The sequence below is a fragment of the Antechinus flavipes genome, chromosome 1 (genome assembly GCF_016432865.1).
Source record: "Antechinus flavipes isolate AdamAnt ecotype Samford, QLD, Australia chromosome 1, AdamAnt_v2, whole genome shotgun sequence".
Taxonomy (NCBI): Eukaryota; Metazoa; Chordata; class Mammalia; order Dasyuromorphia; family Dasyuridae; genus Antechinus; species Antechinus flavipes.
The window spans coordinates 42,218,450-42,290,538 of NC_067398.1; the positions used below are offsets into that span (position 1 = coordinate 42,218,450).

The 72,089-nt window shown below is 34.5% G+C and overlaps 1 pseudogene; it reads right to left on the reverse strand.

Annotated features, from left to right (window-relative positions):
• Positions 1 to 28,547: 28,547 nt before the first annotated feature.
• LOC127544023 (small ubiquitin-related modifier 2-like) lies at positions 28,548 to 55,050 on the reverse strand (annotated as a pseudogene).
• Between the last annotated feature and the right edge of the window lie 17,039 nt (positions 55,051 to 72,089).

A 72,089-nucleotide genomic window follows, 5' to 3' on the forward strand; every position in this document is an offset into this window, starting at 1 on the left:
CTTATAAAAATCTTTGCAGATATTTTCTATTCTTTTTTGTTTTTTGTTCTTATTTTTTATCTCTAAATGCCTTTGAGGTGACTGCTTATTTAGGTTTCACATTAACATTTCCTTTCATTGGATTGAGCTTCCACTGCTCCTCTCTCTTTGATGATGCAATATTGCTGACAATATATATTGAGTATATATCATTGGTGTAGTTAGTTACCATAGTGTATAGAGTACCAGCCCTGGAATCAGGAGCACCTGAGTTGAAATCCACCTCAGACTTTGTGACCCTGGGCAAGTCACTTAATTCTGATTGCTTTGCAAAAAAAAAAAAAAAGTTATCATATGTCATTTTTCTTCATAAGATTTTACTAACAAGTTTATATTCTGACCAGTGTTCCCTTTTACTGCCAACTCTTTCCAATGGGCAAATAATTATTTGCTAGCTACAGTATTTTTTAGGTTCATCTTGCCTCCATTTTATGATGATTCATACTGATCAAACTTTTGTATAAATTATTACATTTTGTGCCCATGTCACTTCTTCCATCTTTTTATCAACTTTCATCAGTGACTTTTTTGAAAGAGAGAAAACGATTTTGTTTTATTTGTATTTCATATATTTTTGTACTTCATTTCTTCTAGCTTTTGTCCTAATTTTGAGCCCATATTTTCCAACATTATTTTTGCCATCTTTACTTATGCTCACCTTTACATTGATAGTACTGAGTATCAGGATATGTTGTTTTCATTTGGAGGCTTTTAATGCATTTTACAGAATTTCTATACTTCTTCATCATTTAGAATAGATGTAGGTACATAAGCTACAATGGCTTCTATGTTAGTCTTTTTGTAAATATTTAATTGCAATATGACTTGATCAAATACCTCATAAATGATGCTCTGCATATAAAAAAAACAATTGTTAATATTCTTTTTTGGACTCTCTAAAAAGAGTCTTTGGGCTATCCTTCCATTTAGCTGCAATTTCTTTCTTCTTTGTAGTATAAAATGATCTACTTCCAAAAGCAGCATTTCCACTCAGTATGATCATTAAACAAGGATCTCACATTTAGAGTACACCAAGTCAAATCAAATGTATAGACACAATCTAAGAACTCTGGGACCCTTAGAACTCTCTACCCTGATTCTCTGCCTTTCTGCCATTGTCTCTATAAAAGAAGAATTTAGCACAGGATTGAGGACTATTTTTAGTTGTGTTTTTCATGAGCTTCTATGGCCAAATAATCCATCAACAAATGATTAAACTCCTAGTTATGTGAGAGAGAGAGAGAGAGAGAGAAAGAGAGAGAGAGAGAAAGAGAGAGAGAGAGATTCTTGTTACATTGGTCTCTTTTGACAGTTTTCTTTTTCCTTTTTATGAGAATTTCTTTTTTTTCTTTATAGCATCATCATGAAGTTTCCTATCTCTCCTAGACTAACATTCCAGTTGAATTGAAGTTCATGATATCCTGCAAGTCCTTTTTCTGAATCCTGTGAAATATGCCCTCCGAAAATCTAAAGCACATAATAATTTAATCTTGGTTTTCCTTTGCTTCTATATCATAAACTCTAAGATAAAGTGGTCACTTTTCTCCAAGGTCCACTTTAGTTCCATCCCATTTCCTCCCCATTGATAAGAGATCCCAGATAGAATGCTTCCTTATTGATTTATCCTTGGCAGGCAGATACCATCTATTTCTAGAATGGATAAAACTTGTCAGAATAGGAAAAAAAGACATCTGGTACAAACAGAACAACTGAGGAAACTCAATGTCCCGTGCTGGCTCCATGTTTTGCTAGAGTAACCATGGAAAATTCAGAATTTACCCTCAAACCACACTAAGGCTTTAGAGCTAGATTTTTTTAAGAGGGAAAGGGGTGTTCCAGCTATTATTGTCCCCATTTTAAAGATCACAAAACTAAGGTACAAAATAGAAGCCTACAATCACACAGCTAATAATTTTCAAAAGCAAGATATAAATCTAGGTCTTTCTGATTCCAAGTACTATCCATCCATCCATCTATAAGTATGTGTATGCATAAATATACTCATATATAATACTATACATACTATATGTATATATACATATATTTTATAACCACACGTATCTCACAATCTCTTCAGAAGACATCATATAGAAGGAGGTTTCACTATAAATGAAATGTTGCCACTGAAAACATAGAAGATAACACAAGAGAACATAAAATTGAAGATGAAAGATTGTAACTAGTTGGGCCAAGAATAATGGTTTAATTCTTCACTGCTAAAATCACAATAGAGAAGACTTTGTGGTATTCTTGCCTATTCACAATAGCTCCAAAGGAGAGCTGACAGTTTGAATGCCTGCTAACAATTTGACATTCTTCTCAGCCTTAACGAAATGAAATAATAGGTCATATCAAAAAAAAAAAAAAGATTCTATCCTTTGTTCTGAATACTTTGGATGTGGCTATTATATGAGCAGGCTGGATGATTACTTTGGGCAGATGGATATAACTATGTGAGGCAAGGAACTTTGTTGGGGGTTTTTTGGACAGGGTTTTGTTGTTTGTTTTTTTCTAACTAATTTGAAAGAGCTGCTCATTACAAAGTTCTCACAGGATCTTTAAAAAGAATACTGGTGACACACTGATTTAGTACCAGGTTCCTTCAGGTATTCTAGCCAAGAAAATTTTTCTTCTATGTGAGTGGTATAGTGGATGAAACTAGATTTTGAGTCTGGAGAGCTAAGTTCACTCACGGTTGGATCTTTAGTTAGTTAGTACACATCAGTTTACTGCTGATATTCTTCCAGCTATCTTATTTTTGTTTTCTTCTACCAATATGAAAATTGCAACTTTGTAGTAAATGCTTCAGTTTTTAAAGGAGTGTATTTATGGGGTAATATATAAAGGATAATCTTTCTGATCCTCAGTTTTACCCTTTACTAAATGGGATTAGTACATTATACCTAGCTTACACTAGTATAATGAAACTCAAATAAGATAATATAAAATGGTAATTATATAATTTAGATATAGGAGTAAAAAATAGAAAACTAATGGGCATATCAGTTGGGTCCCTCTCAACCTTCCCAGAGAACAATACAATTCACCAATGGAAAAATATTTTAACTTCCAAAGAACAAATCATCCAATAAGATTTAATCAGAGGGCAAAGGATGCACTAATGTACATAACATCAAAGTCCAAGCTACAGCACCCCAATCTTGCCATCTCTGAGAGATCTGTTCAGAGTTTTCAGTCATCTTCTTATGAGCCTTCAAGAATATTCCCAGAATCCTCTGTACCACCAACAAAATCTATGAACTTTTTCATTAGAAGGATGCCTCTGCTTGGCTTTGCTTCCTACAATAATTTCCCACTCTTTCCCTCTTATTTACAACAGAAGATTGCAATGTACTTGTTTGGTTTTTCTGAAGGTCTTTGGAGCAGCCTTCGTTTCAGTAGATTAATCACCATAAGAGTAGCCAGTGGTTAAAGTCCAAATCTATAATCTATTTGAAAGTCTTGTCTCCTTTCCTGGGGCCTGGTTAGCTTTCTTAAAGACCTTCCGGAGTCTTGGTTTCAGTGGTGAAAATGCAGGAGGACAGGCCTGCCACCACGGGGTGTGTCATGGGATGAATGAAGTTGAGTCCAATAGCTTCAGCCCCCAGTCTGCTTGTTTTCTTCCCTAGCTCTGAATGAATCTGACTGAGACTCCCAGCTTATATGCTCTACACTGAGTGTAAACCAATCATTATATCACTAGGAAACCATAATTTGTTGTAAGATTAAATCAATCATACTGAATTTAGAGAAGTATTAATCACCATGCTAGATAGCCATTGTCTCATCAATTCTACTGACTTAACATCTTGTAAGAATCCTTGTTTCAGAGTTCTGGTCCATAACAGAAGATATTCACTAAATCACCAACTTTGTAGAAAATGAGTCCAAAACTTCTGGAAAACCTGGACTTTTCATTATACTTCCCTATAACTTCAATATCTAGTGCAGAGTGATCACATAGTACCTTTTGAGAAAATAAACAAATATTTTGTTACCTGAAATGAGAAAACAGAAGTCATTTACTAATAGGATATTTGAAGCCCTCACTCTAAACATTCAAAGATATTTATTTGGTATCTTGGGCATTAAACCATATATCTATTATTTGTTATGTGCCCCATTTCCTTTGAGGATGTTTAGTGCCTCAGTCAGTCATTTGTACATGAAAACCAAAAAAATATGTTTCACTATCATTTTCTGTTCTAGCGTCATTGATCCAAGTGATTGTTGTCTAGATTATATCTCTCCATCTTCTCTAAAAGAGTATGAGTGATTCTATCACAGGCTTTCTTAAAACTAATGCAAATTCATACAACTAAAAAAGCTAGAAAAAGAACAAATTTTAAAATCCCAATTAAATAATTTGAATTAGAAATTAGAAATTCTGAAAATCAAAGGAGGGGTTAATAAAATTGAAAATAAGAAAACTATTAAACTAATAAATAAACTTAAGAATTGGGTTTTTTAATGAAATAGATAACCATTAATTTAATTAGAAAGGGGAAAGAAGGAAATTAAATTACTAGCACCAAAGATAAAAAGGGCAAGCATAAGCACCAAAAAAGAGAAAATTAAAATAATAATTAGGAGCTATTTTGCCTTTGTGCCAAAAAAATCTGTCAGGTTAATTGAAATGAATGAATATTTACAAAAATATGAATTTCCCAGATGAACAAAAGATAAAATAAAATACTTAAATAAACTCATTTTAGAAAAAGTAATTGAACAAGTCATTAATGAACTTCCTAAGAAAAAAATCTCCAGGGCCAGATAGACTTACAAGTGAATTCTACCAAACATTGATCGGTATGATTAATTCCAATACTATATAAACTCTTTGGAAAAATAGGTCAAATTCCTCTCATGACACAGATATAGTGTTGATACTTAAACCAGGGGGGCCAAAGCAGAGAAAGAAAATGACAGACCAATTTCCCTAATGAATATTGATGCAAAAATCTTAAATAAAATATTAGCAAAGAGATTAAAGCAACTTATCACTAAGAAAACACATTATTATTAAATGGGCTTTATACCAAGAATGTAGGACTGGTTCAATATAAGGAAAACTATCAGCATAATTGGAAATATCAATAAGAAAATTAGCAGAAATCATGATTATCTCAATAAATGCACAAAAAGCATTTCACAAAATTCAACATCCATTCCTAATAAAAACACTAGAGAGCATAGAAATAAATGGAGTTTTCCTTTAAATGATAAGTAAAACCATCAGCAAGTATTATATATAATGGGGATAGTTAGAAGATTCTCAATAATAGTGGAATTCAAAAATACCCAATTCACTATTATTCAATATTGTACTAGAACTGTCAGCCTTAGCAATAAGAGAAGAAAGAAAAATTGAAGGAATAAGAGTAGGCAATGAGGAAACAAAACCATCACTGTTGCAAATGATATGATGGTATATAGAGAGAATCCTAGAGAATTAATTTAAAATAACACAATTAGCAAATTTAGCAAAGTTTCAGGATATAAATTAAAATCAACAGAAATCATCAGCATTCCTATATATTAGCAACAAAGTATAGCAGCAAGAAATAGAAAGAAAAATCCCATTTAAAAATAACTGTTGACAACAGAAAATATTTGGGCGTACATTTACCAAGACAAAGTCAGGAACTATATGAACACAATTATAAAACACTTTTCACACAAATAAAGTCAGATGAACTTTATGGTAATAGAAAACTATCAATTGCTCATGAGTTGGTCAAGCTAACAAAATAAAAATGGCAATTCTACCTAAATTAATTATTTAGTGCTATACCAATCAAATTACCAAAAGACTTACTTTATACAGTCAGAAAAAATTAATAAAATACATTCATCTAGGAAAATAAAAGGGCAAGAATACCAAGAGAATCAATGGAAAAATTCAAAGAAAGGTAGCTTAATTGTACTCAACTGAAAACTATATTAAAAAGCAACAGTCATCAAAATTATTTGGTACTGGATAAGAAATAAAGTGGTGAACCGGTGGAATAGGTTAAGTTCACAAAATACAATAGTCAGTTAACTACAATAATATATTCTTTCATAAACCCAAAGATTCAAGCTTCTGGGATAAGAACTCTCCATTTGACAAAAATTACTGAGAAAACTTGAAAATATGAGACTAATATCTCATACTCCAAATCAAGATAAGGTCAAAATGAGTTCATGATTTAGACATAAAAGGTGATGCTACAAGCAAATGAAGGGAGGAAGATCTTTGAAGTTTCCCATCAGATCTTAGAAGAAGAAAGGAATAATGGCCAAATGAGAAATAGAGAACATTATGAAATATAAATGGATAATTTTGATTATTTTAAATTAAAAGAGATTTGCACAAACAAAATAAATACAGTCAAGATTAGATGGGAAAAGCAAAAAGCTGGGAAACATTTTTTTTACAGTCAGTATTTCTAATAAAAGATTCACTTCTAAAATATATAAAGAGCTGAGTCCAATTTATAATATGTCATTCCCCAACTGATAAATGGTCAAAGGATAGGAACAGACAATTTTCTTTTTTTTATTGTTTTTTTTTTATTTACAAGTTATATGCATGGGTAATTTTACAGTATTGACAATTGCCAAACCTTTTTTTCCAAAATTTCCCCTCCTTCCCCCCATTGCCTCCCCCCGATGGCAGGTTGACCAATACATGTTAAGTATGTTAAAGTATAAATCAAATACAATATAAGCATACATGTTCTAACAGTTATTTTGCTGTACAAAAAGAACTGGACTCTGAAATATTGTGCAATTAGCCTGTGAAGGAAATCAAAAATGCAGGTGGACAAAAATAGAGGGATTGGGAATTCTATATAGTGGTTCATAGTCATGTCCCAGAGTTCTTTCCCTGGGTGTAGTTGGTTCAGTTCATTACTGCTCTACTGGAGCTGATTTGGTTCATCTTTTGTTGAAGAGGGCCACATCCATCAGAATTGATCATCATATTGTATTGTTGTTGAAGTATATAATGATCTCCTGGTCCTGCTCATCTCACTCAGCATCAGTTTGTGTAAGTCTCTCCAGGCCTTTCTGAAATCCTCCTGCTGGTCATTACTTACTAAACAATAATATTACATAATATTCATATACCACAGTTTATTCAGCCATTCCCCAATTGATGGGCATCCACTCAGTTTCCAGTTTCTGGCCACTACAAAGAGGGCTGCCACAAACATTCGTGCACATACAGGTCCCTTTCCCTTCTTTAAGACCTCTTTGGGATATAAGCCCAGTAGAAACACTGCTGGATCAAAGGGTATGCACAGTTTAATAACTTTTTGAGCATAGTTCCAAATCGCTCTCCAGAATGGCTGAATGTATTCACAATTCCATATATTAGTGTCCCTGTTTTCCCACATCCCCTCCAACATTCCACATTATCTTTCATTCTAGCCAATCTGATAAGTGTGTAGTAGTATCTCAGAGTTGTCTTAATTTGCATTTCTTTGATTAATAATGACTTGGAGCATCTTTTCATGTGGCTAGAAATAGTTTCAATTTCTTCATCTGAGAATTGGGAACAGAGAATTTTCAGATGAAGAAATCAAAGCCATTTATAGTCATATAAAAAAAAAAAAACTCTAAATCACTATTGATTAGAGAAATTCAAATTAACACATTTAAGTGTTACCTTAACTGAGGTACCACCTCACACTAGCAGATTGGTTAAGTGTCAGGAAAGGACAATGATAAATACTGGAGGGGATATGGGAAAACTGGGAAGCTAAAGCACTGTTGGTGAAGTTGTGAACTGATCCAGCCATTCTGGAGAGCAATTTGAAACTATGTCCAAAGAGCTATAAAATTCTCCATGTTCTTTGATCCAGCAGTACCACTATTGTGTCTGTATTACAAAGGGATCTTAAAGAAGGGAAAGGATCCACATGTGCAAAAAATATTTGTAGTAGCTCTTTTTGTAGTGACAAGGAACTGGAAATAGAATAGATATACATCATTTGGGCAATGTCTGAATAAGTTATGGTACATGGAATATTATTGTTCTATAAGAAATGATGAGCAGGCTGAATTCAGAGAAGTCTGGAAAGACTTACATGAACTGATGCTAAGTGAAGTGAGCAGAACCAAGAAAACACTGTATATTAACAGCAAGATATATGATGATTAATTATGATAGATCTAGTTCAGTGATCCAAGACAATTCCAATAGACTTGGGATAGAAAATACCATCTGCATTAAGAGAAAGAATTGTGGAGACTGACTATAGATCAAAGCATACTATTTTCACCTTTATTTGTTTGTTTTTTCTTTCTCAGCTTTTCTCTTTTGTCCTGATTTTTCTTTCGTAACATGACATATAAAATATATTTAAATATTTATACATGTATAAATTATGTCAGATTGCTGTCTTAGATAGGGTAAAAATAAAAAGGGTGGGAGAAGAAATTTTAAATTCTTTTTATATATCCAAAAATATCTTTTTATATAATTGGAAAAATAAAATATAATTGAGGAAAAGGTAAACACTGAAAAATTAATGCAAATTATATTTATAATATTTGCCATATTCATACATATATATTAACTTTATAAAAATAGGAAATAAGGTTAAGTTAGATTAACTTGTTATCAACCAAGCTATTCTGGCTCTTGGTAATGAACTCTTTCTTTTACAGATATTTGATAACATTTTAAAGAATGTGTTCTAAATTTTGCCTAGAATCAAATTCCAGTTTACTGGATTAGAGTTTGAAGATTTTTTTTTGCTCATTATGACATTTGCCTTTTTCACTCCTATAATACCTCAGATGCTCTTTAAATTGTTTATATCTTGGAGTTTATGGGTTAGATTTGTTTCTTAAGGACCATGCTTTAAACTCAAATCATTCTGACTCTCATTGATTGGCCAACAATAAATCCCAGGCAAAGCCCCAACTGGTCATTACTTGGGTTCTGGTTGACTCAGAGTGAATATAAATAGCAATCATTTCTGTTTTGTCCAGAAACCCTCAATGTCTCCCTCTCCCAGATTTACTGGGTTTTTGTTTTTGTTTTTGTTTTTGTTTTTTTTACTATGAGAAAGAGGCCATTATTTGCTTCACTTGCTACCTAATCTTAAACACCAAATACATGTGGCCTTTGTCAAACTGAAACTTGTTAAAGAATTTAGGTTTAAAAGACCAAGGTCTCCTACTGTACTTTGGGCCATCTCCAGTTGTCCTGGTCTAATAGTTGGCCACCAAAGCCAAATGGCTCTGGAGGGAAAGTGAGGCAGGTGACTTTACACAGCCCTCCCTCACTTAAGTACAATTCACTTACTTGTCGTATCATCTCCCTAATATTATTGTCCTCATCAAGAATGAAGGACAAACAACACTAATAACAAATACCTCATCTAGTCTCTCTACTGGTTTTGAGAAGTCACTAAGAACAGCTCAATGATCAAACTCATTAGTTCTTTCAGTATTTAAGAAGGATGAATCTAGTCCAGGAGATGAATTCATTCAGGGCACCCAGGTGTTCTCTTGTAATCTTCTTAGTCATATCATGTATCACCTCCCTAATTGATATTTTTGTTCTTTCCATTCCAGACTACAGATCATGCTGTTTGGTAGAGGAAAAAAAAAAGAAACAAAGCAAGAATTAGGCAACTCATCCTTCTCCCTGCCATCAATTAGCATCACATTATCTGCTCCTATCCATAATCCTCTCTCTTCTTTGATCCTCCTATTTTCTCATTTTTTAAAATAACTTTTGTTAGTCTAGCTTCCATTAACAGCCTTGCATATTCTACATTTTAGCACTTTTGGAAGAATTCTTATAATCTCCTGTCATGCTTTTGTGCTCATCCTCTGTTAACTGTCCTTCCTTACATCTATCCATGCCTTTTTTTACATCTTGATTGGCAAGATCTTTGCACATTTACATAAGTATCTTTTTTTAAACTTTTTTTTTCTGATTATCACAATTTCAAAACATCATTCTTAAGAGTTTTCCATTTCTCCTAAGTTAATTTCCCAAACAGAATTTAACACCATAAGATTCTACCTATCCCTCTGCTGAACCCTTTGAAATTCTTTGCTCATTGAGCTGTTCTTAGTGACTTCTCAAAACCTGTAGAGACTAGATGAGGTATTTGTTTTTGTTGTTGTTTGTCCTTCATTCTTAAAAAGAGGGCAATAATATCAGGGAGATGATGCTATGACAAGTAAGTGAATTGTATTTAAGTGAGGGAGGGTTATGTAAGATCACCTGCCTCTCTTTCCTTGAATCTAAGATTGCATCATTTTCACATCTTCATTGTCGCTCATGTTCCTGAGTTGAAATCTGGTCTCAGAAACTCGCTAGTTGTATGACACCGAGCAAATCACTTCACCCTGTTTGCCTCAGTTTCCTCAATTGTAAAATGAGCTAGAGAAAGAAATGGCAAGCCATTCTAATATCTTTGCCAAGAAAACTACAAATATGATCAAAGAGATGGACACAACTGTAATAATTGAACAACAACAAGTTTCAGGAGTCTATAAAGAACCTGGTATATGATTACAAGATTCCTAGGGGAACTTCAAAAATCGTATCCAACTCTAAGATATGATGGTCATCTCTCCTTACGGTTCCCATTAACTTTTCCCCAACAACTATGCATTTTTAATTGCTGTGAATAAGATCCTGGATAAATTGTCCCTGTGTTAGTTCCTCTATATTTTGAAGATTGAAGCTGTCATTAAATCTAGTAAAAAATATTAACTGCTATATTTTAGTAAAGCAAGAGAACTCTAGTAGATAACTGGATAATGTGAAGTACCCCATCAGTTTTACAGTATGCCTTTACTCTATGCTTGTGATCTATTTCCTGCAGTTCTGATCTACTTTCTCTTTCCATTTCCAAAATAGGAGCTATGTACCACAGAGTTGTATGCCATGAAATGAGACCATGATGATCATGGCATGATCTTAAAGAGGAAACAATTGGAGGATGGAGAGAGCTCAGTATGAGGGAAAGGCTACCTTCCCCTTCTTCTTGAATCTCATGGCCTGAGAATCAGGGTCCCTGCCTGGTTTTGTTTGTTCTTTTCAATTCTAGAAATAAGGGGAGTTCCCAGACTTCCAAGTTCATTCCATGATGACTCTCGATCCAGGATTCCAGGCCAGCTGTTGCTCTTATTCCATTAGCGGAGCTCTGAGAAGGAAATGGCAAACAATTCCAGTATCTTTTTTTAAAGGATTGTACAATTTGTTCCAAATTCAGGAGCATATGACAGAAAGGACACAACTTCCCCTTATGCCCAATTTGAAAATTTTTCAAAATAGGTGATGGGGCCAATAAGGACAAAGTCCAGTAAGGGACTATGTGCCAAGAAGACTTCAGATATCAAATTTTGTGGGCCTATATATATAGTTAAACTCTGATTCTAATCTAAGCCCCAGAGACTGAGTTGGTATAAGAGGGAATTAAGGCCCACAATGTTGGGGAGAATGTTTGTGTGTTTGTTCTTTCTGTGGTTTTAAAGTAAATATTCTTTTGTAAATGCTAAATGTTAAGTGGTTAAGTGAAACTGAAATGCAAAGCACCTCTAAAACTAAGGGAATAGACCCCGAGTCGTTTTCTGAACTCCACCTGCCACGGGCTGAAAAAAATTTTTTTTGCTTTCCTGTGTTGAGTTAGAAGAGACCCTAAAAGCCCCTGGATCCTACCCCTCATTTTACTGGTGAGGACACCAAGTTCTCAAGAGGCTATGTGGTAGAAGGTTCCTATTGCTCTTGCTGCTTAGCCAGGGAAGGATTTAGGATGGAAAGATGATGGGATCATAGATTTAGCATTGGGCCATTGGGTCTTGTTGAGCCCATATTACAAATGAGAAGCCTGATGCTCAGACTCCAGTTCCCTGACTTGCTACGGAACCAGGGATAAACTTAACCCAAAGTTGAAAAGTAATAACATAGACTTACAGTTGGAAGAGTCATTGATTTCAGTGACATTTTCCAGATGAGGAAACTGAGACCCAAAGAAGATAACATATATCCTCAGACTCCAGTTTCACGCTAGAGAGTGAGGTATGATTTAGAACTGAAAAGTGATAGTGGAGATTTAAAGTTGGAAGGGCATTGATACCCATTAGATTTCTTTTACAGATGAGGAAACTAAGTCACACAGGTGGTAAGGGGCAGAACTAGGTCATGAACAATAGCTTTGATTCCAAATCCATTGTTCTTGCCACTGAGCCAGGCATGGATCTTCACAGAATTAAAAGTTAATGGGAGGGGGGAGAGAAAGAAAAAAAATCTGGAACACAAGGTTTTGCAAAGATGAATGTTGAAAACTCTTTGCATGTATTTGAAAAAAATTAAAATCTATTAAAGAAAAAAATTTAAAATAAGGGAATATAATCAGTGTGGGGATTGAGCCAATGATAGCGACTAGAAACCCTCAAATCTCCTCATGATTACCAGAAAATTTGGTCTTCAGGCAGTGGAGTCACTGTTAATTTTTTTTCTTTCCAGTAATGCAGTACCAAAGGAGCATATAACCTCTTCTCTTTCATCCAGATGCAGATCCTGGATAATTTAAATAACTCTACCCAATTTCTTCTTAGGGAGTCATAGAAGACTGAGTCAAAGAGAAAGAGGTTCTGTGCCTTTATAAGTATCTAGATATAAAAGGGGATATAGGCATTCAACTGCTTTAAGGGGAGAGAGAAATAAGTTTCTAAAAAGTCACGTTGAACCAATATAGACTTGAAGAAAGAGGCACCCTTATAAAATGCAAAAATAAGGAGTTTTTTGTAGATTCCAAGAGACTTGTAGTATGTGAAACCTAAGACCACAAGAACCACAGCTGAACAGAAGTTTTCTTAGAAATAGAAGCACCTGGAGTTGTATTTCTAAGAATATATAACTAGAGATTCCAATGGACCATCTATCAAGAAGAGAAAAGAATAATGGTAAATTTGAGTGACAATGGTAGAAAGAAAGGGAGCCAGTAAACAGCACCAACATTGAGGGGAAACTTTAGAGAGCCCAACTTAGCTAACTGAGGTCAAGGAGATTTCTAAAGGAGGAATTGGGCCATAATTGGCTGTAATGAGTAAAAATGTGTATCTTAACTTAAAAATAAATCCATTCATTTATTAAACCTTATGACCTATACTTCTTAGAAAAACTGGAGACCGACTCAGGGTCCAGGGTAAAGAAACCAGCTAATAAGAGAGGATTGTTAAATTTTCAATGTAAGCATTTACGCTTCAAAAAATTGCCAAACGCTACAAATCAGGACTTGATTTATTGTTTTGTTGATTGCTAGACTTAGGCAGGTGATGGAGAATATATTAATAATGCAGAAGATGTTAATAATAAATAAATAATAAACCTAAAAGTGTGTCATGAGGACTTTCCCCCCAGAGAACCAATGTTAAATAATTACTAGCACACTCTGTGTCTGTTACGAGGTTATCAGTTTATTTAAGTGGGAGCAATGAAGTAAAGAGGTGAGATATCTTCTGAAGTATATCTGGTCTCTTCATGTCATGAAGAGATTAAGAACCAGTAACATGTCAATAAGGAGGTAGAGGAAACCTAAAAAAAATTTAAGAGAAAGAAAGATTTGATAATGAACTACATATGGAGAGGAATAAGCAAGAAAAAAATACCCTAGAACTGACAGGATGTTAACTTTCCTAAGGAAACTAATTCAAATACTTACTAGCTATGTGACCCCGAGCAAGTTACTTAACCCTGTTTGCCTCGTTTTACCAATCTGTAAAATGAATTGAAGAAGGAAATGGCAAACCACTCCAGGTCTTTGCCAAGGAAACTCCAAACAGGATCATGGAGAATCAGAGACTAAAAAATGACTAAACAACAAAAGTCACTAAGCAAGCCATATAAAAGGATAAAAGATAGGTGGAAAATGAAGTTAGGATGAATAGTTTTTGGGTACTGTGTAGTATACAAATTAAACAAGATGAGAATTTGACCCACTACATGTAATTACAATAAGAAATACGAGGAAAAAAGTAACAGGAAATTATCTAAGTATTGTATTCATCTTTAAAAGATAACAGTCCAGGTAAAGTAAAACTTTTTTGCTCTTTGTTTTTGGTTTGTGGTTGATATTTTTTCTTCTTTCCAAGAATTCACTAAATAATTCTAGCTGTTAACCTGACACTTTCATACCAGACGGGTGACTTTTGTTAATAGCTTTGATATTGCACTTAGTTTTCAATTTGTGAGATGTCAATCTGGGAGCCTTTGTTGAAAACCAATAAGGGAGATTGCTTCCACAATTACCCCTCCCCAGTAATGTATTAATGCATTTGACAAACCTGTAAAGAAAAGATGCTTTTCTTTTCATTAAGGGGAATGAGCTTTAAAGAACACAGCGCTCCGGGGATGAAATATTAGAAAGCAGACCATGCTGAATAGGTATTGAATAGCAATGTGACAGATTTCCAGAAAGTTGTAAATGAATCCCACAACTATGATTATATAAACATGCACCTGTTCAACATAGCTCCTTCCTAAGAATTTCGGGTTGTACTTCCTACAAGCAGCAATCACTGGAAGGAAACAACAAGCCAAGTTACATGATGGTTTCATGAATCATCTTAGTAGAGGTAAGGCCTCATGGGAATTCAGTGCTTTCTGGTAGTTTTGCTACTTTTAGGTAAGGTTAGTAGAGTCCTTTTGATGATACAGGAGGTGAAAGATCATTATGAGAAGGAAAACAGGTTCACATTCACTTGTCACTCTGTAAAGGTGGGCAGAAAAACAATAATTTTGGAACTGGCAATCACACTATTGGACTATAAGCCTGGATTCTCTCTATCATTTTTTCATCTGTCTTCTTCATAACTCTAATAAATAAAACAGCAACATTAACAGATTCCAAATCCACTGCACTGGTGGATATAAAGAAAGAAAAAAATTTCCAGACCTCACAGTATACTGGGAGATTCGATGTATACAATGAATATATTCACAATAACTTGAGAAGAGAGAAAACACTAACAAATAAAGAGATTGGGAAAAGCTTCCCATAAGATCTAACATCTTACCTGAAGCTTTAAAGAAGACAAGTATTCTAAGAAGCGGAGGTGAAGAGGGAATTTTCAATGAACATTCAGTAGATTTTGGGGAGAAAGCATAAACTTCTAAACAATTCTTTTCCATTCAAAAAAGATTCATTGTATTTCTAGGCAGTGTGTAAGATAGGAAAATAAAAATGAAACAGAACTTGATTTTAAGGAACTTACATTCTATTAGGGGTGGCAGAGACCAACAAAGCCATATTCAACAAGTTATCATACACAAAAGAGGGTGTTTTAATGCAGTTTTAAAGCCATTAAAACTTAGCTTAAATTTTTAAACTGTATTAAGATTTTTGGGGCATACTATATAAACAAAATAATTTCTGGGAGGAAGAGTTAAGTCTATCATGAAATATTGTCAAGAGGATGGGGATATCAGAGAGAACAATGGAAGAGTAGAATAGGTACATGAATGGGTTTGATGGATTAGAACATGGTGGCCAAAGATAGAAGCTTAGATAGCCTATGATTCAAATGAATGGGGATTCTGAATGGATCCATAGAGCAAGGCATTATCATGATATTTAAAATTACAATGGTAATATTATTTGATTATCAATCCCTGAGCAAGAGGCAGAAGGGAAAGGCAAAGATATAATGCAGAAGAGCAGATAGAGAATACCTAGTCTTATTCATCAAGATGGGCATCAAAAGAATCCTGGGACCTGGCTTCCTACATTTAACAATAAGAATGACTTCATTTTGTGCTCATTGCCTCTATAAGCCGCAATTAGTTATCCACAGTTTTTTGGACAGTTCTAGAGCAGGGCTTCTTAAACTTTTTCCATTCATAACTCCTTTTTCCCCAAGAAGTTTTTATGCAACCCAGGTATGTGAAATAGGCATACAAATCAAAATTTTATTCATAATAAATCATAAATTTATTTAAGACAATTCTTTGATATATGTATCATTTTACCATTTATTAAAAACAAAAGCAAATTTGCATGCTAATGAAATGGATGTGCTTGAGGTTTTTTTTTTTTTTTTACATAAAGAATTAAATCTTGATAGAATATTTGATACTTTTTACTGCTGCCAAAAATTTTGCAGCCCCCACATTCAGTTACATGACCCCATATGGATTGTGACTCATAGTTTAAGAAGCTTTGTTCTAAAGAGCTAAGTAGAGGGTGGAACTCAAAATGCCAGGCTTCATTACCATTGCCATATTCATCCTACCACCAAAAGGTCTTCTTCCCATATCATATTTACCCCTTCTTTTCCCCTCCCAGTTTCCATAACAAAACAAATTATAAGCTCTACTCTTTAATATGACCATACTCTCCATTGCTCTTAATTAAAAATGATTGTCCAACTTCTTTGCCCAGACAATTTCCTCAGATCACTGGATTTAGAGAGATAATAAAACAGCATGGGCCACCTAGAAAAGGGCTGAGTTCTGTTAAATCAGTGGAACAAATGGAATTAAAGAAAAACAGGAGTATGCTAATGGTCACTTGTCAAATTTAAAAGAAAAAGTGAGACTGTTTTCTCCATAGAGTAACTTTTCCCTTGCAAGTCTTCCTAATATCTTTGATTTATGGCATGTACAATATTAGAGCAGAACAAAAATCCCAGCCCTATGCGACTCACTTTCATTTCTTTTCCTCATCATTTGCTTGGGTAGCCCTTATTAAGCTCTGAAGATATCTATTCCAATGTCCAATCTCACAAAGAAGTCTTGGGTTCCAGAAAAAGACTACCCTTAGATATAGGGATACCTTTAATGAGTCTGGGATGATTCTCTTAACACTCTCAACTTGAGATTATTATTATTATTACTTGGAGATTGTCAGCCAAAAATTAGTCAGACCTTTAGTCTCTAGTTTTTACAACTTTAGTTTAGACTTTTTAGTAGCTTTTAGATAGGAGTATTTACTAAGAAGATACAGATAAAATGATTGGTTCCAAACAGTCTCTCAAAATTCTGCGATACACTCTCTTACAAATAAGTAAATAGTCCAGGGGAAAATAGGCTCAAACGTACTTGTGGCAAAAGAAAAATTCAATAGTCCCTGATTGTCATGCACTGAAAATGTTCCTTTTAAGGGTTGCGCAGTTGTATTATTTTTTTGGGGGGGAGGGGGCTTCTCCTGGAGCTGCAAATCTATATCTAGTCTGTGTCTTTGACTCCCAATTCAAATACTTCCTTAAATTGATTTGGAATATCTTTACTGGAGTTTATTGGGCCTCTGTCCTGGCTCACCACTCACTAGAAGTCTCCAATTTCAGCTAATTTGATATCATTATAAGAAGTTAGAGGGTATGATGAACTCTTTCTTACAGTTAGAACAGACTCCCAGTCTGGAATCATTTCATTTCATCTAATTGCCTTCAAAGAATTTTCATACTTACTCTAAACCCCATGATTGAGACTAATTGGTTGAGCATCTTCTCACTTACTTTAAGTGGGCTGAAATGACTTCATTAAGTAAGCCAATCAACCTCACCTTTACAGTAGCCAACAAAAAAGTACGATGTGGATTTAATTTGTTCCTAGAGTTCAAATTTTTGTTTGTACATTTGTTTTTAATTGTGCATTTTGCTGTTCTTTTAACTAGATACAACAGTACCAATATTTCTTCTGCTCACCTGGTTACCTGTGTGTAGCTGAAATAGTCTAAGGGAAAAAAATGGAAAAATGAATCTAATACCAAAAGACTCAAGAGATAATACATGGTTTGGGAATTAATTGAGATTTGTCTTTAGGTATTAACAGGTAAGTGTTCAAATCTTGAAGAAAATTTTTCCCACTTAATAGTATTTTATTTTCCCAATTACATGTAAAGATAGTTTTCAACATTCACATTTATAAGATTTTGAGTTGATGAGAATTTTGATTGTATCTGGAGAAAAATAAATAAAAGACGGGCAATCTGTTGGAGGAGTTGGAATGGAACAAGTAGAGGGGTTATCCTCTTTAAGAAGTTAGGCCATTTTTATCATGTGAGATGGGATAGTGGAGGAGAGAGTGGCAGAAGGATGGCACCCGAGAGATAGATGAGGAAGAGGAAGGAGCTTACTGCCAATGACCTCAGGTTTTTTCTGTATAGACTATGAAGCAGAATGTTCACTTCTTTTTTTTCTGAAGGCAAATGGAATTAAGTAACTTGCCCAGGGTCACACAATTAGGAAGTGTTAAGTGTCTGAGGTCAAATTTGAACTCAGGTCCTCCTGACTTCAGGGCTGGTGCTCTATGCACTGTGGCTCCTAGCTGCCCTAGAAGTAAACAAATACTTGATGAGTTTTCCTGACTTCAGACTTGTCACTCTATCTACTGTGCCATTGCTGCCCTGCCTTTTTATATTACAGAGACTCAATAATTACCAAGGAATGAATGCACACATCAAGTAATTTATGAGCATGTAAGTGCTGACTATGAACCAGGCACAGTGCTAAGTATAAGGGATACAAAGACAAGCAAAAACCATTATTCCTGCTCTCAAGGAGCTCACATGATAGTAGGGGAAATAAAATGGAAACAAATAGGCACAAAAAAGATAAATAAGATTAGATAAAAAGTAACCTAAAAGGAAAGGCACAAATATTTGTGGGGACCAAACTTGTGATTAATAATTATCCCTTTTCAACAGTAGCTTCCAATATGTTAGATCTCACTATAACAAAATAAAAATAGAAAGACAGTATTAGTAGCCAAAGTCCAATAGCATGCAGAGGGGAAAAGAAGTCCTGACACAACACTGTGATAAAAATGTCAAGAAAAGTCGGGATCATCTGAGATACAAATAATGACGTGTCTAAAAGATTCATTGAACTTAGAATTTCTTTAAGTTGTCACTAAACATATTTTTAGTTTTTGTCATGACCAAGAAACTCAGAAGGCTGTCAAATCTCACCAAGTTAAAGGTGTAAGAATCAATTCTGTTTCTTCACCATCAACAACGGGTAATATTTCACTCTAGTGCAGGATTTTAGGGCTGAAAAGGACCTTGGGAATCCATCTAATTTAAACCATATCCAAAAATGTTCCCTTTCTACAACATAGTCAAGAAGGGGTCATTCAATCTTTCTTGGAAGAACTCTGATGAGGAGGAACTCATGACTTACCAAGGAATCCCACTACTTTTGAATGATGTAATTGTAACGAACTTATTCCACTCATCAGGAATTTGCATCCTGGCAGCTTCTAACTTTTTTTCCTAGTTCTGCCCTCTGAGACCAGGCTATACCATTCCACAAGACAGCCTTTCAAATACTTGAACCCAGCTATGAGATTCCTCTTAAATTTACCCTTCTCTAGCTTAAACAGCCTCATAAATTCAAGGCCTTTCATGTGATTGCCACTCCTGAATATTTCAGCTTAACAATATCTTTTTCTAAAAATGAACAAGATACTCAAGATGTTGTCTTACTAATCAAGGCAATCCCTATTCTGTGCCAATCTGAAGTCTTGAGTTCAAATCTGTTCTCAAGTACTTGTTAGCTGTGAAACTCTGAATTAGTTATTTAATAGTGTTTGCCTCAGTCCCTCATCTGTAAAATGATCTGGAGAAGGAAATGGCAATCCATTCCAATTCTTCCCAAAAAAATCCTAAATAAAGTCATGAGAAATCTGACATGACTGAAAACTGCAAAACAACAACAAAAATTATACCTAATTTTTACTGCCCCCTATAGACCTCACTTGCTATAAATAAATTGTGTTGTGACATCACAATTTCAATTTTTTTGAGAACTTAATATGTACATTCAATGTGTAATTTCCCCTACTTTTTGTTTTCCCTGTCAAATTTTAAATGTCTTGTAAAAACACAATCCTTTTAAAATGCACGCGCACCCACACACACACACACACACACACATCAGTTCTGACTTAGCTGAGAACTCCAAATCCTCTGCTGAAACTTAAACACATTTGATAAATCCCTAATCTTTATTCACTTCAGGAGTTTCAGAATAAAATCCTAAACAATCATGTGAATTAGTCCTAAAATAAGAAGATGTTTCCAATCAATTACAATTATCCCCAAATAGAATGGGCTGCCCAAGAAGGCAGTGGTCCTTCCCCCAGGATATCACCACTCAATAGAATCCATCAACCATCTCTAACATAGAGGTGATTCTTATTCAAACACAAGTTTAGGATTGACTCCGAAATTTATTCCAACTCTGAGATCCTCTATTTCTATTATGCAAACCTATTTATGGATTTGTGCTTTGAAGGCCTTTCAAATATAGATAAATAGATTTATATATATATATACATATATACATATATACACACATATTATTTATATATATATGTGTGTATATACATATATATAAATAATATAGATCAAACAGATAAATAAAACAAATAAACAAGAAAAAGAATTATCAGCAGGTACAGTTCTGTTTTAAACACATTTAAAGACAGCAGTGGGATATGGATATTTATGAGTAATATTCCAGCATCTTCTTGGTCTTTTGCTCAGTGCAGCAAAGGATTTTCTGAATACATTATAAGTAAGGAACCAGTCAGATATATAAAATGTAGCAAAAGCTACAACAAAATGACAAGTTTTGGTTCACATTTATAATAATAGCTTATATTATCTAGTGATTTGCTTTCATAGTAGTGGTGATGGTGGTAGTAGTAGTAGTAATAGTAGTAGAAGTACTATAGAAGTAGTAGTAGTAGTAGTAGTAATAGTAGTAGAAGTATTGTAAAAGTAGTAGTAATAGTAGTAATAATAGTAGTAGTAGATGTAGTAGTAGTAGTCATAGTAGTTGTAGTAATCATCATTGTCATAGTAATCATAGTATAGTAACCATTTTATAGAAGAGAAAAACTGAGACTCAAAGCGATCAGTGATTTGTCTGCAATCATGCATCTATTAAATGTCAGAGTCAATAGGAATTCAAGTATTCTAACAAATACAATGCTTTCTGTTAAGAAAGGTTCACCAAATTCATTCACTCTTTTTTTTTTTTTTGCTTTTGCCAGCTCATGCATGGGCAGATGGAGAGAGAATTTAAGGAGGTTAGAATAAGAAAGAAGAAAAATTTATCTATTATTTTTGCTAAAAGATTTAATTATGAGTTCTTTCCATTTTCTTTGCTTTGTGTAACAAACTTGTTCTACTTTTTGTACCTTAGGATAGTACTCTTTGAAGGGTACCTATGGATATTGATATAGAAGCTAAAAATGAACAAAATTCAGGTGTTCTGGAAGGAAACTATGGGAGGGGTCACAAGACAAAAAAAGGTGATCATTGAGAAATCCTTGAATTCTTATGAAGCTATAGTTGCTTGGAACTACAGATTAGACATACTTTATAAATCTCAGCCAGTGCTAACCAAAAGTGATTTTTCTAACACCTAAAAAAGTGAACAAAGCCATTGTTCTCTTTACAGAGGAAGGAAATTTAGTTGTAGAGAAACTAGTTATGTTTAGCAAAGCTTGAAGGAAGCCAAACTTATTTTTATATGTATAAGGCATTCTATATCAGCTTTTGATTTTGATATTATTTCCAAAGGTAAATTGATTTTAGGTAACAGAATTGATATCTAAAGATTCCTGTACAGAGCCAATGTCTAGCAGATAAAATTCTAAATCTTGGCCATTGTTTCACTGGTGTGCATATAAATATTTAATAAATATAAATATATGATTCACGAGGAAGACAGTGGGAAGTTCATTTGTAAAGCGCTCAGATGTCTCCTGAGTTCAGGATAAGAATAGCAAAACTATTGGCTCAAAGGGAGCCTGTGGAACAAAGCAGGACTAGATAGAAGAGACTGAAATCTCATGATTGTGGACAAAATGCTGGGACTTGGCTGGATTGTACTTCCTTATCTTTGATTAAGAGACCGCAAAGCTGCCTACTTATTACTATTGCAGCTTAAAAGTTGCTGGTAGTTATACAAGTAGAACCTCATTGAAAGCTTGTCTACCCTTTAAACGTGACATTTGAGCTAATGCCTTGTCCTTTTGCCAAGACATATTACTAAAAATCACTGAAAACCGAAAGCTGCGAAAGTTCAGCAATCCAGCCAAGAATCCCAATTGTCACAGTTCAGGTCCCACTGTGAAGTGTCCCATTTAAGCTTTATCAGGTGGCATGAGAAGAACAGGCAATCAGAGGGGGTTACCACTAGCTTCACTCTTTTGTGAATGTTAAACATTACTGGAAAGAAAAGTAGAAAATGTATATTCTTGTTGCTTGACCTGCTGTCCATGTTCTTTTTCTCTCTCTCTCCTTCTCTCCATTCCTTTCCCACTCGCTATCCTTGTCCCTGTTCCTCTTCTTCTTCCTCTCTCTCCTGCTTTCTCCCTCTCCCTCTTCCTTTCTCACTCCTTCCTTTCTTTTCTTTCCCCCTCCTCCATCTTCAATTTGATTTCTGCTTTTAAAAAATGATCAGTCCTATACAAAATGGGTAACTTGAAGATAAAAGGCCCATCTTTTGTAAGAAGTCTCCTATAAATCTTTCAACAATTATTAAATACCTACCGTTCACCCAGTAGTTCCAGTTTTGATGAGAGAGGAAAGGAGTACAATGTAATTTCCTGCCAACTATTAACTACTTAAATCTAAGGAGAGACAAGATATCTTAAATATAAATAAGGAAATAATTATATCATACTGGGATGTACAATCCTTCAGTATAATAGGAATTCAGAGAAGAACCCAAAGCAGGCTAAAGGTATCAAAAGAGTTTTCATCCAAGATAGAAGGATTATAGAATCAGAGCTCTCAAGGTAACATCATTAGACATCATTGAGCCCAATCTGCTGATTTTATAGAAGAGAAGACAGAGGCTGAGAGCTGGGAGATGGTAAATAACCTGCCAGGATCCCATAAGAAAGCATCTGAGTTCATTTTTGAACCCTGATCTGCTCTATACAATACAGCACACTGCCTCCTCCTGCACCAAACTACTTCTCCCATTTGTGAAGGTCAACTGAGTACTTTAGATGAGGGCTTCTTAAACTTTTTGTACTCATGATTACTTTTCACTAGGATAAATTTTATATGATCCCAGGTATATGGGTATATGATTCCAGGTATACAAATCAAGCAATATCTGATAATAAATGATAATTTCATGACCCCTACATTGAGTGATGAGACCCCATATTTGTGAGTACCATGTGAGTACCACAGTTTAAGGTACTGAACTCCAAAGAACATACATAACAGGCTGATTTGAATGCTCTTTCTTCTGGATCATATTCCTGGCCATACACTATAAGCATCTTGCTTACCTCCTTCAATCAAAAATAAAGCTACATAATTTTTCTCTGTCCACAATTAGCTAGAGAGGACAAGGAATATATGTAGGTGGTTAAGATGAACTTGTAGCAACAAGAATCTCTGGGGCACAAGATGGAGGTATATGAAAGAAGGCAATCCCTAGGTGGGGAAAGGAGGAAAGGGAGAAGAGTAGAGGAGATGGGAGGGAAGGGAAGATGAGAGAGGAGGAGAGAGTAGAGGTGGGGAGATGAGAAGAGGGGAGGGGAGGGGGGGAAAGAGGATACTGCTATTACCTTAGCAAACCTGATCCTGAGTGTGGACTGTCTCTTCTGAACTTGTTCTTTCCTGACTTTAAGTGAATGAGTGTTTATACCCACGCTATATCTAGGTTTGAAGATGAGCTTGTAGGTTTGAGAAGTCAAAGAGTCATGGCTATTGTTGGATTGGAGCTTAATGGTGGCAAGAGGAAGAGTCTCTGGCAATCACTCCAGCATTCTTAAAGAAAACAACTACCAAAATAGGATTGGCTCAAACCTGGCCCACTTTATTACATGACATGGACCAGGAGTTGTTTGGATACTGCAGTATCAAGATGAAATAAATAGCAATCCTATAAATTGCGTTATAATGACTTTAACGGCCAGGTATAACAATTATTATTACTAGTGTTGGTTTGGTTTAAGTCTTGTTGTCTACATGTCCTTGTGAGAATATTTTGTTTAATATTCATTTTGTGCATAGGATATTCATGTCTTAGCCATACATTATTTACTTTGTACATGGAGTGCATTTCTACTTCATCTTTATGAGGAAACCTTAGATATGAACCACAAAAATAGCTATATATAAATTCCCCTTCTCCTCCCTGGACATATCAGAGGCTGAAAAGTATAGGAACAGAGAAGGAGTCCAATTCCAATTAGATGTTAGGCTCTGCAGGACTAAACCTGGTCAATACCATATTCATGGATCCAGAGTAAAAGGAGTTTTAAAGAAGAAGGGGGATAGTATCCAATAGTGCCTTAGTGTTAAAGATATTTTATATCCTTTTAACCCTTACAGCAATTATGTAAGGTAATTGCTATGATTATCCCAATTTTGTAAATGAGGAAACTAAGGCCGAGTGAATTTTAGTAACTTGCCCAGTTTCACATGGCTAGCAAGTTTTGCCTGAGGCAGTAAATTATATTGTTTTAGATTTAGATTTAGGTTTGGCCTTGTATACCTGGTTTGACTTCTACAAAGAAGAGTTTGCCTTAGTGAATGTTAAAAGATAGATAGTAAGGACTTTTTACCTCCTTACTATCTCTTAACATCTCCACGAAATACACATTTAAGAAAATACTGCATCCAGTTTAATATGAGAATTGTGTCAAAGCTGAATGTGACAATTTTTGAAGCCCACTCATGAAAAGCAATCAATTCTTCCTTAGGAACAAATCAATGTCAGTTGGCTCCATTGAACCCACAATACAATAGGGCTAAAACTCAAATTGCCCAAAATTCAGAAATCAAGGCTATTCAAAAGCCAAGGGAATAGGCAAAATAGGCATCCTTCAAATTAAGGTATTCAAAGTACAAAGAAAATAATAACCTTGACATATAGGCTGCACAATCCAATAAACAGAAGGAAGTAAAACGAATTGCAGTTTATAGACCAATCCCCAATCAAACTGGAAGTGCCCACCAATTCCCACAAAGCAATTCTCATATGCCCCCTAAATCTTTTCTCTATCAATTCACATATGTCTGCTTCTTTTCACTATTCTTCATATTGTATGATTTCTATATCTCCTCACCACAATGATCATTAACTTCAAGAAATGCTTTCACTGGCTTTTTAAAAAAAATATGGCACACAGAAATGAATACAATACTCTAGATGTGGTCTGAGCAGCAGAGATTATAGCCCACATTTATAAAAGGTTTTAAGTTCTATAAAATGCTTTACCCACATTATCTTATTTGATTTTTCCAACAATCAATGGGTACTATTATTCGTCTCTGGTAGGAGCACTATCCTAAGGCTTTGCCTCATGTAGACTAGGTTTTTCTTCAAAAGTATTGAACTGTCCTTAAATTTAACTAGCTTCAGGGACTAAGCTTAAAGCAATTAAAATGGCATCCTGGTTGCCTGAGTACAAAAAAAAAAAAAAAAACCTAAGAAAAGCTCCAGCTAGACCTTGATACTTGGTCAGAAGATTTCTGGAGGCAACAGAATCAGGGGAATGACATTCAACTGAATCAATTGCTGGATTATAATCAGTTCACACTTTTTTATAGTATTCCTGCACTTTTTCTTCTAAAAATAATCCCTCAACCCCTTACAAACACAATATTCTGGAGGCTTGCCTCTATACCTTTTATTCCATTAGTACTAGCATAAAAAATCTGAAGGCAAAGAAAAGGAAAAAGCACATAGTATTTGCATTAATTCTTGTTAAGCAACAAACAGACTATACAGAAGGTCACGCCATATATTAATCAATTTATTTATAACCAAATTCATCCAAATAGGGTGAATCCACCTATAAATTGTCATCTTTTTGTCTCATTTTATTTGAAAGTGAGTCTCCCTTTCTCAACCAGGCTGAAAGTGAATGACTACTCATAGGCTGGATTCCAGTATAGATAAGCATTAGAATTTTGATCTGCTCTGTACCAACTTGACCATATTAAGCTCTTCTTACACAGCCTAGTGCCTTTCTACTCCGAAACATTAGTCATATTGATGCCAGACTTAGAATGGACATGGAGCCGTTAGTCCTATTGCAGAATTCCTGAAAATCAGGCAATCCACTCACCTCAACCTCCTCCAGCATCAAGGCCTGCACTTAAAACATGGATAATTTTATTTAAAAAAAAACATTTTTGACAAATATGAGGATTGTTCATGTTTTCTAATTTAATTTCAAGCAGATAAAAGTTTTAAAAATACTACCAACATTATTTTTCTTGTCTTTTGGAAGCTTAGCATCTATCTCTTTACTTGGTCAAGGCTACAGAAGTTGGTGGATAAATGCCAAAACTCACAGAGATTAAGCCAGAATTACATCAAAGTATCTTAGTCATTCACATGAAGATGCCAACAAGATAAACCCCTATAATCGAACCTCTAAGGAAATATGTGAAACAAAGCCAGAGTTGGGTCCAAGCATCATTAACCAAGGCAGTAAAGGGAATATACTAATTCCAGATTAGCATAAATAATTCCAGGGTCTTTTATTTTAAGAACCTTCTTTTTAGGATTAGGGCCAAAAACAATGGAGTTTATAGAAGGATCTGGGGAATTGAAGAGTGGGTCCTGAGAAGGAGGATTCAAATCTCATTCTGGTCTTTACTTTTTCTCCTGCACTATTACAGAGCTCATCATCATATATCACTCTAACTGGGTCAGGTTAATAAACCAATATCTTACTGCTAACTGCTTTCTTTCTGCAAAAGATGGCTTTAGGTATATATGAAGGGCTCCCTATCTGATCTCACAACTGTCTGAAGCAATTAACAGAGACCTCTTGAACAAATATGTAAAGGAGAAATTGTATGTAAATAAAGTATCAGGAAGGGGGAAGTCTTAGTGAAAGATAGCCTGTCCATCATCAGGCCTGTCCTGATCCCTCTCGCAAAAATCCCTGGAAAGGAGTCTGACTGGAGATATCCATGTTGGTAATATAACACTTGCTAGGGAATTCAGGATCAAAGATATCAGGGAAATTTCTAGACAAATATACTCAACAATGAAGAGCAACAAGCTATTTTATAGAAATATAAAATATTTATTTTTTATAAATAATATATTTGTCTAGAAAATTGCCAAGAACACCCCAAATGAGGTCACAAAGAGTTGGACACAACTGAAACAAATCAACAACAACAATAATATTTTGTGAGTATGTACATAGAGAAAGAGAGAGAGAGAGAGAGAGAGAGGAGAGAGAGAGAAAGAATTAGAATTTGTGTATACTTTGAAAACTATAAATTTATAAAATTGTGATCATAGACCAAGGCTGAAAGGACTATCATAGGTCATCCAAGCCAACTTCCTTGTTGTAAAGAAAACTCACTATTGGGACAACAGAAATTTAGTGATTTGCCATAGGATAGTGATAGTAAAAGGTAGCATTAGAACCAAAATCTTTGAATTCTAGAACCATTGCTCGCTCTTCTGTACTATTCTGCCTTCATTATAACCCTGACAACAAAAACAAAACAAAAGATATGTTTCCACGACCTCTTTATAACAAAAGGACTGCACGTTAATTAATTAATTGATTACCCCTACAGAAACATTTTCTAACATGTTCTGTGCATAGACATGTGCATAGGATGATTTAGGTATGCCCTAGAATATATTATTGTCTCAAAAAAGTGTCAAATTACTACTGCTACTCCCTTTTCATATTGTTTCTTTGGTACCAAAATTAGTCATTATATTTTCATAACATTAAGTTTAGGTTTGTTATTGTTTCCATTTATACAGCTGCAGTCATTTTCAGTTTTCCTGGTTTTCCTTGCCTCATTTTGCATTAGTTTCACTTAAATCATCTTATGCTACTCTATTATTCAATCATGGTCATTGTTTCTAACACCACAGTAATATTTCACTGCACTTATGTACAATTAGTTTAGCCACTCTTCAGTCAATAAGTCTAATTCTTAAACAACAAGACGTTTGACTTGAAGGGAAAACTATCTAGGATCAATTTTTATAGTAATTTATCCCTACTGAGAGACAGAGATTGCTCTACATGTAACAGCTATATAAAAAAAAAAGTATAAAATTGTCCTTGTTTTTACAATGATAAAAGAAAACATTGGAATTATCCAATCAAACAAGGTATGCAAGGATTTTTGTGCGGTTTTATTTGGTGTTTAATAGCGAGAGCAAAATAACTTACTGGAAAATAAAGATAAAAGTTGAACGAGCCTGCCACTTATGGAAAAAAGGGATATTTTCACAGAACCAGTTCAGTTTTTTCCCCTTCCATTCCTCCATTTGATGTTGATTTAAAAAAAAAACATACCATCAGCCATTTAGTTACAAAAAAATACACATTATGTCTGTGCACATTCATCAGTCACTTTATGAACAATAAAGGAAAGGTGGAAGTGACTCAAAGAAGAGAGAAAACTACATTGCAATAGACAGGATATGGATGAACCAAATCTTGGTTTCTAATTGTGAATGTATTGTTTTCCTTGGAAGCACAGTTTTGGAGTAAAGTTGTAGGTTCTTTTTTAATAAATGACTCCTGTCTCCTACTGGAATACATCAATTGTATCTTCATCCTCCATTTCCAGTTGTGCAGATGTGTCTGTTTCATTGATTGGTTGTCCATCAAATCAGAAACCAATCTGCCTCATTGACAAACCCTGTCATTCACAATAGGCTTTCCTTAGTTTAATAAGTGGTGTGCATCTCTTAATTTAAAATTGAACCACCAACCCATCCTACCCTGCCACCTTCAAATTAATGTGTCATTGTTTTAAGTCCTGATTCCTTCCTTAGGCTTTTTTGTTGGCCATGGTGAGTCTGGGAGTATCCTCAGTCACCATTTCACAAAAGAGGCATCAAGTTGGACTGCTCGAAGGGAATGGGAGGAAGGGGGACAGAAGCAGGAACAGGAGGTGGAGAAGGAGGAAGATGATGGTGGTGTTGGTGAGAAAGAGGAAGAGAAGAAAAAGGAGGAGGAGGAAAAAGAGCAGTCCAAATCTTTATTACAAAAAGTACTATTATAAATGTTTTGATATCTCTGGAATCTTTCTTTTATTACTGATCTTCTTGGAGTATATGCTTAATATTGGGATCTCTGGTCAATAAGTATGGATATATTAGTCAATTTCTTATCCTAACTCCACATAGCTTTTAGGAATTTATCAAAATAACAAATGTATTTCAAATTGCTTTCTAAGAAAGGCTCTCCAAATTTTTTTTTAAAGAAAGGCCCCAAAGTACCACAGGATCAATTTCATTTTTGAGACGTTAGGATGTATTGTGGCACATCTAGCACATCTTGTGCCCACATCTATATTTCTCTTCAATCTTCTATTGATTTCCCAAGTTGGTCAAGCAGCCTTTAGAGGGCACCATTTTCAATTAACTTTCCGTGCATTTAACTTCCCATATTGACCTATGGGGGCAGAAATTCTTCATGAATAAAAAAGATGGTGTCAATTTCTTATAGAGTCCTGAAACATTTTCCCCTTGAATTTAATGAGAAAAATAATAATGCCTTCTGTAAACTTCCAGGCTCTGGTAGTTCTGCAAACTCATAAATACTGACATTCTTCATGTCAAGGAATAACAGGTTATATAACAAAATAGAAAACAAGAAACCAGAGAAAGATAATGATAATTAGAACAGCTCTATTTTAACATTTATCTAATAAGCATCTTAAATTTATAAATTAGAAGGTCACCATCTTAAATGAAAGAAATGGAATAATAATCATAATGAGGCTCCAAATTGCATTTTATACTTCAGTGATAATCCCACACAAATCAACCGTTACTAGCAATTACTGATAATTTATTTTTCTTAACAGCCTGAAAAAAATTGAAGAGAAATTAATGATTGAAAGTTTGATTTACCAAAAAAATAAATTAACTAAATTGTTTATATAGTACTAAGCAAGTCTGATATAAATTTCCCCAAGGACTATGATATTAATCTGCCCAAGCACTAGTTAGATTTTTGAACACCAGATTAAAAGAGAAATGCAACAAGTTTGAGGGATTCGAGATAACCAGAAAACTTTGTATAATGTAACTATTATCTCTGGATACATGCACCCCATCTTAAGTCATTGGATTCTTCCATAATTGAAATCCTTTCAGGATCTCCCTAGGCCTCCAGGGAATCCCAGCTCTTACTGCTGAGCCCCCACTATATGTTACCAGACATCTCTAATGTCAACTATTTACATGCTCAGAATTCAATCCATTGCTTGATGCCAGATTCCATAATACCCTCTGGCAAACATGTTTCTTTCCTTTTCTTCCTAAATCATATATAATTAATCATTGTTCTTTTCCCCTAATCATAACAGCTGGCTTTTTTTCTTAAATCCCAAGGCAGTTGACTTTGGGACATGGGTAGTTTTCCTCTAGAGCAAACTATGAAAATTTCCCTGGGACTAGATTCTAATTCAGAAGTAAATTCTGCGATCTTTACTACTAGGTCAAGCTACTTCTCTCTAATGCGATTTCTATATCATTTCTAAGAAGGACAGGTGTTATCACATAGTGGATAGAGAGCTTAGCTCAGAGTAAAAAAGGCCTTAATCCTGATACTTTACAATCTTGCAATCCTCTCTCAGTCCCCTCTCTAGAACAACAACTTGCAAAGAAAGTATTTTTCTATAATGGTAGAAAAAATTACTCAACAAGAACTCCCAGCATAAATGAAATTGTAGACCTTGTCCCCTCCAAAATATTTTAAAACTTAAAACATATTCTCACTTGTCTCATATTTAGCTTTTAGGACCCTTAAAAGAATTGATGAGATGATTCTATATAATATGATGAAAGCTAACTTGGAGTAGTGCCTTTGGAAGTAGCAATAAAGAGGTGATGCTGAGACAGAATCCCCAATAGTTGACTATTTATTGGGTGTGGGTGGAAAGGATAGAGAACATCCAAGGATTAACCTTTGATGATTGGGAAAATAGTGAGGTTTTTTTGTTATGCGCAAACATATAGGGAGGAAATGGAAAGATGAGTATATTGAGGAGAATAATAAATTTAGTAACATATCCATGATTAATCATATTGATTATTGTTAGAGACAACCCTACAATGAAGATCATCTAACTTCATTGCTAGCACTCTTGCTACTATTAAAAAGGTTCCTTCCCAGTCAATCCGAGTTTAATCAGCTAAAAAGCCATCAAATGTTTTGGGCTACTCAAGATGGAGGCTGTGTGTAAAACAAAAGGAAACCATTCTTCAGCAACATGATAGTATATATTTTTTTAAAAATGATAATGAGCAGATGCAAAAATTCTTCTACCACCAATCAAGAAATAAAATGTTCTTAACATTTATACAATGAAGGATGGATTTTCCCTATAAAAAATCTCCTCCCAGGGAAAGGGATCCACATGTGCAAAAATGTTTGTAGCAGCCCTATTTGTAGTGGCAAGAAACTGGAAACTGAGTGGATGCCCATCAGTTGGAGAATGGCTGAATAAGTTATGGTATATGAATGTTATGGAATATTATTGTTCTATAAGAAATGATCATCAGGATGATTTCAGAGAGGCCTGGAGAAACTTACATGAACTAATGCCAAGTGAAATCAGCAGAACCAGGAGAACGTTGCACATGGCAACATCAATATTATACAATGATCGATTCTGATGAATGTGACTCTTTCCAATAATGAGATGATTGTTGCCATTTCCAATGATCTTGTGATGAAGAGAGTCATCTATACCCAGAGAGAGGACTGTGGGAAGTGAGTGTGGATCACAACATTATATTCTCCTCTTAAAAAGAAAAAAAAAAAATCCCCTCCCACAGAGAACAGCAGCCATCTGAAGTTATCATAAGATTAAGCACTGAAAGGAGTTGGGGATGAGATCAGTCATGATAGTACTATAAACTTCTCATCCTTTCTCTGGTCAAAAACTCTAAAGCAAAGGAAAAAGCTTGAGAACACTAAGGGTGGAAAAAAGGGAGTTAGAGACTCAACCTTCATGACAGTACTCCAGTTCGAGAACATTTAAATCAAAACTCTAAGACTCCTACAATCTTAGATTAGCTAATTTCAGCCTTCCTAGCATTTCCCTCTTCCTACCAAGAATAAAAGATTCAATTCGACATCTCCTTTATCCAACTACCCAATTCCTATTAAAGATTTATCAATAAGAAAAAAGAAGGGTGTTCTTCCTTACTCTCAGCACAGATGTAGGAAAGAGCATGGTGCAATCAAGAGAGATTTGTCATGATCTGAGTTCAATCCCAACTCTTCTAGTCATGACTTGTTTGGCCTATAGCAAGTCATTCAATCATTCTAGGATATATTTTATTTTGATATAAAATAAAAGCCTTGGCCAATGCATTACTTTCGAGGCCCCTTCCAATTTGAAACCTATAATATTATAATACCCAACATTGCATATCCTTAAATTCCTCAATTCCAAAGAACTCTAGCTTTTTCCTTCTTTCAGCCACTCAGTGGACCCCATCATTCTTTTGAACTCGGCTATCTCCAAGATCCTGAAGTTCAAAATTCTTTTCTGACCCTAATCTCTTGTGTTTCTATCTCTTTCACAAAATCTGCTATTTGTCCTCATTCTCCAGTTTTTACCCTCAAATGTATTCAGCCAGTTTATCACTCCTAATCTGCTTAGATTCCTGCACTCTTTAAGCATTACACTGTTGTCATACTACTGATCCCAAATATAGAGTAATTCCTATCATCTAATTTCTCCCATGCTGCTCTTGGGCTGCTAAACAGTGCTGGAGAAAGTTATGAAACTAAGCAGATTTCATTTCTTCTCAATCTGTGCTGTATAAACTCATTAGAACTTTTACTACTACTCAGCAAAATTTTTTTTGATTCAGAAATTAAAAGTCCCTGTCATAGTTCCCATAGTGACTGTTCAAAATCCTCTTCTTCCTTCTCAAACCTCCATCAATTTCTGCCTCCAACATTCTCTCTTTTTTTAATTAAGTGATTTGACATAAATTTGTTCAACAACAAATAAGCAAATAAATTTCAAAATTAGGAAGAGGACATAAAGTTTATATCATTGAAAAATGCAATTACAAATAAATTGTTGGGTCAGAACAATTAAGAAAATACCTCTCAAACATTGGTTCTTTTCATTTTTGTTTATCTTTGCCAATTTATGGGTTTTCAAATGATCATATATGTATTGTGTCATTTTGGAAATTATTCTTTATGTCTTTTTTGTTTTTGTCATTGAGGCAATTGGAGTTAAGTGACTTGCCAGATTTGAACTCAGTTCCTCCTGACCTCAGGACTGGTTCTCAATATAAAACCAGGGCCATCTAGCTTCCCCTATTTATGTCTTTTTTGACTACCTATCATGAATGGCATTTGGTGTCATATACTTGTGCCAGTTCAGTTTATATCTTGGATATTGTGTTTTTATACCTTTGAAATGCAATACAAATACTTTTCTACTCCACTCTTTTTATTTATTCTCTTTTATTTTATTTGGATAGGAGCTTTTTAATTTTGTTCAATTACAATTATGTATTTTATCTTTGATTATCTCTTCAATTTTTTGTTTGGTTAAGAACCCCTAAAGATAGCTATGAAAGGTACTTATTGTTGTTTCCAATAATTTTTATGATATGATCTTTTATATTCATGTCTCATATTCATTTTATTTATTATATATACATTGTAAGATATTTCCACACAGTACTATTTAGAGGAGAGAAAGTTTAGAATCAGAAAACCTGGATTCAAATTATCCCTCTGTCATACTACTACTTGTCTCTCCCTGGTAAAGTCAGTTAATCATTCAAGTCAGCAGCTTCCTTATATATAAAAAAAGGAGTAAGGTTAAGAGAATAATGTATTTGGCCTGCTATCTCACATAAAAGAGGAGCATAAGGAAGATTTTTTACATTGCAGGGTAAAGTGGTAGCATGGTAAGTGGAAAACAATTAATAAAAAAATCTATGTCACTCAATATGGAAGTAGGAAGAAGAAGGGCTAGAACAAAGGGTGTGAGGAATTAAGAGGGAAATTAGATTAAAGGAGGCAAAACAGACTTTTGAGAAGAGAACCCAGTTTAAAAAAAAAAAGAAAGAAAATAAGATTAAGGAAATACATAGTTAGCAATCATAATTATACAGTTATGGAGATAAATAGAATTTTATAAAGTTATATATGCAACAACTTTGGAGAATGTTGAAGGAAGATTATACCTTTTTACTAGGCTGTACATAACATCTTCACAAAAACTGATCATGGATTAGGGTAAAAACCTCACAAACAAATGCATAAAGGTAGAAACATTAAATTAATCCTTTTCAGGCTATACTGCAATGGAAATTGAAGTCAACAAAGGGCCTTTGAAACATAGATTAAAATTAATTAGAAACTAAATAACCTAATCCTTAATGGATGAGTAGGTTAAAAAAACAAATCGAAGAAACAATCATTAAATTTCATTAAAGATAATGACAACAAAGAAATAACATACAAAAATTTGTGAGATGTAGTCAAAGAGGTACTTGAGGGGAAATTTACATCTCTAAATACTTAAATCAATAAGAGAGAAAGAGCAGATCAATGAATTGGGCATGCAAATTAAAAAGAACTTTAAAAAGAACAATTTCATGTCCCCAATCAAATACCATGTTGCAAATTCTGAAAATCTAAGGAGTGAAAAATAAAATTGAAAACTGAAAAATAAACATTCAACTAATAAATAAACTAGATCTGGATTTAAGTAAACAATTGATTAATTTGATTTTTTTAAAAGAAAAAACCCTGTATAAAAAATTGGAATTGTGAATGAATATTGAAAGATGAAATCAAAGCAATTATTAAAAGCTATTTTACTAATAGCATGCAAATAAAATTAACAACCCAAGTGAAATGGATAAATATTTACCAAAAATTAAAAATTTCCCAAATTAACAGAAGAAAAAATTGAATTCCTAATTAATCCTATTTTAGGAAAACAAATTAAACAATCCATAAACAAGTTCCCTAAGGAAAAAAAATCCAAGTACTTATAAGTGAATATCAAACGTTTGTAGAACAATTAATTCATACACTATATAAGCTATTTTTAAAATAAGTAAACAAGAAATCCAACTGTTGCAAACTGAACCAACAATTCTAGAGAACAATTTGGAGCTACGCCCAAAGAACTATAAAACTACATGCATCCTTTCATCCAGGTCTGTATCCCAGAGAGATCCCCAAAAAAGGAAAAGGGGCTTATTTGTACAAAAATATTTGTAGCACTTCTTTTTGTGGTATCAAAAACTTGGACACTGAGGGGATGCTCAAGGATTGTAGAATTGCTGGACTAGATGTGATATTGGGATTGTAATGAAATACTATTATGCTATTATGACCAGAATGATTTCAGAAATTTTGGAAAGATTTATACACACTGATACAAAGTGAAGTGAGCAGAACCAGGGGATAGTTGTACACAGTATCAGCAATATTACATGATGATCAACTGTGAATGACTTAGCTATTCTCAGCAATATGTTGATCCAAAAAAATTCCATTTACTCATGATGAAAAATACTGTTCACATCTAGATAAATCAATGATGGAGTCTGAATGCAGATTGGAGCATAGTATTTTTCACTTTCTTAATTTTTTCATGTTTTTTTTCCTATTGATCTCTTTCTTTTTTTCATAAGACTAATATGGAAATATATTTTACATGTTTGCACATGTACACCATGTCACATTGTTTACCATTTTAGGAAAGGGAGAAGAAAAAGATGGAGAAAATTAGAACTCAAATTGTCTTTACATATCATTGGAGAAAATAAAATACTATTTAAAAAGGGATCCTACCAAATTCCTTCTATGACCCAGGTATGGTTTTGATATCTGAATCAGGAAAAACCAATACAGAAGAAAAAAAAATAGACCAATTTCACCATGAATATTGATGCAAAAAGTCTAAATAAAACACCAAATACATTGCTTTTTCAGATATATATCACAAAGATGCCACACTATAACTAAGTTGGATTTATAGCAGGAATACAAAACTGACTCAGTATTAGGAAAACTATAAGCATAGTTGAACCATTTCAATAACAAAAACAAAAAAATGTTAATAAATGCAGAAAAATCTTTTTATAAAATATAACTACCATTCCTATTAAACTCACTAGCATTCATTAAAATAAACATTTTCATTATTTTTGTTGCTCATCTGATTATGCTAATGATTTTTATGGGTTAAAAGGTATGATCTGTTTTATGACAACTGCTTTTCAAAATGTTTACACAAACAAATTAAGTGACTTGTACAGGGTCATATAGTTAATAAGTGTTTGATCCTGGATTCGAACTCATAAAAGTGAGTCTTCCTGATTCCAAACCCAGAGTTCTATTCACTGTACCACCTAACTTCCCCCATTACACAAATATTACAATAAGTATCATAATATTATGATTGTGGTGCCTTCTCCACAGAACCCCCATTTAGATATTTTTCTTTTTTTTTCCTCCCATTCTAATGGACATAAGATTTTGTCTATATTGATATGTACTTCTTGATTTGTTTGGAAATCTATGAATCTTTTCATATAGTAATTAAGAATTCATATCTTTAGAAAATGGCTCCATTAGGGAATGTGTATTAATTATATAAGCATACATACATATGTTCATATAGTGTCTAGATATCTTCTTTTATCTGATATGTTTGCCATAACTGTATCAACTTCTTTCTTTTAATTTTAAAGATTATTTCATTTTGTTCAGCAAAATCCTTGTTACCCTTGTATAATTAAATATATTGATTTTTGATTCAAATAATTTATTACTTTTGTTTGATTACAAAAAAGCTTCCTTTCTTAATAGTTAAAATACATGTGTTTATATGCATATGGGTGTGTATAAATGTTGTTCTCCAGCCCTCCCTCTATTGTGGCTTCAAGCAGTCAGAAACAATATAGAAAGTTTTTCTTGGATTTCTCTGATTTCTTATCATGCCTACAAAACTCTAGCCATTAGTTTTGGGGAATAAGCTTGCTATGTAAAATGTAATTCAAATATCAATTATCCCTGGGAAAACAAGAGTTTCATGTCCAAAAAGACATACCTCTCCCTTCTTTCACCCCGTAAACATTTACAGGTGTGGTTCCTTCATCACTCTCTTTACTTAATGTCATTCAAATTTCAGTCTAGAGATCTCAGCTCTGTTGTTATTCATCCTCATTATATAATTGACTTAATTCTTTATGTGATCATTAGAAGTTCCAGTGAGTCAACTAATGCACAATAGTCTGGGTAATAGTTCTCTAAGATTTAAATCCCAGTTGCAGTTCATCCTTTAGTTGCCTTAACCTGGGCCTTTCTATTAGTGAATCCAGATGAGTTAACACTTCAAGATCTCAACCTGTGTCTCATAATCCTTAAAATAAAATGCTTGCCCCAAAATTGCAAAGCCTAAAGACAAACCTGGAGCTAGAGAAGATATTACTAAATATTGGTGAGGGATCCATTCTTGAACCTGAGCTAATCACTACTCAACTGCCACCAGCCTGAGGTCTAGTTTTCTCTATTTTTATTTATAGCTTGTGTCTATCTTCAGTAGCTTAACCCCTGAAAAAATAAAACCCTTGAAATAGAGTATTCCATGTGCTTCCTGTATTTTAAAATATGTTTATATTACAGATGCAATTAGAGTAGATTATAGTGTAAGGCATGAAGTATGAATCTAAATCTACTTTTTAATGTGTTGCTATCCAGTTTTCCCAAAAAATTTTTATTGAATAGCAATTTTATTTTTATATTTGAAGGCAAGATTTATCAAACACTAATTGCATATATCTATAAACACATATTATATATATATACATAATCTATATATGTATGTACGTGCATATGTATACATATGAATATATGGTTCTATTTATGACTTTTTAAAAAAATCTGCTCCATTGACCTATTATCAGTATTAGGGTATTTTTTTAATTATTGGGGTTTTTAATATGTTTTCAAATGTACTAAAGAAAAGTATATTCTAGTTCACAAAGGAGACCCAGGCCAATTGTCAGAGATTCTTTCACTTCGTTGTCTTCAATACCTTTAGTGTTCCTTGTTTTCATTCATTCTGTTTTTCTTCTTTCCCTTCTGTCTCAAAGGAACAAGTCACCCAACTACTCATTAAGACTAACATCTCCTTCACCCTCCCATTCATTCTTTTCCCTCCTTCTGTACCTTGCTTTAAGAATCATTAGCACTCTCATAGATCCCTCCCTTCCAATTAGCTTCTTCATCTCTAATCAGTGGAGCACTGGTAAATGTTTAACAGCCAGCTCTGAGGTGGTGAGAGGGAGGGAAGTACTTAGAACACAATTTTAAATTTGATATTCATTTAAAATTTTAATCTTCATTTTACATTTGATCTTCAATTATAAGTGTCTCCATTATTTTCTTAAATCTAGACAATCCACATAACTATAAATAAAGTCCTGATTTGTAGTGATTGCTAATAATAAGTGATATCCAAAGTGTAAATATTTAAACTGAAAATTTATCAATCAGCTGGCTTTCACCAGTTGAAGCTGGCTGCAACACAGCCCTACCTTTACTCTCAGCCTCAAATATTCATATGGAGCTATGATCTCATTTGTTGGCATTCTCTTCAATTATGCAGATTGCAATTTAACCTGCCCATCTTGTGTACCTATTGTCCATGTCCTCCCACGAATTCTCAGGGTTCAGCTCTAGTAGTCTTCCTTTCTTGCTCATAATATCTGAGACTATTCCACTTCATCCATTCTTCAGATATCTCTCAAAATTATACTTAGATAATGTCATTTCCCTGGGTCATTTATAGGACAACCTTTGCTCAAGAGCCTTCCTACATTTTAAAATAAACTATAAACTCTTTTTTCCTGGCTTTGCAGATACCCTACAGACTAGTTCCAATTAATCTTTCCCACCATATTTCACACCATCCTGCTTTATGAAATGTATATTGCAACCAAATTATTACAACTAAAATTACAGCTTGTTCTAATCACCTGACCACCACTCTGTCTAGTATAGTACAGTAAGTGTTAACAGGAAATGATTGCAAAAGGGAATTTGGGAAGTCACACACAAACCATCCCAAGATCAAAGGAACATAATTTGCAATTTGTATCTTATGTTAACCAAAATTCATATTCTTGTAATATGTGATTAATCAAAAGAAACCATTTAGATGATACTTGCCAAAGTTCTGAAGCTACATTTATCATATCCAGACAAAATCTAGACCCCCACAGCTCCAGACAGACCAGCAAAACATCAAAAAGATCCTGATGACTTTGAGATGACTACTTTGAAGTTTTACTGATAACTTTAAAATGGATTAAATATCTTAACCCCAACCTAGCACAGATAGAAACTGGTCCATTCCCACACACACACACACACACACACACACGCAAAAAAAAAAAAAAAAAAACTTATGGAGACTTCAAACTCCTGCCCCTACCATCTCCAGCTCTCTTCTATCTCCATCCTGCTGCCATATCCATGCTGCCAAGTGATCCCCACACTAAGTCATGGTTACATGAGTGATAGTCTCTGTCTCTCTCTTCCCATTCTTTTCCCCACACTGCCTCCTGTCATCATCTTTTTTTCCTGTACTCATGCTGCCATCTGCCTCTGTTCCCTTTTTACTGCTTTTCTATCTTTATCAGCTTTTAGATCCCATATCCTTTTGCTTAATTAAAATGTAATTACCACTCCATTTCCCGGAGATTACCCAAAGAACTGGGCATACCTATCCCTATTTTATAACTTCATAAATTATTTATCAATTCAGACTCTCTGTATTCATTAAGCCATCCTTGGAATGCACTGTCTCTGTACTCCTGCCTATTGAATCATTCTCTTCCTTCAAGGCTCAGCTGAAGTGTTGTTTCCTCCATGAAGGTTCCCCAATCCAGCCCACTCCTATATAAAAATTCTCTTCCTTTTTATATTTTTCTTGTGATGATTTTTCTGGATTTCTCTTTCCTGCTTATAATTTACCTGTGTTTAATAATTTATATTGTGTGTTTATCATATCCCTCCTATTAGAAAAAGATTTGAAGATAGGAACTATTGATTTTCAACTTTGCATCCCAAGTGCCTTACACAAAGCAGCCATTAAATCAAAGTGTATTGAATTGCAAGATTGAATCCATCAACTTTCTCTTGTCTCTTCTTCCTTTTACCGGCAAACTAGGTGTCCATCCCTGAATCTCCTACTTCCTCCCCCCTTTTATTCTTCAATCTTTCACAATCTGGAATCTGGCCACACTATTCTACTAAAAGTGCTCTCTCAAAGGTCACCAATCACCTTCTGTTTAGCAAATACAATGTTCTTTCTCACTCTTCATATTCCTTGACCTTTCTGGAGTATTCAATGTTATTGATGAACTGCCTTCTTTCTCCGTCCTTTCCTTCTTCATTTCGGTCTGTGGATCCTCTTGCCACTCTCTTAATAAGACAATACCTTAAGGTTTTTATCTGTTTCCCTCTTCTCTGCATATTCTTGGCAAACTTAGCCAAACTTTGTCAGTATTATACAAATGATTTCCATATTCTTTCTTGAGATTTAGACCTCGATATTCTTCACAGGCGCCTTAAGTTCAACATTTTTAAGACAAATTCACTTTCCCTCCTTTGAAGGCTTTTCTTCCAACTAACTTTCCTCTTCCTTTAAAACAAAGAAGGTTTGGGTTTTTTTGATCTCTGTCTTTTGATAATACATCAAAACCTCAGCAAATCACTGAGCCTTGATGTCCTAGGCCAGTGGCATCAAACTCAAATAGAAATGAGCCACTAAACTATACATGAGGAGATTTGCTGGCTATAGAATGACTTAGTTTTAAATATGGTATTATCTATGTTGTATTATATTATTATTTATTTTGTTAAACACTTCCCAATTACACTTTACATTTTAAATTACAATTTATATCTGCTTGGGGCTACACTCAGGAGTATTGAGAGTCTTTTTTCATATCTTGCAGAGACAGTGCTGATTTGCATTTCCAGGGGGACTCTCTCTATCTAGAAGTTCCCTTTACCAATAAAACCACAAGTCCCTATCCCTGTTTTTTGCATTTTGTATTTATATTACCTCATTTCACAATTTATTCTTCCCTCCAACTCTTCCTAAGGAGCCCTCTTTTATAATAAAGAATTTTTTAAAGTCTATAAAAAACATTCAGCAATTTTGTTGTTCAGTCACATGCAACTCTTCATGACCCTGTGGACCATATTGTCCGTGGAGTTTTTTTGGCAAAGATACTGGTTGATTCACCATTTCTTTTTCCAGTGGATTGAAACAGAAATCAAATGGTTTGCCCAGGGGCAAATAGGTAGTAAGTGTCTGAAGCCATATTTGAACTGAGGTTTTCCTGACTCCAAGCCCAATGATCCACTGAGTGATCAATATTCAGCAAAGTTAACCATTATATCAAGTCTGACATAATATGCAGTGAAATATACCTGTACCCTCTTACCTCTTAAAAGAAGGACATTTTCTCATATACTTTCTTTGGGGTCAGACTAGATTATTACAATTTCATAGTATTGAATCAAATTATTGTAATTAAGTGTTTGTGTGTGTGCAGTTTTCCCAGTTCTGCTTACTTTTCTTTACATCAGTTAAAGAAGTATTCCTATGCTTCTTTGAATCATCATACTCACCATTTCTTCAAGCCTAAGAATATTCCATCACACTCATATGCTACAAATCACTTAACCACTTACCAATGAATATCTACTTTATTTCCAGTTCTCTGCTACTATAACAATTGCTGCTAGAAATATCTGGGGATACATTAGACCTTTCTTTTTATTACCAACCTTATTGGGATTTCTCATTCATAGAACATCTATATTTTAGTCACTTTCTTCACCTAACTACAAATTGATTTCCAGAATGAGTACACTAATTCAAAGTTCAACCAACAATGCATTAGTGGGCAGTGGGAATTGAGTGAACCACATTAACTCCATCTTGTGATTCAGTTCTGAAGCTTAGTTCCCTCACTTTTCAATTATGGGTCTAGTTCAATTTCAGTTTTGTGAGTAAACTTTATTCAATCATAAGAATTGTGAGAAAACTTTATTGTAAAGTTTGAAACTAGCCTTATGTGGCAGACTACCTCTACCTAGCGCTTAGAAACCCTTCAGTAAGAACCTAGGTTATGCTGACCAGAAACTGAATCCTATATCTGAATATTGATGCAAAGATATTTGTCACAGTTATATATTTTAAGCAACACATATTTCTTATCTGGAAATTGGACCCATACTGGTCAATCAGTTGACTGTTTCCATGTTTTTTTGATTAAACACAGACACTTACAAGGATTGGGCCCCTTATTTTTCTAATTCAGGGTACTATATCTCTTTACTTATCCCTTCCCTACTTGGGAAGTCCTTAATTTTTCCTCCAATAAAAAATCAGATTACCTTATCATGTATTCTGGTTTATATTCTCTTATTTCCTTTTAATAGACAAAATCTGTCAGAGTCCAGTGCCAGGCTGACGAGACCTGGTTCTGATTTGCTTTTTAAGTGGTATGCGTTGCTTAATAAATTGATATGCTTGGAAGCTCAAACCTTTGTTTCCTCAGTCATTTCAATCAATTCACATGTCAGTTCCTGTCCTTTCAGTCCTCACCAATCTCACTTTTAGTATCTTTGCCAGTTTGCCTGGTATAATGTGAAATGTAAATTGTTTTGATTTGCATATTTTAGAGCATTTTTTCTACTCATTTTCAATTCTTCTCTTGAAAATTGCTTCTTCGTAGTCTTTGTCCACTCACCTATTGGAGAATGACTTTGGGTCTTATATAGTAATTGGATGTGTATATATCATACGTACATAATATACATACACACACATATATATATATAAGTATATATGTGTTTATGTATGTTATATGTGTATCTTTTATATATATATTAGACATCAGAACATTATCCAAGAAATTTGATAAAAAAAGACTTTTTCCCCTAGTCAACTTGTTCCTTTCTTTTCCTTGTTGCATGTTTTATTCATAACAAGGTTTGTCAATTTCATGTCATTGAAATGATCTATTTTCTTTGATAATTACCTCTATCCTTTGGTTTAGAAGTCATTCCTCAGCCATAGAAATAAAAAGCATATACTGTATATGTGTGTGTGTGTGCGTATATGCTGTATATAGTCTCATTGTATACTATAAAAAAGTATATAACCAACTTGTAATTTTTATGATATTAACTAATATTAAGGTCATATATTTACTTGAATTTATTGTGATATCAGGTGTAAGAGATTGGTCCAAATCTAATTTATGCCAGATCACATTACAGTTTTTGCAGAAATTCTTGTCAAAGATAGAGTTTTTCCTAAGTAACTGAAGTTTTTGGGTTTCCTAGACTTTGAGCTGAGTTCAATTATTTCTATCTAGTATTTCCTTTTCTAATCTATTTCAGTACTCTAATATTTGATTTTTAAAAATTAGTCCCAAATAGTTTTAATTTTTCTTTCAGTAGAACTACAATTCACCACTGTTGCAAACCTTGGGTTCCATCTTTGACTTACCTCCTATCACATACAATTGGCTGCCATTTCCTATCTTACTTTTAAACTAGATTTTGTCTTTGCCCCCTAGAATCATCATCTCCTTCTACTGAAGGACATGGGATGATATAGATTGAAAGCTTCAAAAATCGTATCAAATAAGCTTTTCGTTCCATGTCAGAGACTAGTGTATGTTTCAGCCTATCAGTCCAGTAGACATTCAGAGTCTCTTCTGCCTTCTTTCTCACCTTACCCCAATCCTCCTATAACATGCTTTTCTTAATTCCCTGATAACTACACATTTATCTATACTTCTTTTCTCATCATTTCATTATGTGATCCACTCTATGAATGTATAACAATCTATAATATTAAGTTGGCTCAATATTGATGGATACAAAGGAAGCAACTTTGTCCAAGACATCATAACCTTTATTAAGTATTCTAGCTGGGATTTCTCTTCCTAAGTTACCCCTCTTGTATTCAACACTAGTACCCTTTATTTATCCAAATTAGTAACAGCCTGTAATTTAGGCAAAATTAGGCCAGCTTGCAGGTCCATTCTCAGTATGTCTTAAAAAAATAAAGCTAACAAAGTTACTACAAGTACTATTGAGAGCCTTCTACTTCTTAGCATTTAGAGAAATAAACCAACCTCACTATTTTGGCCCAAAACTTCATTATTTCTTGTTTTGATCATTAAAATAACCTAACTTAACAAATCTTCTGTTTCCAATATCACTACCTCTTAATCCATTCATCATTCCAACACACAGATTTGAATATTCTATTCCTCTACTTAAAATCAGTAGCCCTTACTAACCATTCTTTAGTCTAGCATTCAAAGCTGTCTACAGTCTCTTCCTTTTTTTAATCCCTTCCAACTCATACAGTCTGCTTTCCCCAATGTATATATATATTTTTTGTTTCTTTGCATTTGGTGATACCATTCTCCATATCTCAAGTGCCCATGTTCCCTGTCTATTTTCTGACTAATTAAGATATCTTAACCAACCTTTAAGATTATACTCAAATGTTTTCTCCATCCCCACCCTATCACCCAGTCAGAAATGATTTTTTGCTTATTGGATTTTACATAGAATTATATTTATGCCTAGTTTGTGCATTTCTATTTTATTTTTTATTTCAATTATATCTGCACATTTCTTGTCTTATCCTTGTTGCCCTTCCAGATTGCAATCTATCTCCCATGTAATCTTCTCTTTTTCCTTCTCTCAAATCTAGGTCATCTATAACTTGCCCTGAATGGAAGAAGATTAGAAAACCCTACCTTCACCAGAAGCACTCATCCCTTATCTGTTTCACTCCCGCCACCCAGAAATCACCAGACTGCTCACATGGATTCAATGAAATGGGAGTCACCAATTCTTTTACTTCCAGTGAGATGGAGGAACAATAGTCCTTACCATATGTCCCGCTGCTTCTTTCCAAGGTCAGCTGCCTTAGTTAAACTGAGACCTGTTAAAGATCTTAACTTTAGAAAGGTCAGTCTCTCACTACATCCAGGGCCATCTCCAGTTACTCAGATTTGTATCTGGCCACTGGCCCCAGATGGCTCCAGAGGAGAAAGTGATACAGGAGACTCTGCACAGCCCTCCCTTATTTAAATCCAATTCCCTTGCAAGCCATGACATCACCTCCCTGATATCATTAGTCTTCCTGGAGAATGAAGGATAAACAACAATAACAATTCTCTCAATGTCTTTCAAGCCTTCCCACCTGTACAGCAGATTCCCAACACTGTCATCTAACTTACTGACATGATCCAAAGAACCTTGGACCTTACTATCTGACCCTCCACTCTTTTGGCTCTTTTGGACATTCAGACTCCCTGCAAATCAGTTTGCCTTTGTTGTCTTCCCCAATTAAAGTGTGAACTGCCTGTGAGCAGGGACTATTTAGCTTTTTCTAAATGTATCCTCAGTGATAAGTAGTGTCTACAGTAAAAACTGCTCAAATGTTTGATCATTCATTCACATGAGCATCTATCAGGGTATTTTGCATAGAACAGGTGTTAAGTAAATATTGGTCAAATTGAGAAGAAAGATTTTCTTTGGGGGATTTGAAATACAGTAGGTGATGTTACAGAAGCAGCTGTTCCTTCCTAATTGTGTTTTATGCCATGATTAGTGAATATTCCCCAGTTGCTGTCTTGACAACAGCAGGGAGAAATTAGGAGCATTCTGGGTGGTTCTGAGTCAGACCAATTCACATGAAAATGTGGACAATCTACAAAACAGGTAATCCATAAACTGCCCTTCCTTAAAACTTATCCCAGCTCAGACATCTCCCTTCCTTGTGAAGCTTTCTTCCCTCACTCCAGCTGGAAGTGACCTCTTCTTTTTCTAAATCCCTAAAGTACTTATTTTCCCAATCCCTCATTTAGCACTTGCCATTTTGCTTCATATAACTTATTTTTTTACATTGTGGACCTATAGCTAAAAAAAATTTTTTTTTCATCCAGGGCAAGTAACACAAAATGTGTTGGGACAAGCAACATGAAATCTACCCCCCAATCTCAACACACTGGGGAAACTGGGGGTGTATTGGCAGCCCAAAAGAAATTCATCTCAGATAGAATTACTTTACTTTTTTAGTTAATCATTCTTTTTAGCTCAAAGCTTGGTACAAAAATTACAGAAGAATTACAAGTGCTCTCACTGATGCATCCACTCAATTTTGGTATCCTAGAGAAAAGTATCAGTTGTCCCATATTAATTATGGCTTTGATATTTCAATCACTTTTCCCTTCCCCAAATATATCATAAGTTCTTTGAGGGCAAGAACTATCTCTCATTTTTTTTGGCTTTTGTTTGTTTTTTTTTTGGGGGGGGGATTTAAACCTTCATAGTCCCTTGAATATAATAAATAGTAGGTACTCCACATGTTATCTGTGATACTTATAATTTTGCATTGCCTTAGCAAAGAAAATGGAGACAGCAAGGTAGGCTCAGTGGACAGAACATTGGGCCTGGTATCAGGAAAACTTGATCAAATCTAGCTTCAGACATATACTGATTCTATGACCCGGAGGAAGTCACTTACCCTTCTTTTTCAGTTTCCTCAACTGTAAAATGAGCTGAAGAGGGAAATAGGAAACCAGTCTAATATCATGACCAAGAAAACTCCAAACACAGTCATGAAGATTTGAGCACAACCAAGTGATTGAACAACAACAACAGAAAAAAATTAGTTTAGAGCCATGTGCATACATGGTCCAACATTTCTATTTTGCGATATTTTGCAAACTTCTGAGATCTTCTGCCTATTAAAACTTATTTGTCTCTTCTTCCCCCCAAAATCTCAAAGGTAATCTAACAAACTAATAGACAAATTGTGCCTTCAGCAGATGTCGAAGAGGTATCTACCTGGACATTTTATTTGAGGATAATTTAAAGGAAGGCAAATTTGGGTAGAATCTGGTAACTAAGAAACAGGTCTACATAAATAACTACCTATTCTGTCTTCTCAAGGGATTATTGTTTGTTGTGCAATAGCTTCAGCTATGTCTGAGTCTTTGCGACCCCTTTTTGATAGAGATACTAGGATGGTTTTTCATTTCATTCTCCATCTCATTTTACTAATGAGGAAACTGAGACCAACAGTGTTAAGTGATTTTTTTCAGGGTCACACAGCTAGTGTCTGAAGTCAGATTTTATCTCAGTAAGATGAGTCTTCCCAACTTCAAGCTCAGCATTCTCTCTGCTATATCACTTAGCTGCCTCTCCTAGGAGTAGCCCTGCTTATTTATTTCCAAAATAAGTGTCTGGGGCTCTCAGGTATACAAGATCTGAACTGACACTAGAGTCTACTTTGATTGTTTTCACACACACACACACACACACACACACACACACACACACACACACACCCTTTTTCTCTAAGAGTTAAAATTGAGTACAGTAAAAATTAAATTTAAGACTTAAATTTCAAAAAATTCTGAATGATTAGTATGAGTATCAACATCAAGAGAAGGCTAATTTAAAGACACAAAATAGTTAACTGGCATAGATTCCAGATAATACAGGAAACACAGAGGGTTTTCCCCCAAAAGGGCATGAGTCAATCAAGTGGCCAAGCAGATGAAATAGTTATAAAGGATTAATTAAAAAGTTTAAATCTGGGGCAGCTAGATGGTACAGTAGATAGAGCATAGGCCCTAAAGTTAGAAGGACCAGAGTACAAATCCAGCTTCAAACACTTAACATTTTCTAGCTGTATCACCCAGTGCATGTCACTCAACCTCAATTGCCTCACCAATAAATAAATAAATAAATGAAAATTCAAAGGCTTTATTCTAACCATATGAGGGAAACCATAATGTAGTAGAAAGCAAAAATTACAGTCATAAGATATGAATTCAAATCTCAATTCAGCGTATTATAATCTTGTGACCTTGGGGAATGAACTGGATGACCTTGGCAGTGACTCTATTTCCTGAAAACAGTAAGAAGAAAAGGTTCTTTCTGAAGTCATGGTAACATTTTTCAATTGGGTCTATCATCATCTTTTTTTTTTTAATGTCCTAAATCAAAAGCTGACTTAAATTATTAGGAGACATGAAATTCCAACAAAGACAACTCACAGACTCCCAAGTAACACCAAACAGGATACTGGCACTCCATCATCAGAACGTGGTTTTATTTTTATTAAAATTAAGCAGCATGGATCCAGACAGAGACAGAAAAAAATAATTCAGCTAGGCTTGGCAGGGCCTTGTTTATGCAGTGGATTCTCTAGTGATGATGGTTATGCATGAGGGCCATGCTGGAAGCATCATTTACTCTCTCAAGGGCATGAGCTACACAGTCCAGCTCAGAACAAGTTCATTACTACAACTGTTCCATTTTTATTTCAAAGTGACAAGGCAAAAACTTTGCCTTCATTTTCACATTTAAAAGAAAAAAAATGGCGCCCTCGGGAGATGATTAAGGAATTCTTTAAGTCAGCACAGCTCCCTCCTATCAGTTCAACTTTGACAAATGGAGAAACAAAGTCACTCTGATTAGGATGATACCATTTAGAGATAGGTGGTTCTCTAACTGTAATTCATTTTAAAGAAAAAGGAACTAAAGCCCAAGAAAGATGAAGTAGTAAAGATCATGACTTTGCTATTCTGATCCCAAATTCCATGCTCTCTCTACTATTTCACAATGTCTCTCTATTACTTCTGTCCTGACCTTAAAAAAATGAAGGTCACTGAAAACCTCAGCATTCAAATCAACTGGATCCATTAGGATATCATTATTGCACAATTTGGCTATCTACTTCTTTTCACTTTCTCTTTCCTCAAGGGGAAAAAAAGGGAGACAGGTGACTATTTTTTCAATATCACATCAGAAATCTACTGATTTACAGATATGATAGAAACCAGATAAGAAAACTCTCTGACCAGATTAATAATGTGACCATAAGAAGTATTTGCAACTCTTCCCACTATGGAAGTCACTTCTATTAAAAGTATATATAAAAAGAAAGAAAATCAGATTTAAATTCTCAGATTTTGTGTCTAGTAATGATTCTGTGATTATTAAGTGACCTTAAATGAGACACAACCTCTCTGTAACTCACTTTATTGATCTGCAAAATAAGAATATATTAGAACTTTGGTTCCCATTTATTAGTTCATTAACTCTATGGGGTTTCATGTGGATGGTCTCAGGGGTTGTGCTAGAAAAAAATTTTAATAGCACTTTAAATAATAAACAATCATAAGAATATTGTGAGTTATATATTAAATTGCCCTAAATGTTCACAGCACTTTTTTTTTTTAAGTTGAAAGGGATTCTTGGAACAAAAATGTCTGAGCACCACTAAACAAGATGATGTAAAGCTTACATTGAACAAAAGTGAAGAATTCTTTGTATGCTGGTGCTACAAAGATAATGTAAAATGATTCCTCTCCTAAAAGATTGTATATTCTACTGGGATGAAGTGGGGGAAGGTCAGGAAAAAGGATACATAATCCGAAGAGGAAAAAAGTCCCAAAGACTAGGGGGGAAAAGGAAAGGATTCAGATAGATGGTAACACAAATTCAGGGTTAAATTCTAGCTATAAAATTCTATGATTTAATAAATTTTGTACTCTTTTTGTGACTCTGGGTAAGTCAAATACCTAGGCTTGATAATTCCTACCCTTTGATGCCCATGAAGATTCCTTGCTGTCTTGATATTTTATCTTTAAGTTCCTTTCCAGCTTTACCATTTTATGCTCCAAAGTCTCTCCTAACTCTAGAACTCTTTAATTTTAAACATATACAAGAGGGAAAGTAGAGAGAGAATAAGCTTTCATCTAACAACTGCTATGTGTCAGTCATTGGGCTAAGCAGTGTTTTACAGAAATTATCTCACAATTGCCCTTAGAGATATGTGCTATCATTATCCTCATTTTACAGTTTAAGAAACTGAAGCAACAGGATCAAGAAAATGACAAGTAACTATGAAGCCAAAGATTGGCCACCATCATGGATACTAAAGTCCTTTAGGATAGATGCTAAGTCAGAAATAGGAAAGACAAGAGAGATAAAAGTGAAGGGCTACTAAACAGAAGAATTGTCCAGAATCACACAGCTAGGAAGATTCTGAGGCAAAATTCAAACCCAGCTTCCTGATTCCATACCCAGCTAGCTCTCTATCCACTTTTCTTTTAGCTTCCTTCACCTGTACTTCTATAGACTGATGAAATCACAAGTTCCCAGCAATAACAATTTAAAAAAAGATTGTAATGTATTGATATAGATCCTGTTATATTCCTAGCTTCTCATTTATTTTTACCTTTGTTTGTGAGCAATTGGGTATTTTTTCACTCTTAACCAAAAAAGTTCTACAAGATGAAAGAATGCTGATTGACTGTCCTCTGATTCTTGACCTGTATTATCTCTGACAAAGCTTTGCAGCTCTGCATAAAGAAATGGGATTTTTCTTTAGAAAATCACGTTATTCAACCAGTCAAAAGGTATTTACTGCAGATAATAACTAGTACTTATTCATAGTGCTTTAAGACTTGCAAAGATCACATTTTTATCTTCCTGACAAGAAGAGTTAAATGATTAAAGAAAGAAAAGACAGTGGTTGAAAGGAAGGTCTAGAAATCTAAGTGACAGCTTTGGAGTCCTATGGGTTGAGCTGTGTTTATTTGTGTTAGGGTTGACTTGGTCATACCAATGTGGAAAGGGAAAGTTCCTGAGGGATGGTCACAGCAAACTGGACTTGGCCAATAGGAGTGTGGAACAGAGCAGGACAGCTTAACCAGGGGACCCCTCAAATGGTAGAAGGAGCAGAGAAAACAAACCCTTCAAATTATCTAGAACTGGGTACTGATTTAAATGGGGGTGATGTCTAAGCTGCAGAGAAAATTCAATATGTTGACCATAGAGCCCAGAATGAAGAGTGAATAAATCGGGAAGAGATGAAGGATTGACAAACATAATGGAACAAGTTCAATGGCATAAAGAATGAAAGGGGCACACAGGAGATAGAGGCCTGGAACTGGGGTCAGAAGACCTGAATTCAAATCCAGTCTTGGATACTTACTACCTTTGTAACAGGATAAGTAGCTAAACCTCTGTCGGTCTCAGTTTCTTAATTTGTAAAGTGAGAATAAAAATAGCACTTATTTCTTATGGTAGTTAGGAAAATACAATTAGATTTTTTTTTTTTTTGCTGAGGCAATCGGGGTTAAGTGACTTGCCCAGGGTCACACAGTCAGGAAGTGTTAAGTGTCTGATTTGGACTCAGGTTCTCCTGACTTCAGGGCTGGTGCTCTATCCATTGTGCCACCTAGCCACCCCACAATTAGATTTTTTAAAGCTCTTTGCCAAACTTAATGGATTATCATCATTCTCATTATTATTGTTATTATTGTTTATAACAATAACTTATATATACATACATATATATATACACATACCATTTACTAAATGCTTGGCCAAGCACTAAGCATTTTGCAATTATCATTTCATGTGATCCTCACAACAGCCCTGAAAAGTCTGTGGTATTATTATCCACATTTTATATATGAGGAAACTCATATATAGGTAAGTACAAATCAGTGACTTGCCCAGGATTAGAAACTAGTAAATATCTGAGGCCAGATTTGAATTCCTTTTTTCTGACTCTGAGCCTAGCACTCTATTCATTATGTCATTATCATCACCATCACCATCATCATCACCGAAGAGAACATCAGAATAGAACAGTTCTTTATTAGGATAATCACTCAAGTTCCTTCACATACCAGGAAATAACAATTATATTTATTTTATGAATGTGTACATATATACACATACACATATGTATATATAATGTATATATATGTTACATATTGTTTCCTCTAATAGAATGTAAGTCTCTAACAGATAGGGACTTTTCATTTTTGCATTTGTATCCCCAACTTAGAACATAGCACTATGAATAACTATTTAAAAGGCTTAATGGGTTAATTTATTAATGAATGAATTCCATTATATTCAATTCAAGCATTTCTGAAATGTCTGCTCTATGTCAAACACTGTGCTAGACAGAAAGGGTACAAAAATAAAAATGAAGCTATTGTTGCTCTCAGAGAACTTATGTTCTACTGGGAGGTGATTATGGCTTTTGTCTGGTATCCAGGGTGGGGGAGGAGTAATCAAGGCAAGTAGTCACAAAATCAAGATGTCTAATTGATCACCATCATGTTTACTAGAGTCCTTGCAGATAGATGCTAATTGAGAAACCACAAGAGAGATGAAAATAAGAGGCTAATGTTATCTCCAATACAGTTTAGAGATATCTCCATTAATTTCAACTTCCCCTAATTTTAGTCTTTCACAACCCAGCAAAGAAATAATTATTCAATTATAAAAACCATATAGCATTCTTTTTGTAGAGCAAAATAACGGTTTGGTCATATGTACTTATTTTGTATTTAATTTATACTTTAATATATTTAATATGTATTGGTCATCCTGCTATTTAAGGGAGGGAATGGAGGGAAAAAGTTTGGCAATTGTCAATGCTGTAAAATTACCCATGCATATAACTCATAAGTAAAAAGCTATTTTTAAAAAAAGGCTTTAATAAAAATAAATAAGTAAGTAAATGGATAAGCAAATAAACAAACAAAAAAACATATAGCACACCACTTCTTCGACCACAGGACTCAAACTTTGAGCTTCAAATTCTAATATGGCTGCAGATTTCAGACCATTGTGTATAAAGGCAGGTAACAAAACTGAGTCAAGCTGTTTCTCTTGTTAAAAAGTCTATTGTGTGGAAACCATCCCTATGAATGTAAAGCATTAGAACCCTGCAGAAAATGCAGTACCTTTATAGTTTTCTTTTGTCGGCTCACAAGAATGAGATTGAGGATAGGATCCCTAACATCTTTGTGTAATTTGTACAGCACAAGATTTAAGAATGAAACCAGAAAACATCAAAGGGCTTGCTCAGAATTGTTCAAAGAGAAACACTGATTTTTATTTTTTGCTGTCTATGAGAAGCACTAAAATTTTTATAAAAGGTAAAATGAGATACGACCAGAGGCATCTCCGCTATAAGACACTGTTAGACCAACTATCATAAGAAGATCAATATAAAGCAAATTCATATGTCTGATTACCCACAAGAGGGATAATAGACTTTCACAAACACACAGTACATGAAAGAAAAATGGTATTTGCAAATAAGAAATATAAAACTGGGTCCCAGTGACCTCCAAACCTATAAACATCAGACCTGTTTTTATAGGCTTTTATTATTTCTAGTTTGGTGCTAGTGGTAGATAACTTCTGGTTTACCTTGTAAAGGAGAAAGCTGGAGAACTATTTTATTATTTGTACTTGGTCAATAAAGAGGTCTTGCTTCTATTAAATTTTCCATTCAGGACTTAGAGGTGATAACTGTCATCATTAAAATAAAAAAAAAATCAATTGGCCAAACATCTAATTTCATTTTTTTTTCTCAGAAGATACAGTGGTACAGAGGAAAGAGAGTATCATAAGATTATAGAATCAAAGGTTTTGAGCTGAGAAATCATCTAGTTCAACTTTCTTTTTTTTACAAATAAGGAAACTGAGGCATGGAAAAGTAAAGTAACTTTTCCAAAATCACACCAACCAAGACTAATCTAAAATAATGAGATTAGGAAACTTGCAGACCAAGTAATTAAAATTCAAGTTTTCATATTCTAGAGACAATCCTTTCAGGGCTCAAAATCCCACCCCTAACACAGGGCAAAATACTTAACTTCAACTCTTCCCAGCATGCGTTAAGATTTATAGTCAGGGGCCACTAGGTAATGCCATCAATAGACCACTGGCCCTGGAGTGAAGAGGACCTGAGTTCAAATTTGATCTCAGATATTTATAAGCTGTATGACTGGGCAAGTCATAGTTCCCCAATTGCCTCTTTTTTTGAACTCATAGTCCAATTTACCTTATATATCATAATCTGTACATAGTTCTGCATGGGGTTTCCTTCATTAAACTGTAAGCTCCTTGAGGGCAGAGACTCTTTTACCTTTCTTAATATTACTGCATTTAGGACCAACTCCCTTTACATACCTTTGTGCTAGTTGTAGTCCCATACATGGATTGATCTCCTTTCTCACATCATTTCCTGAAATTCCTAATTTCCTTCTTCAGATTATTTAAACAATAATTTATAAAGTTGACTTGTTAGGAATACTCTCTGTAACAAAGGAGTACCTCAAATAATCTATAGGTAATGGGATTCATGAAAGATTAAAATGTCTCATGATGTTTTTTCTTATGAACATGAAAAAAAGATTTATATATGCAGGTCATGAATTGGGGAGTAGAAGGGGGGACAGGTAAAAGAAAGAGATGATGTTGGGAAACAATAAAAATTCTTTATGAGAATATTTTATCTATAAAATGGGTTTATGAAGTCAAAGTACAACAGAGAATGAAATAGTGGATATAGAAAAATTGCCTCAATAGTATTACCAGATTCATCATCCCACTTGACAAATCATATTCTCTCTCCTCCAATGAGCCTTCTTGGAATTATCCTATCAAAACCTTACCTTTGGACCTTTTATTCATCCAACAGCCAATAATAATTTTAATGATGACCCCTCCTGGCACTATGGCAAATAAAGCATGGAACAGGGGACAGAATGTGATACTTGATTCAAATCCTACTTCTCATCTTTAACCATGGACAATTCACTTAGTCTCTATGAATCTCAGTTTCCCATCTATAAAAATAGGAATAATAATGGCACTACCCCTCAAGAATTGTTGCAAAGATAAATGAAAACATGTATACAAAGTACTAAGCAAATGTCCATTATTTTTATAATAATTAATGAACTTGACTCCAACCTACTTTTCTCATCCTGTTGTACATTATTCTCCTTTATGTATCTTATAGTCCAGTTAAATAGGCCTTCTTCCTGTTTCTTATACAGGACACTGATCTCTGTGCTTTTGCACTGGCTGTTTCCCATACCCGTAACATACTCTTTCTTCATCTCTACATTCTAGAATCCCTAGTTGTCTTCAGGGATCAGCTCAAGCACTACCTTCTATATGAAGCCTTTCTGATCTAAGTCCCTGCAAACCACAGTGGCTTTTAGTGCCTTTTCTCCAAAATTATTTTGCATGTATGTTACACATATGTGGTCTCCGTCAGCTAGATAATAAATTTCTTGACTGCAGGGTCTTTTTTCACCTTTATCTTTTTATCCCCATCAAATGGCTCAGTTCCCAGCATATAGAAAATAGGTGCTTAGCAAACATTTGTTTTATTATCATCAATCTCTTGTGAAACAGTGATGGCTCTGACCCCTACTGCCTAAAGATCAAGTAACTAACTCTCCAACCTTATGTTCTCTGGGGTTCTCCAGTACCTTAAGGTAGTTTGGGAATATCTAGCCTCCAATATTGATTTGCATCCCCATAGATTCCTTCCATTTTAGGGATCCACAGAACTCCAGGCCATGTTAGAGCCAGATTATTTTTTACAAAGGAATATTGATTTCAAAATTATAGCAAGAACAGACATGCAAACACTTATCTGAATTTCAGAGGGCATAATCCTAACAGTTCAGTTCAGTTTCTAAGTATCATCAATCCCACCAAGTTTCAAATATAAAGCCTCCCAGGGCATGCATGCTGGTATTCTGGATTCTCAAAATTTCCCAATGGGTTCATGGCAACTTCCAGTCTAGTATCCTGGCTCCAAAGTCCCAAAAGCTCAAGCTCTTGGGTCTGGGAATTCCATCTCCTTTACCTAGAACTTTACCAAAATCCCAAGTCTATCCCTGAGGCTTATAAGACCTAAGATGGGAGAAAGATAGCTTTCCCCCTAACCAATTTACTGTGATGCACATACTGTACATAAAAAAAAAAAAACTTCATCCCCGAATGCCACAGGGAAGAGAAACAAATACAGAGACAGAAAGGAAACAAGAGAGAGAAACAGGCAGAGACACAGAGATACAATGAGAGATGGAAAAACAGAGACAGTTGGACTGTCCCAATTTGAAGACTAAGGCAGCTCTGGCTACCTAGTCAATAGAAAGAGTCTGCTTTATCTCACATAGTATGTCTTCTCCTAGAGGCAGGTTTCCAGTATCTCCATATAAGTATCTACATCTTAGATGATCTCAGTATCTACATCTTAGATGAAACTGTTACAAAGGAAATGTCCTTTATTAATAAGGATCAGAGCCTTTGGTTAACAGGATAAAGTTCTCACAATGAGATTATGATTTAATGATTTCTCAGGACTCCTGCAATCAGTCTCCAAAGATAATAATCAATGCCATAAATCTGTCATATCTGTTTGCCACCATGATGACCACAATCTTAAAGAAAATACAAGGCAGAATGAATGGGAGCTAATTATGTATGACAAGGAGCACCATAAACTTCCTCATCAGACCCGTCCTGATGACCTTTTCCACCATTCCTCCTCAAAGTTTATTACTCTGTTAATAAGATTCTCCTTGGAGATATCATCCTTCCTTACCTATGGCTTTCTTTGCACCTAAACTTTTATTTCAAACCATCCATTAACCTCACAGGAACCAGAACAGAGCATACCAAAGGAGGCTTGTGCATATTCCGGGGCTCATTCAAGATGCTAGAGCAGCTCATCCACTTGATCCTACTAGCACCAATCATCCCATCTGTCAAAAACAATAGCCAAGATTCCAAAATTCCCTGGATCTTTGCCTTGAATAATATTGTCCTAGTCAAGGCAATGTTGACCCCATTCTCCTGACCATTTAGGATAAAGATCACTAAAGTTCTCTTGAGTAGTGTGCTTTAGAGCAGGAACTCTGAGAAAAAGCTTACATAATATGAAAACTAAAGTTCCCTCCAGTACAAATGGATGCATAGTTCATCAACATCAGAAATCAAAATTCATCCATTTATTCCCACTGTCCTCCAAGTCATCACTTCAGTGGAGAAACAGAATTACTTAGTAGTTTGCCCAATCCCTTTCAGCAGGAGCCAAACGTGCTCTAAATTCAGTTGATGTTATCCAAAAATAACAGCAAGGGTCAGTGAATATAAATCTTGAGAAAATGTGAGATACAGTAAAGGAGAGAACACTGTGACTGCCATCAGCTGAGTTGGGGGTGGATCCTGATTCTGTCAATTAATATCCAAGTGCCTCAGTTTCAGCACATGAGAAGTTTGGTCTATACATCCTCTAAGGCCCCTAATAACTAAATTTTTTGATGCCATTAACCTGTATTTTCTTAATGTATTAAAATTTTAATTTCTTTTTTAAAATAACTTTTTATTGATAGAACCCATGCCAGGGTAATTGTTTACAGCATTATCCCTTGCACTCACTTCTGTTCCAATTTTTCCCCTCCCTCTCTTCCCTAGATGGCAAGCAGTCCTTTACATGTTAAATAGGTTACAGTATATCCTAGATACAATATATATGTGCAGAACCGAACAGTTCTCCTGTTGCACAGGGAGAATTGGATTCAGAAGGTATGAATAGCCCTAGAAGAAAAACAAAAATGCAAGCAGTTTATATTCATTTCCCAGTGTTCTTTCTTTGGGTGTAGTTGCTTCTGTCCATCCTTGATCAATTGAAATTGAATTAGATCTCTTTATCGAAGAGATCCACTTCCATCAGAATACATCCTCATACAGTATTGTTATTGAGATATATAATGATCTCCTGGTTCTGCTCATTTCACTTAGCATCAGTTCATGTAAGTCTCACCAATCCTCTGTATTCATCCTGCTGGTCATTTCTTACAGAACAATAATAGAATTTTAATTTCTTTAGACAATGGAGTACTGTGGGGTTAAAATTGTTCCACCCACAATAAAAGAGACAGACAGAGCTCCAAGCCAATGGTACTTTATTAAAGGATCCATAATTCCCTCCAATGAAGTGGATCTTAGAACTTCCTCATGATCTGAGATGTCTCCTTCCAGGGCCCTATTTTTATAGGGCTAGATATCCAGACATTCAAGAACAATTATACTATAAATACAGGATAATTCCATCAATTGATATATGAAGCATAAGATAAGCAAAATAACATGCCAGTAGCTTATTAGATGTTAGATATTAGAAATTAGATGAAGCAAAGATCCACACAAGATGGATAGGCTTTTCTTTATGTTGTGCAAAAGGAAATGGCCTAAGCTATCATAATCAGTCATCTAAGTCATCATATGTTGTCTCCTACTCCTTTTGGATAAGAGAGAATGGTCCAGAGGTATCAAAATAACTTGGGGCATTTTCCAAAGCATCAAAGGATCCCACACATGCTGCATTTGAATAAAACAGGATGAAGATATCTTTGTCAGCATTTTATTATTGGGCAACTGAACCTCATAATTAGATTAATAAGTAGTGAACATTATATTAAAGTTTGAGACATACTATAAGAACCTATCTATCCTTATATGACTTATGTAGAATATCAAACTGATTAATACTGATTGGAATACAGTAGGGATCCAAATGAATTATTTCTCACAATACCTTACTTTACAATTCATATCCTCGGCACTTAGCTCAAGGCTTTGCTTGTAGAGATTAATTAGGCCTTTTTTCATTCATAGAATCTAACATTTGGAAGGGATTTTTCTTTAGCTATCTAGTTCAATACATACCCATTCAATCATTCATAAATGCATACATCTTGTTTGGTAACTAATTAATCCTTAATGCCTACTGCTTTCTAAACTTTTTTTTCAGAAAAACATCAATCAGGCGTTTAGTTTTTGTTTTAAAATTAGCATCTTTTTTAAACCTGTCTCTGCTTTTTTATCTCTAAATACGGCAACTTGTCTTTTAGAGGGAAATGATTAATAATCCTCAAGGACAGGGAAGCTGTCCCCTTTTGAGCATTCTGAGTCTCTAAGTGTTTAGTATGTTTTCAATCCATATATTTCAATACACTTATGGCCAGTATTTATTATATCCCCAGTTTTCTTTCCTTCAAATACTTGTTTGTTAAATATAGGAAAACAGAATTTACTGGGAGACCTGTAGAGACCTTCTGGTGCCATGAAAATTCCTTCAGTGAGCTTAAAATTCATGTTCCCACATCAAGAAAAAGGCAAAAAAAAAAAAAAACCTGATGAAGTTGGAGAATTAACCAAACTCACTGCCTCTGGACCAGAAACCATATAAGGATTTGAGACCATTATAACTTGCCTTAACCATAACAATAGCTAACATTTATAAAGCTCTTACTACATGTCAGATGCTGTGTTAAATGCTTTTTACAAATATTACTTCATTTGGTCCTCATAATAACCCTGGGAAGTAAGTACTGTTATTATCTGATTTTACAAATAAAAAAACTGAAGCAGTGGTTACTTTCCCAGAATCATGTGACTAGCAAGTGCTTGAGGAAGGATTTGAATTTTGATCTTTCTGAGTCCCAGTCTAATAGTTTATACATTGAAGCATCTAGCTATCTATTTACGATTCATACTGTAATCAACATAAAAAGATCAAGAAACAAGTTTGGATGAATATAAAGACAAAAATGTCACTTGCTTAAAAATAATTTGATTAAAAAACAAATTATAAAAATAATAGATTATACTGAAAATTGTTGGTCTATAACTATGATTTCCTCTGTATGGATAAACTAAGATTACCAAAATAATCTTGCCAGCAGAGTCACAAATTAGGTGAAGTAAAGAATATCTCCATATAAGATAGAGGGCTTCTCCTTATGTTTGACAAGAGGAAATGGTCAAGGTACTTAGTGGAGTACTTCTTCTGCACACAGAAAAAAAGAAGAGAAAGGTTATAAGGTGTTGAAGTGATCTGAAGGATAAAATAGGGCAAGAAAGATATAGGGAAAGGGGAGTGCTAAGGAGTTCACACTTGTGAGCTTTTATTTTCTTAATGATGGAAAAGGCTATAAGTGGAATGGAGTTTGACAAGAGAATAGAGAAGCAAAGAAAGGTTTAGGAAAATATGCTATAAGGAATGAGGTAGGATGCTAATAAAGATAGAAGTCGAAGATTATTGAGCATTAGTAAAGATTCTATTATGGTTATGTATCATAAATATGTTGTAGATGACTGAATTCTAAATCACCCCAGATTACATGGCCTGCTATTTTAGATCACCTGGATAATGTGACTTAGTGTTCTAGATTGCCCCATCTCAGCTTCCTGCTCTAGATTGCCCCATATTATATGTCTTTGAGTTCTAGATCATTCAAATTATGTGACTTCCTGTTCTAGATCACCCCCAGATTACATATTAGATTGTCCAGATTACATGATTTCTTGTTTTAGTCCACCCCAGATTACATATCTCAGGGTTCTAGATCACCCAGATTGGATGTTTTGGTATTCTAGATTGCCCCACATTATGTGACTTCCTATTCTAGATATAGCTTTGACTTCTAGATTACCTGGATGATGTGACTTCCTGTTCTAGACCACCCCAGATTACATTTCTTTGAGTTTTAAATCATCTGGATTGTGTGACCTTCTGTTCTAGATCGCTCAGTTTATGTGATTTCCTGTTCTAGATCACTCAGATTATGTGAGCTGGTGTTCCAGATCACCTCATATTCTATGACTTTCTGCTTTAGATCACTTAGATTTATGTGGCCTGGTGTTCTAGATCACCCAGATTATGTCTTTGTTTTCTAAATCATCCAGATCATGTGACTTCCTGTTCTGGATCATGTTGATTATGCAACTTCCTGTTCTAGATCACTACATGTCTTTGAGTTCTACATTACCCAGATTACATGGTTTCCTTTTCTAGATCTCCCAGATTACATGTCTTTGAGTTTTAGATTGCCCAGATTACATGACTCTGTTCTAGATCACCACATATTATGTCCTTGAGTTCTAGATTGCTTGGATTGTGTGACTTCCTGCTCTATATCACTTCAGATCACGTCTTTGTATTCTAGATCATCCAGATTACATGACTTGGTGTTCTGGATCATCCTGGATTATGTGACATCCTGTTCTATATATCACACCAGATCGCATATTTTTCATGTTCTAGATCACCCAAATTGCATGGCTTGTTCTAGATCACACATGATTTAGTGGCTTCCTGTTCTAGATCACCTCATAATAGATGTCTTTGAGCTCTAGATCACCCAGATTACATGACTTTCTGTTCTAGATCTCCTTTGTATAACCTCCTGTTCTGTGTCCATGTTTTGGAATTCTGATCCTGTCATTCAATGTGATAGATACTTCTCCCAGTTCTGTTATATAACAATTTGAAAGGCAGTCCAAATCATCCTTTTACCCAAGCAAGTGATAAAAATGTTAAGCACAAACAAATCACAGAAAACTGAGATTTAAAGGGAAACCATTAACTGGAAAAGGGGGTAATCTCTGTAGCAAATTACTCTGATAAAGGTCTCACTCTAAGGACTATAAGGAACTAATTAAAATTTATAAGAATAAGAGTTCTAATGTTCTAATGGGGAATTTTCTTTTATTTTCTTAAATAGCTTTTTATTTACAAGATATACGCATGGGTAATTTTTCAGCATTGAAAATTGCAAAACCTTTTGTTCCAACTTTTCTCCTCCTTCCCCCAACCCTTTTTCCCAGATGGTAGGTTGACTAATACATGTTAAATATGTTAAAGTATAAGTTAAATACTATATATATATATATACATGTCTATACAGTTATTTTGCTGTACAAAAAGAATCGGACTTTGAAATAGTGTACAATTAGCCTGTGAGGGAAATCAAAAATGCAGGCAGACAAAAATAGAGGGACTGGGAATTCTAAGTAGTGGTTCATAGTCATCTCCCAGAGTTCTTTCCCTGGGTGTAGCTGGTTCAGTTCAATACTGCTCCATTGGAATTGATTTGGTTCATCTCATTGCTGAAGAGGGCCATGTCCATCAGAATTGATCATCATAAAGTATTGTTGTTGAAGTATATAATGATCTCCTGGTCCTCACTCAGCATCAGTTCATGTAAGTCTCTCCAGATCTTTCTGAAATCATCCTGTTGGTCATTTCTTACAGAACAATAATATTCCATAATATTCATATACCACAATTTATTCAGCCATTCTCCAATTGATGGGCATCACTCAGTTTCCAGTTTCTGGCCACTACAAAGAGGGCTGCCATAAACATTCTTGTACATACAGTTCCCTTTCCCTTCTTTAAAATCTCTTTAGGATATAAGCCCAGTAGTAACACTGCTGGATCAAAGGATATACACAGTTTGATAACTTTTTGAGCATAATTCCAAATTGCTCTCCAGAATGGCTGGATATATTCACAATTCCAACAATGTATCAGTATCCCAGTTTTCCCAAATCTCCTCCAACATTCCTCATTATCTTTCCCTGTCATTCTAGCCAATCTGACAGGTGTACAGTGGTATCTTAGTGTTGTCTTAATTTGCATTTCTTTGATTAGTAATGACTTGGAGCATCTTTTCATATGGCTAGAAATAGTTTCAATTTCTTTGTCTGAGAATTGTCTGTTCATATCCTTTGACCATTTATCAATTGGAGAATGGCTTGATTTCTTATAAATTAGAGTCAATTCTCTATATATTTTGGAAATGAGGCATTTATCAGAACCTTTGACTGTAAAACTGTTTTCCCATTTTATTGCTTCCCTTCTAATCTTGTCTTTTAGTTTTGTTTGTACAAAAACTTTTCAATTTAATACAATGCAAATTTTCTATTTTGTGATCAATAATGATCTCTAATTCCTATTTGGCCATAAATTCCTTCCTCTTCCACAAATCTATGTTCTTCTAATTTATTTATAATCTCATTCTTTATGCCTAGGTCATGAATCCATTTTGACATTATTTTGGTGTATGGTGTTAAGTATGGATCTGTGCCTAGTTTCTGCCATACTGATTTCCAATTTTCCCAGCAATTTTTGTCAAACAGTGAGTTCTTATCCCAAAAACTGGGGTCTTTGGGTTTGTCAAACACTAGATTATTAAAGTTATTGACTGTTTTCTCGATTGAACCTAACTTATTCCATTGAACAACTAGTCTATTTCTTAGCAAATACCAAATTGCTTTGGTAACTGCTGCTTTATAATATAATTTTAGATCTGGTACAGCTAGGCCACCTTCATATGATTTTTTTTTCATTAATTCTCTTGAAATTCTTGACCTTTTGTTTTTCCATATGAACTTTGTTGTTATTTTTTCTAGGTCATTAAAATAGTTGTTTGGGAGTCTGATTGGTATAGTGTTAAATAAAGAGATTAGTTTAGGTAGTATTGTCATCTTTATTATATTTGCTTGCCCTATCCAAGAGCATTTAGTATTTTTCCAATTGGTTAGATCTGACTTTATTTGTGTGGAAAGTGTTTTGTACTTTTGCTCTTATATTTCCTGATTTTCTTTTGGCAGATAGATTCCTAAATATTTTATACTATCAGTAGTTACTTTAAATGAAATTTCTCTTTGTAACTCTAACTGTTAGGTTTTGTTAGTGATATATAGGAATGCTGATGACTTAAGTGCATTTATTTTGTATACTGCAACTTTGCTAAAGGTGTGGATTATTTCTAATAGCTTTTTAGTTGAATCTCTGGGATTCTCTAAGTATACCATCATATCATCAGCAAAGAGTGATAATTTGGTTTTCTCATTACTTACTCTCATTCCTTTAATCTCTTTCTCAACTCTTATTGCCAAAGCTGGCATTTCTAATACAATATTGAATAGTAATGGTGCTAATGGGCAATCTTGTTTCACTCCTGATCTTATTGGGAATGGTTCCAGTTTATCCCCATTATATATGATGCTTACTGATGGTTTTAAATAGATGTTACTGATTATTTTAAGGAAAAGCCCATTTATTCCTATACTATCAAGTATTATTAATAGGAATGGATGTTGAATTTTATCAAATGCTTTTTCTGCAACTATTGAGATGATCATATGGTTTTTGTTAATTTGGTTATTAATATGGTCAATTACACTAATAGTTTTCCTAATATTCAACCAGGCCTGAATTCCTGGTGTAAATCCTACTTGATCATGGTGTATTATCCTGGGGGTGATTTTCTGTAGTCTTTTTGCTAATATCTTATTTAAGATTTTAGCATCAATATTCATTAGGGAGATTGGTTTATAATTTTCTTTCTCTGTTTTCAAGCTACCTGGTTTAGGTATCAGTACCATGTCTGTGTCATAAAAGGAATTTGATAGGACTCCTTCATTCCCTGTTTTTTCAAATGGTTTATATAGCATTGGGGCTAATTGTTCTTTAAATGTTTGGTAGAATTCACATGTAAATCCATCTGGCCCTGAGGATTTTTTCTTAGGGAATTGATTAATAGCTTGTTCTATTTCTTTTTCTGAAATGAGACTATTTAAGCAATTCACTTTCTCCTTTGTTAATCTGGGAAGCCTATATTTTTGGAGGTAGTCATCCATTTCACTTAAGTTATCAAATTTATTGGTATAAAGTTGGGCAAAGTAATTCCTTATTATTGCTCTAATTTCCTCTTTATTGGTGGAAAGTTCTCCCTTTTCATTTTTAAGACTAACAATTTGATATTCCTCTTTCCTTATTCTAATCAGATTTACCAAAGGTTTATCTATTTTATTGGTTTTTTCATAAAACCAACTTTTAGTTGTATTTATTAATTCAATAGGTTTTTTTTTTACTTTCAATATTAATTTCTTCTTTTAATTTTAGAATTTCAAGTTTAGTATTTGATTGGGGTTTTTTAATTTGGTCTTTTTCTAGCTTTTTAAGTTGCAAGCCCAATTCATTGATCTTCTCTTTCTCTATTTTATTCAAGTAAGCCTCTAGAGATATAAAATTCCCCCTTATTACTGCTTTGGCTGCATCCCACAAATTTTGGTATGATGTCTCATTGTTGGGGAATTTTTTAGGGAAGAAAACCAGACTATCTATAGTCAGAAGAAAAATACTCCAAATCACTACCAATTAGAGAAATGCAAATTCAAGCATTTCTGAGGTATCACTTCATATTCATCAGATTATAAAAATGACAAATGTTGGAGAGGCTTTGGGGGGAAAAATGGTAAATTGATGACTCATTATTGGTGGACTTGTTTGGTTATAACTATTATGGAAAATAATTTGGAATTATTTACCAAAACTTAAAAATAATGCATAGTCTTTGATCCAGCTAAACCATTGTTACATCTGTATCCAGACCAAAGAAAGAGGAAAAGGTTTCTTCTATACAAAAATATTTATAATAAATCTTTTTATAATGACTGAAAACTGAAAACAAAAAGATACCCAACAATTCGGGAAATGGATTAACAAAATGTGGCATATGAATGTCACGGTATACTATTATTCAATAAGAAATGAAGAAATACATTATTTTTTAAATATATGGAAAGATTGTATGAACAGAGAGAAGAAAGCCAAAGCAGAAGAATAATTTATACTATAAACAACTTTCTAATGCAGAATATATCTGAAGACTTTTCTAAACTGATGAATAAAATGAGCAGAACTAGAGCAATTTCTATAATAAAAATACAGAAAAACTAACAACTTTGAAAGATGGAGCAGTAGGATCAAAATTTCAGAAAATCATTGATAAATCTATCTTCTTCCTAAAAGTTAGTGGATTTAAGGGGCAAAATGAGACTTTTTTAAAGGCAGCTTAAGAGGGAATTTGTTTTGCTTTGGTATGCATATTTGTAAAAAGAATTTTTTTAATTGTGTAGAAGACAAAAAAGAGGAAAATGGATTTCTGTTAATTTTTTAAAGCATGTTTTTTAAATTATTTTTTCTTTAAAAAGAGGGCCAAACACATATTGTTGGAACACTCTACTGGAGACATATTGCCAAGTAGACATCAAGCCATTAATAATAAACCTTTTAGTAGGGCCAAGTAAACCACTTCAAAATCCATTTAATTATACTATCAACTAGCTCACATCTCAGAGTAGGTACTCATCCTGATAAGAATGAAAAGTAGGATTAGTATGAATGAGAGTGTAGTAGGGAAGTAAAAAGGGGAAGAGAACAGGCATTTATTAAGTGGCTACTGGAATTATTCGCTTCTGTTAAGCAATTCACAAATATTATCTCATTTGATCTTCACAACAATCTTGAGAGAAAATGGCTATTATAAATCCCATTTTACAGTTGGAATAATTGAGGCAGACAGAGGTTAAGTGATTTGCCCAGAGCCATACAATTGATAAGTATCAAATCTGAATTCAGGTCCTTCTGATTCCAGATGCAATTTTCTATCTACTGTGCCATCTAGCTATCTCCCAAAGACCTTTCTATTAACTAAGAGCATAAAAGTCTCAGATTTAGGTAAATTAAACATCTTTCTTAGTCCTCCTGAATATCTAGTTTTTTTAGTTTTTCTCTGAAGTATAAGGGGTGTTCTCTGGTGGGGGGGACACCTTTTCAGGGCTACTTGTCCACTTTTGATGTCCACCTACATCCAACTCTCACCTGTGACTTCAAGAAGTTGTTGAACGAACATGGCCACATCCCAGTAAACTGTGTGTACACTTACACTAAACCAGGTTGGTGGTAACAGACCTCAAACCTATTAGTGAATTAATGAAGACTTCCCCTGGAGTGCTTAGCGTTTCATTAGACATTGAAGACATCAAGGTCATCTACTTATCCCAGGCCATCACTAATCATCGTGATTTTTATCTTACCAACTGGACTTTGATGACTCTGGAAGAGAGAGTGAAGTTGATAACTTTTTTTCAATTCTGCCTCAACTACAATTCCCAAAAGAGTCAAGTCCATTATCCATGAAGTCATTGATCCCTTTCAAAATGAAGGACGGACAAAAAGAGTTTTTCTCTCCATGTGCTCTTTACCTTCCTCTAAGTAGTCATGAACTTCTATTAAAAAATATCTATTTAATAAAAATGTGATGCTCCCAATTCTTGCTAATTTACTTTTGAATTCTTACCTGTAAAGGAATGATCTCCTTTTTTAAAAACCATTTTGTTGGGGCAGCTAGATAGTACAGTGGATAGAGCACCAGCCTTGAAGTCAGGAGGACCTGAGTTCAAATCTAGTCTCAAACACTTAACACTTCCTAGCTGTGTGACACTGGGCAGGTCACTTAACCCCAATTGCCTCAGCAAATTAAAAAAAAAAAAAACCATTTTGTTTCTAAAAGAAATCAATCCTACCTAAAAATCTAATAATAGCATACAAAATATATTTTAACAAAAATAAACTTTTTTTTATAAACTTATTCTGTATAGGAGGGAAAGCATGAGGAAAAGAAAATAATAGCATTAATAAGAAAGGATAAGAATACTGACCTGCCTAAAGGAAGAGATAAGGCTAGATAGGCATGGTTTGCCTAGTAAATGAAAAAAAGAAATTGAAGGGAATAGCCAATAAGGGAGTAATTTTGGATTCTTCAGCACAGGAGTGAAATAACAAATGAAGCACTGTATCCAGTTGATCTGGAAGCAATGGACAGGATAGACAAGACAGAAGAGACTGGAAGCAAAGATATAAATTTAAAAGTTATTGCAAAATTCCAGTCCAGTGATTCAGACCTTGATTCATGGTTGTGCCAATGAGAATGAATACAGAAATCTCAAAGACATTTGTGGGCAAAGGAATCTGGGAGAAAAAACTGGCAGGACTTGCTGATTGTATGGAAAGTAGATGAAGAGAGAGAAGTTATTAATTACTTTGAGATTTGGTTCAGAAGGAATAAGGAAATTGGTAATATCATTGATAAAAATAGAAAAGTTTCAAAAAGAAGAAAATTAAGAGAGAAGAAAATTATTCTGGATTTGATCAATAAATCATAAATTTTAAACTAGAAGGAACCTTAAGGAATATCTGGTCCAAAACCCTCATTTTGCAGATGAGGAAGATGAGACCTGTCAAGATTAAGTAATTTGCTCATGGTCACCCAAGTACTAAGTAACAGAGCCAAGATTTGAAATCCAGAGTCCATGAATCAAATACACAAATATCCAACAAAAAGTATACATACTGAGTTTAAAATATAGAAGGGAGAAAATTAAAAGCTATTTTAAAATTTAAGAATTCTCTGTAGGTTGGAAAGTGGTTTTGCTTGCTCTATTATCCATGGTAACAAGTAACCGGAATAGCATGGATTACTAAAATCCAGTGATAATCAAAAATCTTCATCTTATTTAACAGACCCAATTTATTATTCAATACTTTTCTCCAGATAAATAAGAAAATTATCTGCCTTGATATTTATTTTAAAAATATGGATTCTTTTTCTTTTTCTTTTTTTTTTTTTGTGAGGAGGAAGAGGATAGTGAGGAAAAAACTGTTGTTGAATTGAAAAAAAGAAATTTTAATTTCAAAAATTTGTCTGCTTTGAATATTTATCTTTCATTTTCCTTGCCCAAACTTCTAATATATGATGAAGTGGCCCCCAGAGAAAGAAATGAGTGGGGAAAGCTTGGAAACTCAATTGAAATTAGTTTGTCTTTCCCATATGGGTTCTCTGATTTGTGGCAAACAAGTCTATTTTATAATTAAATCTGGAGGTCACCACAGCCTAGAAAACCTCAATAAATCCAGAAGGCCAAATAAATTAAGATATGCACTAAGTAAACCTAGTCTGGAATTCTTGTGATGGAATAAATCCAGCAGGTAAATGATCTATATCTTCTGGAACATGACAGATAGAGGACAAAGACCAAAATGTCAGATAAAATATTCTGGCACAAAGATAAAGCAAAAAGAAAAATTATGGGTGTGCTTCCTTACCCATCCAGAACACAGAAATGACCTCAGTCAATATTATCTAGGGATTTCTGTGGTTTGCAATTCATTCTGCATTCAGAATCCATTCCAACATCACTCTTGTCAGCCCTTCAGATCAATAATTCAATTGTGGAAGAAAGAAGGAATTCCAGCTACTCATTGCATAAATAGGTATGGAATACTTCACCAAATCCTTGGAGTAAATCTTGTCCTTCTACCTGAAGCAAAAAGTGAACGGTCCAGAAGCCAGTATCCTGCTTGCATAAATTAGCTTCAATTCATTATGCAAGGCCAAGCCTGTGTGATCTTCAATGTTACCGAAGCTTAGTAGGAAGACTTAACAAGTTCCCAGGCTAATTAAAGTGAGAAATGGGAATTTGCTTAAAAGTGCTTCAAGGAGAGTTGTGGAAGCAGTAGGATGCCATCTATGGAGCATCCTCTCTGTCATTATCAAACCCAACTCAGGAGCCTATAACTGGTACCAGAAACTCAATCTTTAGTGCTTGATTCCTGTGCTTTGAGAAATTGTCCTTTATTGAAAAGGAAATCCTTCTGGAAAGATATCCCATTCTAGACATGTTGAATGTTCCTTGAGCATACTGGATAGACCACCTGAGAAAATTTTACAGAAGGACATGAACCAATTTCATAGGAAATGGGCTGCCATGGTTAGATTGCGATCAGCATACTTAGGAAGAAAGTCCACATCAGTGAGATCATAGGATCACAGAATTGGAAATGACTTAAGAGCTCTAATCCATTCCCTTACTTTATAAATGGAGAAATGGAGGCTTCAAGAGATTAACTGATTTGTGTGCCCAAGGTTACACAGATATGGCGAAGGGGAGATTTGAATCCAGGTCCTCTGATTATGTGCCTGGAACTCTTTCCATTGTATCACACATATCCACTGGTATATAGGAAATTATCTAATTGGAACAGATTTTGATGGGAGGATAGTGTAGAAAACCTGGGTGCATTTGGAGAAGGGGAAAGGAAGGGCAAAAAGAAGGGCAAGGAAGGAAGGAATGGGAAGGGAAAGAGTATAAAATACCTACTATGTGCTAGGCACTGTATTTTTTTTTTTTACAAATATCTCCTTTGATCTGCAGAAAAACCTGGCTATTATAATCCCATTTTACAGTTGAAGAAACTCTGATACAGAGGTGAAATGATTTGCCCAGGATAACATAGCAAAGTGTTTGAGGCAGGATTTTAACTCAGATCTTCCTGAATCCAAGCCATTGCTCTATTTCACCATGAGCTGAAATAAAAATAAAAGAAAATAATAACCTCAGCATCTACAAAGCTATCTCAGTCCTTATAATTTCATTAATCTGGTAACAAGAGATCTGTCATCAAAATTATACTTTGGCAACTAACACTGATGATGTCAAGATTTGGGATCCTTAGGTAATGGGCAAAAGCAACCTTTAGGTTCAAAGGAATGAAATGTTTCCCCATGATGAAAAATTATCCATCCAATGAGCTATGAAAATAAATTCTAAAAACAAGAAAATGAAAAGAAAATTATGAAGACTTGAAGAGAAAACTGTTTTAATGCACACATACATATAAACTAATCTATATAGTAGCATTTACACAGAGAAATCTTTTAACACTGTCCCTGTCCTCAAGAAGTTTACCACCTGTTTAAAAAGAAAGTTACCTTTTCATATATACCTGAAAAATATAACAATATAATACAATAACAACACCACAAATAATAAATCTCATATGATTTGTCCAAAATGTTTCAGAAGGAGGAGCTCTCACTGTGCACTCATATAGTCAGAAAAGACTATGGAGAAGAAGGAATTTGAGCCTTGAGGACTTGGTAGGGTCTCAATAGACAGGGAAGGTAGGAAAAAGAACACAGTTATAGAAAAGCAGCAAATCATGATCAGAGCAGATACTTAATATATCATTAAGTATTTCTTGTTCCTTCTGATCTCACAGAATTCCAAAGTTTCAGAGTTGGAAGGGACCCAAGAAGCCATCCATTTTAATCCATACTTGAACAAGAATCTTCTCCATTAGAACAAAAGTTCATGTTGATATAATGCTTTAGTGTTTGCAATGTACTTTACATCCATTATTTTATCCAATACTCATAATAGAGCATTGAAGGCAACGCTATTATTATACCATTTTGCAGATGAATAAGCTGATTCTCAGATTACACTTGCATAGCCATCAAGTTTTTAAAGAAATTATATGAAGCCAGAGATCCTGGACTCCAGTTCTAATACTCTAAAACTTAAAGCCAAAATTCAGATTTTCCCAAAACACGAGAGAATTAAAAGAACACATACTTAGAGCAGACATTTTCTATCATTAATTAAAGAGCAGACTATTGTTGATATTTGTCCTTCATTCTCAAAGAATACTGTGACATCAGAGAGGATATATAAGTGAGTTTGATTTAAGTTAGGGAGGGCTGTGCAAAATCATCAGCCTCATCTTCTCCTTCAGAACCATCTGGATCCCATGGCAAGAGATAGGTTAGGACGACTGAAATTGGCCCTGGATACAGTGGGAGACCATGGCCTTTTTAAGTTAAGATCTTGAACAGTTCTCAATTTGACTGAGTCATTGCCTGTTCATTGGTTAAAATTAGGTTAAAGACTGGCCTCAATAGCAGAATATTCACTTGAGGAAGGTACATAAAGCCTTCCCTAAGACTTGACTACCAAGCAGGGATCACAGTAGGAATATTGAACTCTTGTGGCTGAGTTCTATCATCCTCTCAGTCAGCTTGAGTACAAATTTCCTGTTATAATGGAAAAGGAAAATCTGCTGCAGTTTTTATGTAATCTAGTTGGTGAAACTGTATTTTAAAAGCAATATTCCTTCCCCCCCCCATCTCTATTATAGAAAGAATTGATTAAAAAGGTTATTCTATCAAAAGTGGACTGCTTATAAGATTTTAAAGTATTTTCTGTATTTTTCCTACTGACCAGCCGATTGTTTGACAAGTAGTAAGCATGAGTTATGGCCTTTTACTGCCTAATGTCCTAAGCTATAGTAAGATCTAAAAATGCATTACACAAACCAGCCATTCCAAGTCTAGAAAATAGGGCAGATTTTCAGTGCTTTCAGAGGCCGAGTGCATCCCCACTATGTGTCCATGGCAACCTGGAACTCGAAGATCACATTGCCTTGCAAATGGGAACCACCAGCTGTCCCTTTGAACTTCCTCTCAATTACATTCTTTTAAAGTACAAGTTGATCTCTTTCAGAGGGAGTGATGGACAAGAAAGATGGCATATCATGTTTACTTAGAGTAGTAGCCAGTCAGAAATTTTAAGTTTT